Genomic DNA, 72089 nt, shown 5'->3' on the forward strand with positions numbered 1-72089 from the left:
ATGCCATTACACCGAACTCACTTCTGTTCCCAGATGAGACTTATTTTACACCTACGAAGACCAACGCTGGAATCAGGATAAAAGGCCTCTCGATCTCCTATTTGTTCCATGAAGGCGGTAAGAGTGTTCTTGATTTTTGGAGGTTCCTGCAAGATCGCTTTACTTTCCTCGTGCACCATCCGCGATACCGTCAGTACTATGCCAACTTTTTGGGTAGTGCCTTCTTCGATCCCCCCTGCAGCTGGGGTGTCCCTGGTATGAGAAGGTGATTTCAGCCTGATTGTGTACTACCAGGACTCGGTCCAGTGTACCTGCAAAATGCAATACTCTTCGCGAAGACGTGCCTGGAACATGCCTGATTGCCTTGGGATTCAGAGCGCGTCTGCTCATAAGTTGGCGGGATGCGGATGCCATTTTGTTCGTTCAGCCATGAGGGCGTTTTCTTTAATTCCCTTTATGTTTCATTTGTTATCGATGCTACTTACACATCATTCTTTTTCCCCTGGAGGCATTCTATATGATCTAAACAAATTTTAAAAAATGATATGGTACATGATCTGAAAAAAACTGTTGTTGAAAAGTATACTTATTTATGTTTTCAAGAAATATTTTTTTTAGTTTATGAAGGGAAAAAAAAACTTATAGCGCAGTCGGTATCGCTATGGAGAGCGAACCAAAGATGGTTATTCGTGTCGTAGTTCAAATCTCCTGATTCTCATTCTTTTTCCTCGTTCAATTTGAAAAAGAAGAATGGTAAGGCGACCGCTCGCGATAAGCACAAAATCCGGGTTCGAGTCCCACTCAACGCGTTTTTTTTTACTGTCGTCATTCCATTCTACAGCTGATGTTAGCCCACATTCGCAACTGCGAATTCATTTCATTTAGTACTTCTTTGGTGACCTCTATGATCATATTTTTAACGTTGGTCCGTTTTTCAACCTGCACTGGTGTAATTTTTTAAACTACCTTATTCGAGCAGACTCACCTTAAAATTATTTTTGGGTTTCTTCTACTTTTTCTCTTGTGTTTCTTTCGACTTTCTCACACCTGGATCTCTGATTTAATCAAGTAGTCGTCCTGGCTCACGTTTCTCCCACTATATACTCACACGACTTGTTTATATAATACCTAAATGTTTATTTGGTATTAAGTAATGAATAAGAGATCTGTGGCTTCATGCAGACTACGTGTATTTATACACACCTTTTCTTTTTTTAAATGTGTTAGTTACTTTCTGCTCATTAAAGCAATAGACTTTCTTAAATTTATTCCATGGCTGTTAGTGGTATCTTGTCTATTGATTCTGATCAGCTGACTAATGTATTTTCTACCTATTCTTGCATTAAGGTGCGTAGGTTTCTATAACTGATGTCCCCTATCAGAAATCAGTCTCATAGGGAAGATCCTTTAGTTTACAAGGGCATACTGTCATCGGCTATTTTCCCATTTTCTGCCTATCGATACTGCTACTCCACTATATGCTCTTTACTCAAATGTTATTCCTAGGCAGGCTGGTTTCATCACGCTTGAAATGGCCTGCCTCTCCCGTAGAAGGTAAGACCTGAGAAGCATCACAGTGATAAAAACCGTCGGGGGCAAAAGAGCAAGATTGCCCAACGGAAGCTGATAGGAAAGGATGCAGATGAAGTTTGCCAAAAAAAAAAAAAAAAAAAAAAAAAAAAAAAAAAAAAAAAAAAAAAAAAAAAAAGTCGGTAGAGCACTTTGCCGCGAAAAGCAACGATTCCGAGTCCGAGTCTCGATCCGGCACACAGTTTTAATCTCCTGGAAGTTTCAAGAACTAGTGTTATTATTATATAGGCAGACAGAAATTTTTTGTAGTGTAATTACATTTTATTAATGGTAGAATTAAGTCCATGGTGGCGAGAAGTTGTATTGTATCATGTATAATAAGGTATGTTGTGCAATATTTAGTCGACTCTAGAAAAAATAATAATTTGCCGTTGATAATAATAATTTCTATAAGAATGAGTATAGCCTGTGTTTGAACTGTAGGTAACAATCTATAATATAAAAAAATAAATAAATAAAAGAACGTCCGGTCTGCTTCACAGCAGATGGCTCTGTGCCGTCTGTCTCTGTCTCCCTTTGCTTCCCAGCCTCCTTTCTGGCTCTGATCTTCTGGACCAGCCATCAGTCAGATCAAAAGCAAACCATTTTCTTTCCCATGCCGTTTGCTTATCCACTGCAATCATGTAGACTAGGTCCTCACTCTCTGGCTCGGATAAGAGCATGCTTATATCGTAATGATAGAAGATACCAAAACTCGGTTATTTAAGTCTTTTAATTTAAATTTCCTTTCGACACCCACCTACTTGTCTTTAATGACCAAACATCCATTTTACACCTGTTCAAAATCAGATTTCATTACTCAGACTGATGGAGGAAAAAATACAAAACATTTCCCTATTTGCACTCATCTGGACCCGCTGAGTGAAATATGTCATATAAGGCCATTATACGAGTATATTGTTATGAGACCGGTACGCTTATGTGTTTGATTATATTTTTTATTATTATAGGCCTGTTTCGAAGTGACTGCTATTTTCTGGTTCCTGTGAAATTAACAGAGTTTGATACGATGTTTCAAATTTTTAAGCAAATAACTTAACGTAATATAGAATAATGGTTTGCTACGTATATCAGGTGGTCTTGATATCCATATGACATCGACGTCTCAGCTGCTGTCACACTACTGTATAAGTTTGCTCCTTTTATGATGTTGGAACTATAGTAGGTGATAAACATCTGCCGGAGCAGTTACCTGCGTAATCGTCGAATTATGGAGTTTATTTCATAATGACGTTACTTGACAGCTGTATTGGCAGTTGAGTCGGTGACATTATATGATTACAGACTCTATGCTTCTACGATGTTCTGTAGGTCATATCTATGTTCCCACCAGGTAGATTAAATTAGTTGTATGATTCGTGTTTATGTGGTTTTACACATTGCACAAGAAGGACAACTAATGAATATTCGAGAAGAAATCTAAATACATTCACACATACAAGATTATCCCCAAGAAGATTTAAATGAACTGAACTACTTGAAACACAAACATTATGTAGGAAATATTTATGAAATTATCCTTCAAAACACGAAATGAGTAGAAAAACTAAATCGACAAACATGTCAGAGATTAAAATGACATTACCACGAAATTAAAAATAGCCACTCAAAAGCATACATTTAACAATAAAACAACATCGGGAAATTTTCAGAAACTTCGAGCTTAAAAACACATAATCACTACAAAGAAACGATAGGATTAAATTACATATGAGCGTCGAAAGACATAATCTCGCGTGATACAGGCAGTATAATATAAGCAGTAAAAACAATGATGTGACTTACAGAATACCTTTGAAGCAAAAAGCCTCTAACCATGCAACATCGCTGACTCAACTGTCAGTACAGCTGCCAAGTAACGTCATTATGAAATAAACTTTCGTAATTCGACAGCTACGCAAATAAATGCTCCAGGGAAAGTTTAACAGTTACTATGGCTCCAACAACATCAAAGGAGCAAACATATACGCTAGTGTGACAGTAATTGACACATCAATATCATGTGGATCTCAAGACCACCTGATTTACATAGAAAAGCATGATTCTACAATAATTTAAATTATCTACTCAAAAAAATTGAAATATCGTACCAAACTATGTACATTTCACAGATTTCCTGAGGATGGTAGTCACGACGAAATGGGCCTATAGTAATTAACCAGATAATCAAACACAGCAGCGTCTTCGTCTCTTAACCTAACATACAAATTCTCGACTGGTCATTCTGAATTAGCACTTCTACTATCCTTGAAACGTCGTTGTTGTTGTGGTCAGTCAAAAGATTGGTTTGATGCAGCTCTCCATGCCACTCTATCCTGTGTGAGTCTCTTCACATCCTAATAAGTGTTGTAATCTACATTTTTCTGAATCTGCTTACTGTGTTCATCTCTTGGTCTGCCCCTACAGTTCCCAACTCCCCCCCCCCTCCCTCCCTACACCCCCCTCTCACGCTTACTTGCAATACTAAATTTGTGATCCCTTGACGTGTCAGAATGTGTCCTATTTTAGTCAAGTTGTGCCACAAATTTCTTCTTTAGCCAATTCTGTTCAGTACTTCGTCATTATTAATATGGTTGACCCAACTTCTTCTGTAGCACCACATTTCGGAGGCTTCTCTATCTAATATGTTTATCGTCCATGTTTCACCTACACAACTGACAAATTCTTTCAGAAAAGACTTCATAACACTTAAATTTATATAATATGTTAAGAAATTAGTCTTTTTCAAGAAATGTTTCCTTGGCATTGATAGTATACATTTATCCTCACTGCCGGCCGGTGTGGCCGAGCGGTTCTAGGCGCGTCAGCCTGGAACCGCGCGACCGCTACGGTCGCAGGTTCGAATCCTGCCTCGGGCATGGGTGTGTGTGATGTCATTAGGTTAGTTAGGTTTAAGTAGTTCTAAGTTCTAGGGGACTGACGACCTCAGATGTTAAGTCCCATAGTGCTCAGAGCCATTTGATTTATCCTCACTACTTCGGCCATAATCAGTTATTTTGATGCCCAAATAGCAAAACTCATCTATCACTTTACGTGTCTCTTTTCCTAATCCTTGAAATATGTCACGTAAATGTGTTGTACGTTTTCCTCCCCATTCTCGTTCAGATTAGTTTATTTAGCGTCTTAAATGAACTCGACATCAACAGGATATTTACAACTTATTTATTTCTTTTATCACTGCATGCATTTTGAATCAGCTCACAGAAAATCTTGTTATGAAACCCTTTTTCTGCATTCTTCCCTCTAAGTCCAACTCCTTCTGCTTTCAACACACCCGGCTCCCCCCGTCTCTGTTTTCACTTTCCACGCTGACAAGAAAATACGTAACTGCTTCCGGATGTTTATTTCTCTCACACGTAGCCTCCCGCAAAAAGAAACGGGCTAAATTTTTCGCGCTGAAATGTTTGTGCTTCCCGCAGCGGCTCGCTTAGTCTCGATGCTGGGAGCTACATACTTCTCTCCGTTTCTGCAGCTTTTTGCATGCTACCGTCTTTCTTTCTTTCTTTTTTTTTTTTTTTTTTTTTTTTGTCACCGACGCTTTCCCGCCTGTACCTCGCACAGTTTTTCATGCGCGCAGTCTCGTTTCGTGACAGTGGTGGAATCTCCCCGACTGCCACCCGCCCCCTCCCCTCAACAGCCCGGTGACCGGGCACAACCAGTGGCAGACTGCAGCAACAAAGCGTTTGGCGCTCCTGGGGCGCACGCCCGGACGGCCCTAATAAACAAGATTCTTCCCCCTTTGTGCCGGCCTGCGCCGGTGACGTGGCAACAATGGTAATTAGCTGGGAGCGCTCCCCGCGGTCTCGTTGTCGCCGGCCGCACCGTGCCGGCTGTAATTTAACGTCGGACACCGCCAAAGCACTGTCGCGGATACCAACAGCCGGTAGCGATCGAAGGACCCCGTGTCTCAATACAAGAGTCCAAGCTTCATTTAAGATAATGTATAAATATAATTTTTCTTGCGGAATATGATCTGCTGTAATTACATTTTCCTGGAGACATAATGAGTCTCAACTTTACCTTCAATAAGGATAGAAGCTGAAGAGACGAATTAAAATATCTTCCAAGGCCGGGACTCAAACCCAGCTCTCCCACTTACTAAGGAGGCGTGTTATTCACTACACCAACCTGGCACTGTGATTAATGCAGCTGCACGGAATATTCTGGTCCAGTGGTTCCCTGCATGGGGATAATTACCCCCTGAGGAGCAAAATGAAACTTTCTGATGGGCAAAAATTGAACGCTTAGATTCTGTTTTAGTCACGAAACTAAATTATTTTCAAAAGATCATTACTATCATTACAATTTTGTAAAACTCTGAAATGATTATATAAGTTATCAATAGTTACTTTTTTTGGATTAGTGGTATTAATGCAGTGGGGGCTACAGGTTCCTCACATAGTCCAGCCACTACACACATATACTGTGCTTTCTTCCGTACTTTACTGATGATAAAAATGAGAAATATACGTAACAACTGTTAAATATCTGAAGAAAATGTCTTTTCCAAGTGGTGGATAATCCAAGCAGTAGTCAAGAAATTTGCTCAATTACTCCTCTCGAACAGAAGGTAACTACGTAAGGGCTGCTATAGTGTTGTACACAGTTTTTTTTATTATTATTATTGTTAGAATGGTTAGACACACAGCGTTAACAGATTGAACTCTACCAATTTCTGCCAGTTGAGAAGTAGGGAGTGCAGTAATTAAGTGATTTACGAACAGTAATTATAGTGCACACATCTGAACCGTCTCTCCTCTTGTCCATACCAAAGGGGCCATACACATTCACAATCCTGACGGCCTGATATGTGATAGCAAGTCCTCGTGCTGATGGAGGGTTCGTCACACCATCGATCCTTTCGTCACAATAACGGCTGTACCACTGCCATTATCCATGCATGGTACCTTACAAGCGTTGCATCCATAGGAGGTAACTGGTCGACGTGCACTTCCCGGAGGAGTACGACGTCGAGGTCTGCCGCCCGCAACAAGTCACAAAACACCTGCAGCTTGACCTCAAAACTAACGGTATTGAGGCTGATGATGCCAATCCGGCAGGCATGGCATGGGGAGACGGTATTGTTGGCGCCTCTTGGGAGAGGTGGAGGTGAGAGATCTGAAGAAGGCTCCGCTGTCAACAATGGGCCCTCTCCTATGTCCAATCTCACTTCACTGTCGTGATCTGAGACAACTTCAACAGCTTTACCTACTGCAGCAGACGTCACGTCCTCAACATTGTCGGCTCACGCCAGCAGGCTTATCCTTCAGAATTAACAGGGTGGCTGAAAGTTACAGAACATCTGTGATAAGGCAGATACTGAATCCATCGGCTGTCCTTTATCCAGAAGCGTGGCACCGTGTGAGATCTCCTTAGATTCCAGTAATGATCGAATCCCACCAGAGGAACAGACAAACATATCTTCCTGCTGGGGATCGTCGAGATCTTCATCTTTTGTTGACATTGTCCTTGAGCCGTTCATGGCTCATGTTCATGCCACTTACGGTTTGTCATCTTTCTTATGGTAATGCTAACACGTTTTCTTATTCCATTTATTGGCGTCAGTAACTTCTTGCCGTACCTGCCTGTGAGCGGCACCAGCAGTGCTTATTGATAAGTGCACTGTCGTACCATCTCTGGAGCGACCGATTGTATTTCTGGGTCGTCGTGTGTCTGGAGTTGAGTTGAAGATGGACCAGCAGTGCAGTTGGGGCATGGAACAACAGTCAGGGAGGAAGCAGTGTCGGGCACTGAGCGTCAGTGTGTGTGCGGACAGCCGTATTTGCCGATCACTGGCGACACACATGTACTGCCCGACTAAAGAAGGCTGGAGCGGCAACGACCGTTGGTTGCTCGTTCGAAAATGATTCAAATGGCTCTGAGCACTATGGGACTTAACTTCTGAGGTCATCAGTCCCCTAGAACTTAAAACTATTTAAACCTAACTAACCTAAGGACATCACACACATCCATGCCCGAGGCAGGATTCGAACCTGGGACCGTAGCGGTCGCGCAGTTCCGGACTGTAGCGCCTAGAACCGCTCGGCCACTCCGACCGGCGTTTGTTCGTTCGGTCGGTCATCTCATCAGCCGACGTGTATTGATCTTTCGAACGTTTCCGGGTGTTGGGCAGTCGGTCGGTTGGGGCAGAGAAGCGAGGAAGTCTCCGTGGTGTGTCGTCAGGGCGGAGCCACTGGTGGCATGCACATGTGGTTGGAGTTGTGGGGCGCTTCTTGCGAGGGTTACGGAGTTCGTCGCCCACCGATCCTCGACACTAAAGTTGAGTGCTCACTTAGCCTACTATCAAGCCTCAACTGCTATCACATCTCTTCATTTGATCCTGGTTGTCCCTTTCTGGGAGATTCCCGGAAGCACCAACGGGTGTGCATTGAAGTCGGCTAGAATTACAGCCGTCTTCCTGTGTCGTGTTTAAGTTAATTTAATTCATTCCTTCATGAATGAAGTGTACCAGCAGTATCTCCTGCCTTGTGGCTGGACGTTCCAGTTACCTGCCCTGATCGTTGACGTAGTTTTCGGCAGTGTATTTTCCTCGTCGTGGTGATGCTGTCCAGCACGGCGTGTAGTTCGACAGCTGAGGATCTGTTGGTAGTTTTGACGTTTATTCTGACTTGGCTGGATTGGGTACCAGTATCCAGAACGTTGTGCTATTGACATCTTGTTGTCGTTTTGCTGGTCGGGCGGAGCAGAACTGATCTTGTTGGTTGGTTCGTCAGCTGGGTTTCGGTTGGGCTGCCTTCCGATTAAGAAGTTGCTGGCCTGGGTGCCTGTCTCATCTAAACGTGCGTTAGTGTTACCTTCTCTGGTCGACCCTTGGAACCTTCGCCGCTCCTTGTGTTTTACATAGTGATTTCCCTTTTAGTCTTATGTACTCCGTGTGGCCTTCAGCAGAGCTTTAGCTTATTAAAATTGCAAGGCTTTTCTTATTAGACGTTAAGCCGTAAAGATATTTTTTCTTGTTTGGCATGTGGCCTTCAGCCGAGATTCAGCATTTCAAAATTAAATTGAAAATTCCTTGTGCCAAGGCCTTAAGCCATAAATTTGTGTCAATTTCGTATGTGGCCTTCAGCCGAGTTTTCAGCCTTTTCGAATCAAAAGTTGAAAAATTTTTTCTAGGCCATATGCTGTAAGAAATATTTTCTGGTTTGTATGTGGCCTTCATCCAAGTTTTCCATATTAAATTAAAAATTTGAAATTTCTTTGTCTGGACTTTAAGCCGTAAGATTGTTTGGGTTTTGTATGTGGCATTCAGCTGAGTTTTAATCTCTCTCACATTAAAATTCAAAATTCCTGTCTTGCCTTTGAATCATAAAATTGTTATTCTGCAGAATAACGCCTTCAGCCGAGCTTTACACGAATTATTTTAAGATAAGGCCTTCACTCTTTTCAAATTTAAAGCTCTTCTTCCTACGCCTTAAGCCGTTAAATTGTTTTGTTGATATGCGGCTTTCAGCCGAGTTTTCAGCCTATTTCGGTTAAAACTTGAAAATATTTGTTTCAGCCTTAAGCCGTAACACTGTTCTTGATTAATGTGAGGCCTTCAGCCGAGTTCTATGGGGAAAATTTAAGCTAAGGCTTTAAGCCTATTTATATTGAAGGCAAAATTTTTTTTCTAAAGTCGTAAAACCTCCAAAAGAACTCCTGTACCTCAACTCCTTGCTTAGGTCTTGTGCCTTGGGATTTTCGGAATGGCCTTCAGCCGATCTAAATTAAATCAAGCGAGGTCATTCGTTAAAACCTCGAGAGTTTTTGATTCTTGTTTGTCATTGTCTGTTTTAAGAAATAAAGTTTGACAGTAACTTATTTTGGCCCATTCCAGAAATATAACCTCATCCGCTCTGTCCTGCTAGCCCAGGCATTTCAGTTCTGCAGGTTTCAAATGAAGCCCGTCGACGTTTCTTACGTCGCTTTGGAGTTCGTTGTTTTTAGATATGAATTTTGATATCTGACAATGACTGGGGGTCAGGGACAAAAGCGTGGCCAACCTCTTCTCCACGACTGTTCTCTCCTTGCATTGCCCCGGCAGTGCAGAATGTCCATCTGTAGTGCCCTGCCGCCGCATCGGAGGCTGCTCAGTGACGACTGGCCAAGTAAATTATGATGGCACGGCAACTGCCGATGTTCAGTTAGGAAGGGACAGGTTTAGTAAAGTCAATGCGCACCTGGCGCATCCCCTTCAGAACTAACTATGTGGTGAATAGAGCCCGTTTTTCCTATGTATGGCTTATCACGGTGCCATAGGGTCTCAACGCTGCGATCACCATCTCTGCTGGCACCTCAAACGGCAACTTGAACACACAGTTCGTCCTCTGGGCGAGACCTGCATGTTCCACTTTCACAGGGCAACCTGTCCATACAAATGTCTGAAGGTCGCTTGTCCTTCTGAAAATCGTTTCACAAACAGCATCGTCCACCCCAGTTTCACGTAGACCGTGCTGCTCACGATGGAGAGGTGAATCCCTATTAATTCGTGGTAATCGATGTGAACGTAATGGTTGTGAATATGTCATGGTGTGTGGAAAGAAGCAAATTGCACGGAGCCGGCTGTAAACCCAACAATATCGCGCTTGCGCTGACGCGGCATGGACATAAACAAGACGTCCTAGTGGCTACCCTGCCGAAGGCAGCAAGCGTTCCCTTCGGCTATCCGTGCAGGACCCACAGCCAGACCGACACTTCTATATATCGTTGTTCCTGCGTCACAATCTGTACACGCATGCACATTATCTAAGTCCCCTACAGGGGAGGACATTTCAACTGAAAGTCACTGCCTACAATCTGCAGATAAAGATATATTGCAGTGCCTGTGTTGTTAAGAAGAACGGTATGAAGGCAGATCTGAAGGAATATTGCATAGTTTCTCTCTTCTCTCTTGTCTCTGTTGGTAGTGGTGACATACTCGTCCACTACTAGGGGTACTCACCACCTAGAAGAAGACCATAAATAGCAGCGAAGGACCATCTATGCGGAACGGCTTGCACGTTACGAGGCTGAATGCGACAGTACTTTGTCAAACAACCCCACAGATGATGAAATATGGTTTCATCATTTCGAACCGGAAACAAAACAGCAATCCATAGAGGTGCACCTTACCACCTCTCCTCCAAAGAAATTTGAAATCCGCGCCCTCAACCGTTAGAGTTACAGCGACGGTAATCTGGGACTCTGAAGGGTTTATTCTGTTTGATGCTTTGACTCCCAGTGCAACGATCAACTCTAAAGTGTATTATGCTCTCCTTAAGGAAACTGAAGAACCGGCTTCAGCGTGTTCGTCGTCAAAAAATGCAAACGAACTGCTCTCTGTCCACGACAACGCAAGGCCTCAAGTAAGTCTGCGCACACGACAGGAACGCACAAAGCCTCATTGGACTGTACTTCCTCATCCACCCTGCAGCTCCAATCTCGCACCTTCCGACTTCTATCTGTTTTGTCCAGTGAAGAATGTGTTCCTCGGGAAGGTTAATGGTGCGGACGTTACTGATGCAGCAAGACGTTAATTCCGACATCGACTAGTAGAGTGGTACCACGCGGGCAAACAGGATCTTCCAGTAAGATGGAGTGAGCCCGTCACAAGAATGGATTACTTTTGAATGAGTGACAGTGATCAATGTGTTACAAATATTTACTACAAAAGCGGTCTTGATCACGATTTATTTATTAAGGTGACCGGTTTCGACTACTACCGTGGTCGTCTTCAGACCATTGAGTAGGAACCTCTTTCTGCTGGAGAATCACTACTCACAGTAGTGATTCTCCAGCAGAAAGAGGTTCCTACACAATGGTCTGAAGATGACCACGGTAGTGGTTGAAACCGGTCACCTTAATAAATAAATCGTAATCAAGACTGTTTTTATAGTAAACATAGAATGGACATTATTATGATAAAAAGGGTCTTGTAGCTAAAGGAATGCGGAATAATATGGTGTATTAGAATCCTGCTTAAAACTAACATGCATTACTTATTGAACGCACCTGGTACGTGTGAAATAAAGGCGAGAGCGAATTTATATGAAAATGATGTGAAAGCGGAAAGATATATCCACCACAAATTCACTACAGAACAGAAATGTAGCTACAGTAAACTTGTACATAACCATACCAATGAAAAAATAATTAAAAATTCATAAATTTCTTTAAGCCCTTTGCCGGCCGCGGTGGCCGTGCGGTTCTAGGCTCTGCAGTCCGGAACCGCGGGACTGCTACGGTCGCAGGTGCGAATCCCGCCTCGGGCGTGGATGTGTGTGATGTCCTTAGGTTGGTTAGGTTTAAGTAGTTCTAAGTTCTAGGGGACTGATGACCTAAGATGTTAAGTCCCATAGTGCTCAGAGCCATTTTTCTAAGCCCTTTACAGACGTTACGCTATCAAAACGACCAAGACGGGCACAAAAAAGCCAATCTGTAAAAATGCATATTCAATAGCACTGTAAATTGCAAGTGAGAACCCAAAGAAACTAAACAAAGGGTACATCTTTCAACTTTTAGGTCTAAAACAGATTAAGGACCATGAACGTCGTTCTATAGTTTACAGGAAAAAAAATTGACCCTATGACAGATAGTTGTAGAAACATGTCCGGGTGAATAAAAAGAAATAATTGTGTTTTACGTGACGTATGGAATCTAAAAAAACTCCAATTTTAGGTCGCAAACATGGGAGAACGTCATAATGAATTTCTAAGTCGAGTTTTATCTAGATGCTCGAACAATTGCGCAACATCGATTATTGATGTAGAGTATGATAACTGACACACAAAATAAATAACTGTAACGGATTCTATATGGACCGGTCGTTGTGGACTAGCGGTTCTAGGCGCTTCAGTCTGGAACCGCGCGACCGCTATGATCTCAGGTTCGAATCCTGCCTCGGGCATGGATGTGTGTGATGTCCTTAGGTTAGTTAGGTTCCAAGTTCTAGGGTACTGATGACCTCAGATGTTAAGTCCCATAGTGCTCAGAGCCATTTGAACTCTGTGTGAGGAAGGAGAAAGATCTGTTACTGATTGACTATCCTTTTGGCAATCAGTCACTAAAGAAAGTCGCAACTTCCAAATAAAATAGAATGACCCCATCAAATTAGTTGTAAGAATTCCAAAATGAGACTGATTGGAGAAATGCCAAGTAAATGCAATTAATTTAATATGGAGGAAGATTACCTAACACGCTTCTACCGATTGTTGAGTATCGTTCGTCAATCTACAACGCTTAGCAGGTGATATTAACAGAAGAGGTAGAGGAGATTCACAGCAGTTTTGAGGACCTTTAGTATAACATAATTGAGGTACTCTAGAAATCCAGAAGCAGAACCTCTGGACGATGTTGTACAACGAGCTTTCGGTGATGGTTCGAAGGATAGTCAAGCGACACATGCCTCGCGAAATGACGCTCATGGTAAAATAATACAAGTTCGTGTTCACACGTAGTCCGCCAGTGCACCGTTCGTTAATACGAAAGGAGAACTGATATCTTGCTTAGACGCTGGTCAACAGCAAGTACGACTTTAACACAGTGCATTACACTGTGCTGTCTGTGATAATGATGTTTATTCTGCTACTGGTTTCGGTCTTAAACCATACTCAGTGGCAGAAAGCTTAAAGCCGGTTTAACAAATGTCATATATGCTTTGATACACGTTACTTTTGAAAACCACAAGTGTCAATATAAATGGAAAGTCATACCAAGATTACAATATAATCTTGTAATTGTAGTCTTGCTACGATTTCCCATTTATTTGTGTATTGGCAATTATAGATTTCAGAAGTAACGTATGTCAAAGCATGTTAAGACACATGTTAAATCTGCGATGAGTTTTCTGCCATTGAATATGGTTTAAGACCGAAACCGATAGCAGAGTAAACATCGTTATCAGAGACAGCACAGGAAAAGCTACAACTGGTAGTGATAACATAAGTAACTTGGCCGTACACCATGAGGTGGCTTTTCGTATGTAGATCTAGATAAATATGGTGTGTTTTATGGAGTTTTATCTCAGCGTATGCTCTGTTCAAACAATGTAAGTATTGAACTGAGGGGAAAAAGGCATTTGGAGAATATGTAAAAATCAAATGAATTCTCTTGAAGCATTTTAGATATGGTGTTTGTGACGCATGTTAAAAACAAAGAAGACAGATAAAACCATCGACGAGGAAGACCTACAAAGAATTGGCGAATAAAGCACATTTAGGGGCAAAACAGAGTAAAGAAGGCACTCGTGGATTGGCTGCAAAAAACGACACAATTAGCTCTTGTAAATGTCCTTGAAAGAACATTGCAAGGGAAGATAGCACGGTGAATAGAGCGACTGATATTTTGAAAAGAAGATATAATTAAAGCGGAAGTCTCTGATTACGCAGAAATGAAGAATATAGCTTCTAACAGATACAGGTCGTGAGCTGGCAACCAATCAAATGATGGGGAAGGCGAAGTTAGAGTGTACTGGACAACATATTAACACCATGGACTCCACGAGATTCTGTGTGGAATTATACAACTAAAATCTCGTCACACCTATAGTGACGGAAGATCTCATTAGATACAGTTTGTGCTTTCTACACTGAATGTTAGTACTGCCTTTACGCCATTCCGAAACATGTACATCAGCATGAAATCTGAACAGCTGAACTGCGAATGACTGCATGGTGTGTGAAACAACGATGCAAGGTTAAGTAAATAAAAGTGGGGTTCACATCCGAACTGACGTGAATGATGATTTATTTGTAGCTACTGTTATACATAATAAGGTTAATTTAGATAAAATATCAATACAGTACATCTGTACCATTAAACTAAAACGCAAAATATGACTGAAATTTTGGAGCCCCGTCAGGTTAAAGGCAGTGACTTCTCAAGTTGAGGTTACATTTACTTTTGGTTGCTTTGCTTTGATGTTTACATCTTGTTATGCTTTCAGGACATTTCGTAAAGAAAAACATATCCTTGCTGACGACAACTTGTCATTTCATTTCATAAAAAAACAAAAGAAATAATGCGTGACTTGTAAAACATTAGTGAACTTAGTAAAATTTTGTTTTGTTTCAGCCTATGGCTAACTATTACAGAAGAGGTTCTACAGAAGAAGTAATTCGTACTCAACTAGAAAATTTTTCAGATGAAATTGATGTACCATCTGATTTAGTGATGACAGTAACGATGACATGATACGTAGTACTCCTCGGAATAATAACGCAAAAACTCTTCAGGCGTGTTGTAGTACTTCACAAAATATTACACGATCTGAACTAAGAGCTAATGAGGAAGAGGCAGACAACAAAGACAAAGTTCAAACTGTATCTCTTCAGCTATGTGCTAGTACGTCGCCGAATATGGATGAAAAATCGAGTGTTTCATTTTCTTTCCAATTATCATGGAAATGAAGTATGCATTGTATCCAGAGCCCGGAAAGCCTGAACGAAGACTGAAGTGGGGGCACTGATAGCTGTACATGATTACAATGAGTATCTGGGTGGCGTAGATCAAGCTGACTGTATTCTCTTTATGAAATAGAATGTGGGAAAAGTATAGATACACACTGTTTTATGCAATGGTCGGAATGAGCCTTGTGAAACATCTCATACTGTGACGTAAAATGGACACTTCCATTGACTGATTTGAAACATAGACTCACATTTTGTCTATTCACAATTGGAAAGAAAATGTCTTACAAACGGGTAAGGCTCAAAAAGAATCAAAATCCAGCTCTTCAAACTATGTACGTTTCCAGAGTGCGGGATTTTACTGGCGAACTTTTGATCATTCAAGAAGCAGATGTGGACTTCGCTCATCTACAGAGTTGAAATATAGACGTCGTTCAAAGTGATAATGGCATAACACTTTTTTGTTTGTTAATCAAAAAAGAGCTGTGTTTATAAATATTATGAGCAGCACTAATCCTACCCATGTGATTCTTTTGCGACTTCTCAGTCCGTTAATATACTCCGCCTGCATAATACTGTCGAGACATAAAAGTTCTCTTAATTTTTACGTATTTTAATGACTCTGTGTCATTTCTGAAATGAAATAACTTGCTATTAACTCAATAACATTTCGTCAAGTATTAAAGTAAAAATTTTGATCCGTTATTTCACATTTCTTAACGTTACAGTATGTAAAAGTTTAAATACACTTCCGGAAAAAATTTGTACGCTCTTTTAGAGGAACCACGTTCACTCAAGAATTATTTTTGCAACCCATCATGCGGAGTACATGAAATGATTACATTTACAGACAAATAGCGTACGCGGTTCAGAGGTACCAGGTATCGACGCATGCTGAAACATCCAAATTAAAACATGTGTAGCCTACACGGGCGGAAATGCAGGTGCTGACTCTGACATCCACTCAGTCGTACAGATGGTGAATAATGTCCTTGGATACGTTATTCCACGTTCCACGCTTGCTTGATCTGTTCACATAGTTCTGTAAGAGATTGTAGGTTGACGGGTCGCTCGAATCACTACTCGTCCCATCATATTCCCCCATACGTGCTCTATTGGAGACCAGTACGGTGGTTGTTGTGGCCAGGGAAGTTCCTGCGCGTCTTGCAGAGCACGGAGCACGTTGAGTTTCACAATCAGTATGTGGCCGAGCATTATCCTTATGGAAAAATACACCACCTTCCTGTTACAAGAACGGCAGAAGAAAGCAACTAACAACAATCTTCGCGTGCCAAGCCTCGGTTAGCGTCCCCACCAGAAACACCAAAAGTGAACAATAGTTTTACCTTTCCGCACCCCAGACTGTAAGTCTTGAGGTGTGGCCAGTGTGTCTTGGTGTCTCGGACGAATGCATTCTACGAGACAGTGCTCATCACGTCTATGTCATACGCGGAGACGACAATCACTTAAGAGCAGGCAGAATCTGCTTTCATCTTTGAAGAACAATGGCGCATCATTCCGTCTTCCAAGTGATACCCTGACGACATCACTAAAGTCTTACATGTCGATTCCGCGGCGTGAGTGAAAGAAAGGCTAGAGGTGAGCATGTCCGTAGTCCCACTGCTAATACCCAGTTCGCAACAATCCGTGTTGAAACATCTGGGCGCACAAGCTCTCTTATCTGTTCTGTGATAGCCTTACGGTCAGCCACTGCTGCCCTTACAATACGACGATCCTGGCTGTCGGCTGTGCTCCCTGTACTTCCAGAACCTCGAGTAAGGGTTTGAGAATGTTCACGTGACACTGGTAACCAGCATCGTGCGGAGCTGACACAGCAGTTGCAACTTGTGTGGCAATTCTCCGAAAGGACAATCCTGCCACTCGGATGGCCGCAATCTGATCCGTTTCAGCCTGACTCACTTGGCTGAAGGAACCAATAATTCGACTCCGTGTCACAGTTACCTACTTGCTTCACACGTTTGCACCACACTGAAGCTTCTGGATTTGAGTATTCTCTATTGAAGGGTAGACACAGATGGTGCTCTTGTTGCCATGCCACTACGGTATCTGTTGGCAGACGACGCTGAAATCGTTTTCAGTAGATGTAGTATGCCCCAGACGGCATATACCGTTACGCCAGACTGACAATTAACAATGCGACGAAACTCATGCATAAACTTGCAAGACTAAACACTATAAGATACAGACCACCCGTTCAGACAATGAGGACATAAATACACAGCACTCTTTGAGTCAATAACTTGTTTTGCGGCTAGTGCCTGGGCACATCGATTATACCTAAGTACCCATGAAACTATTGTGAGGCGCAGCCTGAGGAGTGTTTCACTAAGAATCTCGGGAGCTTCCGGTAAGACCCCGATTGAAGCACTATAGATATCACAGTTCACCGCAGAGCAGCTGACTACTGGCTGAAGAGAAGAAGACGCGACAAAATAAGAGAAATAACTGGACAAAACGTAATCGACAAACGGAAATTAAAAAAATTGGAAAACTGATTAATAGCTGACAGAATGGGACACAACAATTAAGGGAAGACGAGACGAGCCTACTCTTTCTTCCCCAGTATACGAGAGCGGATGAATTTAAAGTACATAAACCCAACACTCGTCGTGGTGCACCTTCTCAAGGGCCATGGCCCGTATCCTGTGCATCTCCGCAGGTCTGGCCTGAAACAGACGCACACTGGTGCTGTGGTGAGAATGGCACACCTGGACACATATCACTAATCTGTGATGCCCTAGCACATAGAAGACCGACTTTAGAAAACCACGACATAGAACAGTTAATACGCAGACTAGATCACTGGAAGTCTGTAAACAACATCGCAAACGAAGTATCACGAGCACTACACACCGGAAGCAGCTACTAGGGTAGCAGAGTACGTGTGGCGTGCACACGGGGGTTTTTTAGGTTAGAGGGACCCCCCCTTGGGCGAAACGATAAAATACCTGACGGCTTACCAGAGAGGACATTATCATCGTTGATAAAGAACGTCGGTCCTCAGAGACCAAAAACAGGAAAAGTTAACGTAATATTGGTAAACTGCAGGAGTATCCAGGGCAAGGTTCCTGAATTAGTATCTCTTATTGAAGGAAATAGTGCGCATGTAGTATTAGGAACGGAAAGTTGGTTAAAACCGGAAGTGAACAGTAACGAAATCCTAGACACAGAATGGAATATATACCGCAAGGATAGGATAAACGCCAATGGTGGAGGAGTATTTATAGCAGTAAAGAATTCAATAATATCCAGTGAAGTTATTAGCGAATGAGAATGTGAAATAATCTGGGTTAAGTTAAGTATCAAAGGTGGGTCAGATATGATAGTCGGATGCTTCTATAGACCACCTGCATCAGCAACCGTAGTAGTTGAGCGCCTCAGAGAGAACCTGCAGAACGTCGTGAAGAAGTTTCGTGATCATACTATTGTAATAGGGGGAGACTTCAATCTACCAGGTATAGAATGGGATAGTCACACAATCAGAACTGGAGCCAGGGACAGAGACTCTTGTGACATTATCCTGACTGCCTTGTCCGAGAATTACTTCGAGCAGATAGTTAGAGAACCAACTCGTGAAGCTAACGATTTAGACCTCATAGCAACAAATAGACCGGAACTTTTCGACTCCGTGAATGTAGAAGAGGGTATCAGTGATCATAAGTCAGTGGTTGCATCAATGACTACAAGTGTAATAAGAAATGCCAAGAAAGGAAGGAAAATATATTTGCTTAACAAGAGTGATAGGGCACAAATCGCAGAATATCTGACTGACCACCATCAAACGTTCATTTCTGAGGAAGAGGATGTGGAACAAAAATGGAAAAAATTCAGAAACATCGTCCAGTACGCCTTAGATAAGTTCGTACCGACTAAGGTCCAAAGCGAGGGGAAAGATCCACAGTGGTATAACAATCATGTACGAAAGGTACTACGGAAACAAAGAAAGCTTCATCATAGGTTTAAGAGTAGTCGAATCATAGCTGATAAGGAAAAGCTGAACGAAGCGAAAAAGAGCGTAAAGAGAGCAATGAGAGAAGCATTCAACGAATTCGAACATAAAACATTGGCAAACAATCTAAACAAGAACCCTAAAAAGTTTTGGTCATATGTAAAATCGGTAAGCGGATCTAAATCCCCTATTCAGTCACTCGTTGACCACGATGGCACCGAAACAGAGGACGACCGAAGAAAGGCAGAAATACTGAATTCAGTGTTCCGAAACTGTTTCACTGCGGAAAATCGTAACACGGTCCCTGACTTCAGCCGTCGCACGGACGCCAAAATGGAAAATATTGAAATAAACGATATCGGAATTGAAAAACAACTGCTGTCACTTAGTAGCGGAAAAGCATCCGGACCAGACGAGATACCCTTAAGATTCTACAGTGATTATGCTAAAGAACTTGCCCCCTTTCTATCGGCAATTTATCGTAGATCGCTGGAAGAACGTAAAGTACCTAGCGACTGGAAGAAAGCGCAGGTCGTTCCCATTTTCAAGAAGGGTCATAAATCAGATGCGAATAATTATAGGCCTATTTCGCTTACGTCAATCTGTTGTAGAATAATGGAACATGTTTTGTGTTCTCGTATTATGACGTTCTTAGATAATACAAATCTCCTTCATCATAACCAACATGGATTCCGCAAACAGAGATCATGTGAAACTCAACTCGCGCTATTTGCCCAAGAAATTCACAGTGCCGTAGACACTGGCGAGCAGATTGATGCCGTATTCCTGGACTTCAGGAAGGCATTTGATACGGTTCCGCACTTACGTTTAGTGAAAAAAATACGAGCTTACGGAATATCGGACCAGGTTTGTGATTGGATTCAGGATTTCCTAGAAGAAAGAACACAACATGTCATTCTTAACGGTTCAAAATCTGCAGATGTAGAGGTAATTCGGGAGTACCGCAGGGAAGCGTGATAGGACCTTTATTGTTTACAATATACATAAATGACTTAGTTGACAACATCGGTAGCTCCGTGAGGCTATTTGCAGATGACACGGTTGTCTACAAGAAAGTAGCAACATCAGAAGACTCGTACGTACTCCAGGAGGACCTGCAGAGGATTAATGCATGGTGCGACAACTGGCAGCTTTCCCTAAACGTAGATAAATGTAATATAATGCGCATACATAGGGGCAGAAATCCATTCCAGTACGATTATGCCATAGGTGGTAAATCATTGGAAGCGGTAACGACCGTAAAATACTTAGGAGTTACTATCCGGAGCGATCTGAAGTGGAATGATCACATAAAACAAATAGTGGGAAAAGCAGGCGCCAGGTTGAGATTCATAGGAAGAATTCTAAGAAAATGTGACTCATCGACGAAAGAAGTAGCTTACAAAACGCTTGTTCGTCCGATTCTTGAGTATTGCTCATCAGTATGGGACCCTTACCAGGTTGGATTAATAGAAGAGATAGACATGATCCAGCGAAAAGCAGCGCGATTCGTCATGGGGACATTTAGTCAGCGCGAGAGCGTTACGGAGATGCTGAACAAGCTCCAGTGGCGGACACTTCAAGAAAGGCGTTACGCAATACGGAGAGGTTTATTATCGAAATTACGAGAGAGCACATTCCGGGAAGAGATGGGCAACATATTACTACCGCCCACATATATCTCGCGTAATGATCACAACGAAAAGATCCGAGAAATTAGAGCAAATACGGAGACTTACAAGCAGTCGTTCTTCCCACGCACAATTCGTGAATGGAACAGGGAAGGGGGGATCAGATAGTGGTACAATAAGTACCCTCCGCCACACACCGTAAGGTGGCTCGCGGAGTATAGATGTAGATGTAGATGTAGATGTACATGCAGCATACAAACATGAGAGACCATACGCTAGACTAAGAGAGGCTCCACATCGAACAGATCAGCAGTACATAGTAAATGACACAGTGACAAACACAGACACCGAATCGCATGCTGTATCACGCACAGGAATTGAAAACAAGAAACGTACAAACATAGCAAAGGTAACCGAAAGTTCGACATCACTAAGTCGAATCAACAAGAAACTGTAACTCTCTGTGCAGCTGTTTGTTACACCATTTCATAGCATGTAACACAATCTGAAGATGTGACATTTCTTATTCTTTCACTGCGTCAGGTGTGGCTATTTCGAAGTTTTATCGAGCCCTTGCACTTGAAGCAGGTGACTATGATATTTTAAACTCTCAGTCTCCACAGCTACCTCTAGTTCGGAAACACATTATAAACTAACTAATCAACACATTTAATTAAGTATTACCACTGTCAAGAAAACATATGTAAGATATGCAGCCGTACATGCGGAAGGTATAAAGGGAAGAACTGTTATATTATATCAAAGTAACGTTGGCATCTCTTGTTTCTTCCATTAAATACACTTTTAACTTTAATTTTAAATACTTTCACAAAAATTAGGTAACTTATTTATTATTTTTATCTAAGGTAGCAAATAGTTTAAACAAAGATGTACTTGTCGTTTACACACATCAAAAAATGTTTAGCATCACCCAGGTTTCCAGAACTCCTGATGATAGATGTTGACTATGGATATTGTATCACAGTAACAGTCCCTTTGACAGTTCAGAGACGTCACTGAACCCGTGCAAAAATGTAAACAACCATGCATGAGCAGCGCCTATTAGACGGAGGGGTTCGACAGCCGATCAGTTTCAGCCGTTCCACCAGAAAAGAGGTACACGGCTCGTGTTTTCTGTAGTTCAACCATGCCTAGACGGTCAATACCGCGGTTCGATAGCGTCCGCATTGATACTTTGTGCCAAGAAGGGCTTTCAACAAAGGAAGTGTCCAGGCGTCTCGGAGTGAACCAAAGCGATGTTCTTCGGACATGGAGGGATACAGGGAGACAGGAACTGTTGATGACATACCTTGCACAGGCCCCACAAGGACCACTACTGTGCCGGCCGCAGTGGCCATGCGGTTCTAGGCGCTACAGTCTGGAACCGCGCGACCGCTACGGTCGCAGGTTCGAATCCTGCCTCGTGCATGGATGTGTGTGATGTTCTTAGGTTAGTTAGGTTTAAGTAGTTGTAAGTTTTAGGGGACTGATCAAAGAACTTAAGACCCATAGTGCTCAGAGCCATTTGAACCATTCTGAACTACTACTGCAGTGGATGAACGCTACCTACAGATTATGGCTCGGAGGAATCCTGACCGCAACGCCTCCATGTTGAATAATGCTTTTCGTGCAGCCACAGAACGTCGTGTTTCGACTCAAACTGTGCGCAATAGGCTGCATGATGCCCAACTAAACTCCCGCCGTCCACGGCGAGGTCCATCTCTTCAACTACGACACCATGCGGCGCGGTACAGATGGGTCCAACAACATGCCGAATGGACCGCTCAGGATTGTCATCACTTTCACTTCACCGATGAGTGTCGCATATGCCTTCAACCAGACAATCGTCGAAGACGTGTTTGGAGGCAACCCGTTCAGGCTGAACGCCTTAGACACACTGTCCAGCCACTGCAGAAAGGTTGAAGTTCCCCGCTGTTATGGGGTGGCATTGTGTAGGGCTGACGTACGCCGCTTTGGTCTTGGAAGGAGCCATAACGGCTGTACTATACATGAATGCCATCCTCCGACCGATAGTGCAACCATATCAGCAGCATATTGGCGAGGCATTCGTCTTCATGGACGACAATTCACGCCCCCATCGTGCACATCTTGTGAATGACTTTCTTCAGGATCACGACGTCGCTCGACTGGAGTGGCCAGCATGTTCTTGAAAGATCTATGCCGAATCGTCGTTGAGGAGTGGGACGATCTGGATCAACAGTGCCTTGATGAACTTTTGGATAGTATGCCACGACGAATATAGGCATGCATCAATTCAAGAAGGCGTGCTTCTGGGTATTAGAGGTACCAGTGTGTACAGCAGTCTGGACCACCACCTCTGAAGGTCTCGCTGTATGGTGGTACTACATGCAATGTGTGGTTTTCATCAGCAATAAAAAGGATGGAAATGATATTTATGCTGATCTCTATTCCAATTTTCTGTACAGGTTTTGGAACTTTCGGAAGGTAGGTGATGCAAAACATTTTTGGATGTGTGTATATATATGTTTTTTCTTATTTATCCTGAAACATCGCCTTAGAAAAAATAATGAACTACGGTGCTGATAAACCTCTTACGTCATTTGATTTTCAAACAGCTGAGCAAAACTGAACGTGCACAGACATTTCTCGCTTTGCTTATTTAGATCATCATTAAACCGACACACAATATCTTTAGCACAACGCAATCTGACTTTCAATAATCCCTGCAAAAGAATGGCCCTGACTAACAATAACCTATACCTTTCATGAATCACTTACCTCACAAAAATCTTCGTTACTCGAACTACGGCAAAACAGCGAGCGCCAATACTGCCAGCTAAATAAAAGATTCTAACTACTGAAGGCACTAGCTCCTGATAGGTATAGTTATCAAATGAAAGATTTTGATAGAGAACAAACAATGTATTTACCTTAATAGTGTTCAAGTCATTATATATATATATATATATATATATATATATATATATATATATATATATATATCTCAGTTTATGACATCCAGTGTTACAAAATGGCTCTGAGCACTATGGGACTTAACTTCTGTGGTCCTCAGTCCCCTAGAACTTAGAACTACTTAAATCTAAGTAACCTAAGGACATCACACACATCCATTCGCGAGGTAGGATTCTAACCTGCGACCGTGGCAGCAGCGCGGTTCCGGACGGAAGCGCCTAGAACCGCTCGGCCACCCCGGCCGGCTCCAGTGTTACAAATTTACTGTTTCTGATGGACACACGTCCAGATTATCCGCTCTCAAAACTCCGCCACCTCTTGCCCCACATCCACCACTGCTCGCGGCTCACCTCCAACTGCGCAACGCTATGCGCTGTTCACACCTAGCTGCCCAACACTACAATAGGGAATATTACAACAATGCCAACCAGCCACAGACTGCAGACAGCACAGCCAGTGATTTTCATACAGAGCGCTACGTGGCGTTACCAATATAAAAACCTAAACAGCCAACTTACAATCCTTCAGTAAAATTTTCAACGAAAAAATGTACCAATAATAAAAATGAATTTGTACGATACAACATGTAAAATCACACAATGTACGACCTGCTATATAATAAGAATCAGCAGGTGTTTACTTGGGAAATGAATAAATAAATAAATACCTTCATCGGATCAAAATCGATGCCGTCTTTCAAGGAGTAATAATTTTTTTTCCAGTTATGTACTGTGCAAACTTTTGTCGTCAGTGTATAACGGAAAAGTAGTGGTCTTCGAAGGAAAAGTGAAAGGAAGAAGGTGAGAGGATCGTAACGATCGTCGCCGTGCACTAGTGTTGCGTTAATCCATCTGAAATGTTTTTTTATGATTGGATATAATACCGCAAGATATTAAAAGGAAAGTAAATGGACGGGGACGTCATTTAGAAAGATTTAACGAGCTAATATTGCCCAAGTTACGAGGGGTGGCTGTCTGCGAGGCGGTCCCGGGGAGACAGCTGTCGCGTCGCGGCTCATTTGCGCAGACACACGGCGCGCGCGACCCGCGGGAGGCGGCCAGCAAGGCCTATGAAGCCGGCGGCGGCTCGGGGCTGGCGCCACTTTGATCAGCTGGCGCCCACGCGGCAGGGCAGCGGGCGCAGACGTCGCTGCTGCAGCGGACGCCGGGCCGCTAATAACCGGCGCGCTTTCAGCGGCACACAAATTCAATTAGGTCCGGCGGCGCCAAAAAGGGAAGGAAAGGGGGGGAAAAAAGGTGGAAAAGAAAAGTAGAGGCCCGAGGGAGAATAATAGGGAGGTGGAGGGACACGCTTCAAGATGAAAGACTTCTAAAATAAAGGGGCAGTTCTTTTACTTTGAGCTTCCGCCACATTAATAACAACCGATCGGAGAAATTTTGCAGGTGACGAAGGGTCGTTTTTTTTTTTTTTAATCTCGTACTGTTTCATCATACGATGAGTGGTGGTGACTTTTCTAAGTATCAGTTAACGTTGATGTTTGAAAGAACAATAACTTTGCTCAGAGTAGGCCGTAGATATTACACGCGCTTTAAGGTGTAACATGCAATTTAGGAGCTTCCGGAGATGACAGTTTGGAGGAATAACTAAGCGATAGGATTTTCTCTCCCAGCATGTAGCAGATGGGTGCATACCACATTGAATTTCTTGGTCCAGTTTTGTAGGTGCCGACGAGTCGTTTTCTGATCTTACACTACTTAATCACTTCTTTTTTTTTTTTACCTTCGGATGGGCCAACTAGGGTTCACGTACCAATTTCTGTACTTACACATGGTTTTTTTCTTTTCTTTCGGTACTTTTTCATCTGCTCATGCAGTTTTTTTCTTCATGTCTACTGACCACTTCAGACCTGTTGTTTTCAGTGTCGTAGGTTGGAGTCCATCCATATTAAATACTTGTCCCTAAACGTCCCCCTTTCAGTTATTTCAGAGGTTCTGTAATATTTGTTTATTTACTCATATTTTATATTGCATTTGTGTTTCAATAAAAGTGTTTGACTCTGCAACTTACAAACTAATACCTGATTGGAAACGTTATTGCGGTTGGTCGACGTAAGACACGTTACACTTTCTGCGAAGCTATCAACATAGTTTATTGTGTTGTTATTCCAAAGAGTTGCAATAAAGAGATAGAATTTTTTAAATGGGAAAAAAGTGGTTTCTCTCAAGCACTGGAATCATTTAAACCTGTTCTGTACGAATCAGTTTAAATCACGTTCGTTTCACGTTTAGTTTGTGATCTACATCCCTTCGAAGTTTCAGGGGCGGATACCACACGCTGTACACAACCCAATGCGCCTTCTAAAGGTGCAGAGAACGAGGTTTGACATCGCGAGTATCAGGGGCCGACGGGCTTCCCGACGCGCTGTTACACTACCGACTCTCACGGTATACGCGACAGGTCGACACAAACAAACGGGTTGCAGTGTGCTCCGTCTCCTGGCGTCGGCTGAAGAAGGCATACACGTACATGTCCTCGATGCTCGGCGCAACCTGACACGATTCCACTGAAGCAGCAATGACGTATACCGTGAGATATCATAGGAGAAAAGTTACGGCAGCCATTACGTTCATGTGTGCTAAACAGTTACTTCGGGGAACAAGCAGCTTGGGAAGGCGCAGCAGTAACAGACGAAGACCTGCAAGAAGTGAGGAGACGGAGGTATTTGCCTTAGCAGCAATGCATCACGATACTGAACACCCTGCAAGAAGTGAGGAGACGGAGGTGTTTCTCTTCACAGCAATACACCATGGTACTGAATCTCCCTGTATTTTTACATTTAAATATAATTTATTATATTATTTATTTATATTTATAATATATATATATATTATTTATTATATTTATTTACTTTACATTATTATTTTGTTTTATACTGATATTTTTATATTCATATAATGTATGGCAAGACACTTTTTTCTTAAAACTATTTATTTATTTACATATTTTACGCCCACATTGGAGCACTTTATTCAATCCATATACATTTACGTCTTAATACTAGCTGCAGATTTATCTTTCCTAATCTGCTCCCAAAACTTCTTTCTGTTTTCCGACCTGGCTGCCCATTCTTCATCAGTTATCGTGTACTTTTTGCGCGTAAATGTCTTTACTTTATAGTTTATAAATGAGTTTCAGGATATTTTTCTCTCCTCGGCCTTCGATTTGTTGCATTGTCAGGCCTAACTCGTCTAAATCGTGTTGAACTTCTTTGAACCAGTTGTTCTTGGTATTACTTTTCCAAAAGTAGGTGAACAGTTGTTTCAGAAGCCTGGTTTCTGGTAGTCTGGAAATGTGGCAGAAAAAAACAACTCTCTTTTTCCGCATTGTGTCAGTTACTGACTCAGTTTCGTGGTATACAGCTTCGTTAGGTAATAGTCGCCACTGTACCCCTACGTGGTACTTTTTGTTTTTAATTGTTCTAAGGATTCTTCTGTCTGTCTTCTGTAGTTTGTCTGCGGTTGATTTGGTGTTCATCTTGAGCAGTGTTTACCTATCATAGGTTGATTCAGGTTTAATAGCAGAGTGGTAGTGTCTGAGTTTTGTATTTTTCGAGAGACATTTCTTCTTGTATGTTAGCCAGGTGATGCGTTGCGCTTGTTTCAGTTTAGTTGTTCTGCTTCCTACTGGCATTTTCTCGTTTGAATTCGAACTTATAACCTCCCCTAAATATTTGAGTTTATTTACAGTTTTAATTTGTTTGTTATCGTTCAATGTAATGGCTGGTGTTTCAACCTTGAAGGATGGTATCGTTTCTGTCTTTTCAGACGAGATCCGTAGTCCTACAATTGCTGCTATTTTTTCGAGTTCTTGAATTTGGTGTTTAGCCTCTTCCACGCTATTATCTAGCAGCGCTAGATCATCAGCAAACGCCAGCCAATTGAGTTTGATATTTCTGCCAATCTTGGTGTTTAGTTGGCATTTCTTATTCCACTCTCGCAAAACTTTCTCCAGTGCGTAGTTAAATAGTAGTGGTGAGAGACCGTTCCCCTGTCGAAGTCCCGTCCGGATTTCAAATTATTCAGATAGTTCCCCTCTGAATTTAACATTTGATTTAGTATTGTTAACGGTGAGTCCAATGAGATTAAGGAGTTTCAGGGGCAATCCAAATTCCTCAAGGATTTGAAGTAATGAATCACAATGGATACTGTCATATGCTTTCTTGAAGTCAACAAAAGTGGTGACCAAGTTCTTGTTTCTCACTCTTTGATGTTTCATGGTCCACTTAAAGCTGATAATTTGATATGGACAGCTTCTTCCAGCACGGAATCCTCCCAGATATTTTCCAAGTTCTTGGTCGAGTTGTCCCTGAATTCTTGTAAAGATAATTCTTGTATGTGACATCAGGCAGCGAAATCCCCCGATAGTTGTTTGGATCCGATGTATCACCATTTTGTGTATTGGGTGTATTATCGCTGTATTCCACTCTTCTGGAATATTTTCTGAATTCCAGTTGTCTACTATGTGCTTATGGAGTTTCTGAAGTGTTTTTTTATTTGCGTTCTTCCACAGTTCTGCGACCAGTTGAGTCTCCCCAGCTGCTTTGTAGTTCTTGAGCCACCTAGTCGCTTCGGTCACATCACTCAGATCTGGTGGTGTAATCTTCTCTTTATGTGTTTTGGTTTTTGGATGTGGTTCGAAATCTAGGTATTATTTTGGTTCCTGGGCATTTAGTAATTCTTTGAAGTGATCATCTAGAATTTTGGCATTAGCATGATTATTGTGCGCTAGTTTCCCATTTTTATTTGTCATCATGAGTGTCGAGTGGGGTATACTTTGTTTGATATTTTGTGATTGTCCTATAATAGTCTCTTGTTTTATGTTGTTTGAATGATTCTTCTATGAAGTGTAGGGTTTCTTTCTGATGGTCTCTTTTGATTCTTTTGATTTCCTTGGCTGTTTGTCTTCTGGCAATGTTTAGCTCTTCTCGAGATTTTTCAGTTTTCTTTTACTGGTCATTCAGTCATGGTTAGTGCATTTTCTATATTGCTTTATCACATTTTTCATTCCACCAGGCATGTTTCTTTCGTCTTCTGACAGGAGCAATCACTTCGGCAATGTTTTTCAGTTTATCAATAATCGTTCCCATTTCGTAGCTTGGAAGTGTTTTGGATCTCTCTGAATATAAGACATTATTTATTAAATAGTTGGGATCATATTTTCTCCTCCAAGTGAATTTTGATGGTTAGTTTTTCTCTCTTGAGGTTAACTTAATTTTTATTTTTGAAATTTAATGATCTGAATCGGTGTCCACCCCACGATGGACTTTCACGTTATAGATTCCCTTGAGGTATTTTTTATCCATTGCAACGTAGTGTATTTGACGCTCCCCAATTTTAACATTAGGGCATTTCCAGGTCATTAAGTGGAACCGGGACGATGAAAATGACAAAATTAAAGTTTTTGGGTTTTTTCATTATAAAATTATTTGGGGTATTTTCGATAAAACAAATCAAGTTTCACCCATCTAAGTGAATTCTAAGTGTGTTTTTTATCGCTGCAAAGTTGACGCGCCGAGTAAACGGTTGTAGCGACTTGGTGTGTCGCCTCTCACAGCGCCGCTCGCTGGCTGCAGGTAGGGTATCTTCACGGAATTAGACAGTGTTTTGTTTTCCAACGTTGTATGGCTTTATCTCTGTGACAAGTGACTGTTCATATCGGTAAACATAAACGCTATACCGTGTGTGTTGACTTGTGGAGTTTGCTTTGTGTTGTGTAGCTGTCCAATTTTGCGTATTTCACGAATTTTGCTCGTACCTGTTTTACGTATTTGGTTTGTGGATACTAATAAGCCCCGTTCCAGCAATCGAGAGCTTAAGAAAATGCACAATGAGTGGAAGAAGAAATCTTTTGTTGTTTCGGAGGAAGATGCTGCTCAGACTGCTTCATCGACTGCTCCAAATGAATGTGATAGAACTCCTTCCAGCAAGAAACTTTGTGACAGCAAAGAAAAATTTGAGAACTGTGAAAGTCACAGTAATGATGTGAATGAAATAATTAACATTTCCTTGCTCTCTAATACTTTGAAACATAACATATTATGCCAAGTTTGAAAGAAGGAGGACTGGAATTGAAAATAAATTAACATTTCCTTGCCCTCTAATATTTTGAAACATAACATATTATGCCAAGTTTGCAAAGAAGGAGGACTGGAATTGGAAATAACTTCACACATTAGTTCGGCATGTAAAATGTTACTGAAGTGTAACAAATGTGATGCTGAAGTTTCGTTTTCTAATTCTAACAGTATTCCTCGTAGTGGTAATAGTGGGAAGAAGGTGTATAATATAAATGGTAGGCTGGTGTATGGCTTGCGTTCCATCGGCAAGGGCAGTTCTGCAGGGACAATGTTATGTGGAATTATGAAATTGCCAAAACCACCAACCATGTTTGGATTTTATAATGAATTGGTGGAATCTTCTGCTGAAGATATTGCTCAAGGAACAATGAAGAAAGCAGTAGAAGAAGCTGTGACAGAGAAAGGGAATTGTAGAATATTTAACTGTTGCTTTAGATGGATCATGGCAACGTAGAAGTCATAAATCTCTAAGTGGAGTTGTGACAACTACCAGTGGAGACAGGTGCAAAGTAACTGATGTTGCTACTCTCTCAAAACATCTTAGATGTAAAGGCAATACCAAGAACGAACATAGTGAAAGTTGTGAAGCAAATTTTCAATGCACGAGTGGAGCGATGACAGTACAGGAAGTGAAAGCAATTTTTTCCAGACCACAGGAGTGGTATAATGTACGATACACTATCTAGCAGATGGTTATTCTAAGGGATATGAAGCTGTGGAGGAACTCAATGAAATTCACATTAAAAAACAGGAGTGCCTTGGACATGTGCAGTAGCGCATGGGGGCTCGCATACGCAAACTAAAGCAGATCTGAGAAGCTTAGTGATGGTAAGACCCTTGGAGGAAGAGGAAGATAGCCAGATGAAGCAACTGATAGGTTGCAGAGGTATTATGGGTGCGCAATTAGGCAAAATACAAGAAGCATGGAGCATATGAGGAGAGCAGTATGGGCATTATTTTTTCATACTGCATCAACAAATGAGCACCCACTCATGCACTGTGCCCCACAGGTGATGACTCGTGGCGTAAGTACCAATCAGGAAAAGAATATGCCCGAAAAACAGTTTGCCAAATGCCGTAATTGACGTAATTAAGCACATATTCAGAGATTTATCACAGTCAAGTTTATTGGAAAAGTGTTAACATGGGAAAACACAAAATCCAAATCAAAGTGTAAATAATTTAATTTGGATTAGGATTCCCAAAAGAGTGTTTGTACAGATAAAACATTGTATTTTGGAGCGTATGATGCAGTAGCAACATGCAATGAAGGAAACATTATCAAATGTGATGTGCTGAAGCGTTTAGGTTCCAACCTGGACGCAACACCATTTCCACAATGCGCCTAATTGATGAAGAAAGACTAAGAGGTGCAGGAAGAAGAAACAAAAGCCTACAACAAGCAGCAAAAGGGAAGAAAAGACCAGTCAAGAGAAAACTAACACCGGAAAAAGAACAGGATGCTGATAATCTATTGTATGGGGCAGGAATGTATTAAAAAACTATGGAAGCCATTGCCTGTAACTTTAAAATTTTCATCTTTGAGCAACATTTTCTCAAAAACTGCTAACAGTATATCAGTGAGCTTTTTACACAATATTTTTTACTTCTTTTCCTTCATTTTTATGACAAATTGTAAAAAAATATTCTATAATTCAAGAGTTACAGAAGGAAACGTGTAAAACTTTAGAGAAAAAATAATCATCTGTTTGAAAAATTTGTAAAGCAAATCCAACAAATATTTCTTAAAATAGCACTATAACTTTGTAGAGAAATATTCTCTAAACATGTAGTCCAAATCTCAGAGCAATATGTTTAATGGTTTTAGAAAAAAATGTTCTTTCTATTTGCTAAAATTAACATGGAGGAGGTGAATCGTTCCGTCTCCCCTTAACTTGTGCGAATTCTCTTAAACCTTGTAGTTTCGAAAATAAGTCCATGATCTACGCAAAGTTCAACTAGTCTCTGACCATTCTTGTTTGTCAGTTTATGGGCTGGTCATTTACCTACAACAGTGAGATATTTTCTTTCTTTCCTAATTTTTCCATTGAAATCTCCAAGCAAGATTTTAATAAGGGTGTCAGGGATTTTTAGTTATGTAATTAGATCAATAGAACCCTCAATGGGCTGTACAGTGCAGACAAATCCAAGCTATGCTCTATAAGAGTGCACTAAGGAGCAATACTGTCTGAAAATAAGGCAAAAATTTTAGAATAACCGATCGCATATGCATCAAAAACGCTGTCACCCATCCTGATAAATTACTCTCAGATAGAACAAGAGGCCTTAGGCTGCAGTTATAGTGGAGCGGCGCGGTACGACCGGAGCAGCGATGGCAAAACAAATCATTGTTGGTCACTCCCCACGATTATAATGCCACTGCGTGAAGAAAACATGTTTATCGTAAATTGAAGATGGAGAGGGCAAAAAAGGAAAGGAAAGGGAGAGCATCAGTGCTGCTCGGAGTCAATGGTGAGGACTGAAAAATTTGTACCCGCCTGGGATTGAAACCCGGAATATGCTGCTTGCAAAGCAGGTGCTGTAAGCACGGCACTATCCAGGTCACAACGTTCTCACTACTGCGCGGACTATCTCGGTACGCCTTTCGGCGGATTCACACTCTCATCAAGTGCCATCTACCCGCAGTCCCTGTCCATTTCCTCCTTATTCGGTCTCTCAGAGTGCCGCAGGAGGTCGGACGTATATATGAATGCGTGGTCTGTTCTGTCTGTTGCGTCTGTTCTTTCTGACATGCCCGAAAGAACAGACACCATGCATTCACACCATGTGATTGGCCTAGCGGGGCAATGGATCCACCTTCTTCAGTGCGGATGCACAAATGCTTCATACCTCCGGTGGGAATCTCAGAGAGCGAACACGGAGGAAGTCGACAAGGACTGCGGATTGGTGGCTCTCGGTGGTAGAGTGAATCGGCCATGAGGCGTGCCGGGATAATCCACGCAGTTGTCGTAATACTGCGTAAGGGATGGAGCAGTGGTTAACACACTTGACTAGTAAGCAGGAGATCTCGGGCTGGAATCCCAGTCCGGTACACGTTTACACTCGTCACCGCTGATTCCGCGTAGTGTCCCAGTGCAGCTGACAGCAGTGATTCCTCCCCTTTCCTTTCCCTTCTTCCTCTCTCCACCTTCAATTTACATTCTGACTAAGATCCGTTCCAAACTAACCTTAAGGACACATGCAGATGTTATACGGGGGTCTAGTGTTGAGATCGTCAAACCTATCAGTTAACAGCTGGGAAAAGGTTATGAAGCGCTCGAAAAGGTTCCCAAAACAACAAAGGATTCATCTGTCAGATCTGATGCACTGTCTTCAGTAAATCATTGCATCAGCTGCTTCGAAATTGTATTGGCTCTTATCATACGGCACGAGCTCTTACATGCCGTCAGTGAGTCAGTGAAGTTCTTCAGGCTGAAGATATGCAGTTAGATGTCCCCCTGCCAGAAATAAGTGGATTGACTGTCATCCTCAAAAACTACAGGAGACACGGTTCACATCCGTTATGTCAACTGCGAAAGTATTGATGGCAGATATAGGATGGGACGCAAAGTTTTCAGCTCGTCGCTAAAAGAAGCGAAAACGATTTTTCGACGAGACTGAAGATGATCCAAACATTGTCGCTTACGAGATCCGAGATCCTAAAACCGAAGAAAGATTTAGAATCGAATACTTCTTGGTGTTCGTCGATTAAGCTTTGAGTGGCACGAGATTAAAGTTCAAAGAGCTGACTAATTATTCTGAATACAGATTTCTTCTCCATCCGTCCACACTCCGTGACACGCGAAATGATAAAATTCTTAGAAACCAGCGAGTTATTTGGAACACGGGGATCTAGCTGAAGTACATTCATCTGACCTTGTTTCAGAAGTAAATCTGCTGCGTTACCCGATTACTCCTATAGTAAAGACAGGTTTGAACACACTTAAGTACTTAGACCCACTCAAAGAATCGTATGCCAATATCACCACAGCTCACCGCATTATGCTAACGACACCTGTCACCGTAGGGTCTACAAAAAAAGTTCTTCAAAATTGAAATTTATTAAGAACTATCTAAGATATACCATGGCGCAGGACCGTCTTAATAGGCTTGCTATACTTTCAATCTAAAGCGACAAGGTGCTTCAGCTAAAGAGAGAAGGCATTGTTCGAGAGTTTTCTTTGCACAAGGCACGTGAAGTTCCGTATTTGTAAACGTACGCAAGGGCAATTGCTTAGTTTCCGGCTGTTGAGGTTTGATTTGCTGATTACCAATATTTCTCGTATTGTACCTTTTCTTGTGTTCGCTGCGATCTTAGTGCGATTTAAGATTGAGTTATTGACATTAATAATTGTTCTACAAGCGTGCGATTAAAGTGTCTTACGAGGGTAAGGCAGCTAAAAATAACAGCAGTGTCCGTCTATTTTAACTTCTTGTTACCCAAATACTTTACATACCTGTTCCATTGTGGTAATCGATGATTTATTTATTTATTTTTTTTTTTTTTTTTTTACTTTTGTGCTTGATTTTGCGAGTGAAGACAACGAGTTTACAAAGTAGTTCTTCGGTTTTTGCTCTCCCCGAACCCACTCCTTGGGGTTGCTACAGGCCTCACATCCCTTAGTCATGGGCTCGTTTAAACCAGTTTGAGAAAAATTGCAGATCAGCCGGCTTGCGCGTTTGCCATCCATGCAGTGAAGCGAGCGTGCGGGCTTCCGCGGACCTCACTGCCACAGTGCCCAACTATTGTATACCAGGGCGCGAAGCAGCAGTGCGCTGTTGCGCCGTTCCACTATAGTCCGGGACTTCGTTGTCAAGCACGGCATCACAAAATTCAACATGTATCTCTATGGAGCACTTATCCATCTAATGACTCATCGCAAGCCACTACTGGCAAAATTCGGACAGCGAGTGCAGTAGGATACCACAGCGGGAACTAAAGTGTCTACAACGATGGGCCTTGATCCCAATTAGTTCAAACCACGAATTTCACTACATGTTTTCAACTAAAACTCATAATTCCGACACATTTGCATCCTACTCATTGATTGAAACCCAGCGTTTGACTATAGGACAGATCGACTCGTCAGCCATCGACGCTGTGCAAAACTCTTCCATAGCAGCCATCGAGATAGTCTATGCCAAAAGACAGGACTCAACGGTTCAGCAAATGCTGCAGTAGTTTCGTTATGGCTGGCCTCCACAACGTCTCTGCTACAGACCTTCTTTCAATTGAAAGATCCATTTACGATTATTGGTAAGTTATGCTACTGATCACAGATCCCAATACCTATATGTGTTCATTCTCCAATCAGGGAGATTCCAAGTATAACAGCGTCTACAGTGGGGTCACTGGCGAACGGTCCACATGAAGGACACAGAGCGTCGCAGCATGTCTATAGAGAAAACCAGCGTCCGTCCCTTGCATGTATCAGGTGCTCTGTACGTCAAACAGTCGCGCCACCAAACGTAGAACCTAGACTAGCACCATGACAGCCAAGAGTCAGAATACTCTCGGAATTCTCACGGCCTTTCACAAATTCTGTGCGGCTCACAGTAGTGGATGCGTTGTTTAAAGTCTCTTATGTGGTTAATACGAGGTCCACCACCGCAGAAGCCACCTGCTGTGTGCCGACAAAAATATTAGCAATAGAAAGCCTCTACTGAGCCTTAGTACCACACAATGGTGCCCAATTTACATCCTAAACATTCGCAGAATATTCTTACAGGACTTGCATATCGCACACCACAGCAGTACTTTTCCACCTCGGATAAAGATGCAATGTGAACACGCGTGTTCAGACAACAAATGTCACAGACGACAGGAGACAAGTCAAACCCTGTAGGACTAAGCTTATGTCTTTACTTTTAGCAAACGACCCCACTTCTTTGCCGATGGATCTTTGGCTCACGAGGTATCAGCATGTGAAGCCACACACCCCTGTTGCCTACATATAAGGACAAGAAAAATTATTCGAATGGGATGGACATCGCTGGATGTGATGTACATGCACAGACAGAAAGTATATCACTGCTTCAGAAAAATTTATGGTTATTCAAAAGAAAGAGCTTCTCAAAGTAAGCAAGTCAATAACGCAATGCTGCACCTCTGACCTCTACGCAAGTAGTTATTCAGTTTGGAATTAATTGACAGAGTTGATGGATGTCTTCCTGAGAGATATGACGCCAAATTTTGCCCAAAAGACGCGTTGTATCGTCCAAATCACGAGATGGTTTGAGGGACCTGTGTAAGATGGCAAGAACTATGCCCCTTACAGGAAGTCATTAAAGATCACCTAACTCACGTTGAGCGAACAGTAGGGCTCAACAAAAATGACTGACAAGGAACAATTCATCTTGTAGAGGGTATAGTATGACGTATTGGAATAATTAATGTCGGGTGATGGTTTTAAAGTAATTCACACAACATGAAAACTTTGTGGAAAAGCGTCGATTTACTGGATGCTAGTTTACCCCAGGGAAGTATTCGAGTTGAGCACGGTGCGCGGCTGGGGAGCGCCGAAGGGAAGCGACAATAGGCAGCTTAGGGCGGCTCAAACTCCTGAGAAAGCGGTAATGGTGTGCGGCCTCCAGCTGCCTTAAGGTGAGTGACAGAGAGGGGGGGGGGGTGGTTGACCCCATGCTGGTGTACCGGGAAGCAGACGGAGAACTTGTACGCCTGTTGATAAATGGCCGTCGTCCCGTTTTCAGTGAAACATGCGAGAAAGGCGTCTAAATCTACGGTGGAGTGGTCAACAGAGGTCAAAATATGCATGTTCGTGACTATAGCAACTTCACGCTGAATTCACAGTCTGCAGAGTCTGAAGTAAATCAGGTGAAGAGCAACAGAATGAAATACGCCAGCCTCCAATGGGAACATAGGACTGAGGAATTGGAAGTACTCTCCTGGGAGTCAGAATTCCGGAAAACTTGGTGTTTGTGCAGATGCTAACCTTGATGGATGGCCTGGGAGGAGCTAAATAGCAGAAGTTGAGAGGAAGGGAAATTTTGTGGGAATTTGCTCACTTCCAAGAGCAGGCATTCGTCAGCACTGGGAGGGACACCTAATTAACGCGACTTGCGCTGCAATTGGCGTAAGTGATTTTGCTAGAGGGGAATCCGAGGCGAAGAGTGTTCTGTGAGAAGTCTCCGTACTGGTCTTCCATTCCCAGCTTGCCTAGAGTGCAGACGTGGCGTTCTTTACTCAGCTTGCCTGAGAAAGAGTGAGCATCTCTGCAGTTTAGGACTTAGCAAATGGAACGATTGCACTTGGAGATAGGAAGTTTTGGTTCAGCTATGTGCTGAGCAAGATAGCTAGGAGTGAATAGACGAGCGCAGCTTTGCAGCACCACGAGGTCGGCCGACGTCTGCACAACGACGCTGCTCCACCATGCTGTACTCGGTGATATTGCGCCCGCTCCGGCCACTGATTAATTTGTTGGATCACATCGGCAAAGTTTCCACGAGGGTTTCATGGGCCATGTATTGTAGAATTCTTCTCGCACTTCGCATTACGCCTGGCTCAGTCGATAGGAATTACTTTTAATTTATCGTGCTTCACTCCACGCAAACGCAATTTATTACCACTGCCTGTTAGGAGAGTCATGTAATGTGATGATTGAAGATCGTGAGGTAAAATAAATCTGTGCTAATCGACTGCATCTGTTTTCAATCAAGTAGTTGAAATCCCAAGTCACTTTCTTAATTAATTTTATGTTCAACATTTGCCTCTGGTGTTCAATAGCTGAATATAACATCAATGTGCACGCCTTTATAATTAAAGGGATCAATTCTGAATCAATTAATGTCAACACTGCCACCGCAGTTCAATAAGGAGTCACAGGGCCTTATTACTTTCTTTGCATTATCCGACATTGCGGCAGTTTTGCACTCTCTGTTGATCTGTTAGTTAATTACCTGGGGTGAACACACATTAAAACCAGATAAGTGATAGGTGGGGTTTTACACCTGTCCATTATACTACAAATCTGCTTAAATTGGGGAGATCCGGAAACCTTGACGAGTCAGACAGGGTTTGTGTAGCACAGTAGCAAACAGAAGAAACTCTTGCCGTGGGTGGGAGCCAATCATCCTGATAAAATGTGAGCCAAGGGCGGTTTTCTGAGAAGAGCAATAAAACCGGGCGTAGAATATCGTTGACGTATCGCTATGGTGTAAAGGTGCCGTGGATGGCAACCAAAGTGCTCCTGCCATGTAATGAAATGGCATCCCAAGCCATCACTTCTGGCTGTCGGGCCATATGGTGGACGACAGTTAGGTTAGAAATGCACCACTCTCTGGGGTATCTCTAGACACGTCTTCACTGATCATCGTGGCTCACTTTCGAAGCGGGACTCTTCACTGAAGGGTGACAATTATTGTAATTATTGTAGATTACTTACAAACTAGGGCGTGAAAACATGCAAACGTCACTACATATATTCGGATTTAGGTTATGACATGTTCAATATGCCTCCCATCATTGGCGATGACGTGGTGCAGAGGCATGACAAAATTCTACATGACCTGCTGAAATTTCGGAACATCGATGCTGTCGATGATCTCCTAATTGGCTGCTTTCAGCTCAGCAATAGTTTTGAGGGCATCTGTACCGCTTGTCTTTAGTATAGCACCACAGAAAGGAGTCGCATGTGTTCAGATCCGGAGAATATAGTGGCCAATCGACGCCCATGCCAGTGGCCCCTGGATACTCCAGAACCAGAAGGCGGTCGCCAACGTGTTTCCTCCAGGGCATGAAACACTCCCCTGCATCGATGGGGGTTGTGCTCTATCTTGGATGAACCACATCTTGTCGAAATCAGGGTCACTTTGGATAATGGGGATGAAATCATCTTCCAAAACATTCATGTACTGTTTGGTAGTCACCGTGCCGTCAAGGAATATCGCACCGATTATTCCTTGACTGGACATTGCCCACCACACAGTCACGCGTTGAGGATGAATAGACTTCTCGATAGCGAAATGTGGATTCTCAGTCCCCCCAAATGCACCAATTTTGCTTATTGACGTATCAATCCAAATGAAAGTGGGCTACGGCGCTAAACCAAACCATATTCACATCAGATTCCTGTTCGTTAGTTCTGTGGACAGTACTACTGGCGAAACACAACTGCTTTTCCATAGTCCTGGGGCTTGAGGGCTCATGGGTTGAAATTTGTATGGGAAGAGATTCGGGTCTTCAACAACAATTTCTTGCAGTCTCTCCCGGTTAATTAGTAACCGTTATGCAGCTCGTCTGATCGATTTCCTGGGGCTGGTTTGAAACACCGCACGTGTAATCTCGATGTTTTCAAACGCTTTCTACCCTTTTTGGACGACCGACATTGCCAACACTGTCATCACGAACACTACCCGTTCTCTCAATCTTGCGAATGAAATTCTTAATGGTTAGCACACTTGGACCGGTTGTCTTCAGCTTGAACTCGGTCGCAAACTTCCTTTAAGCTGCAGTTGGGCTTCTATTGCTCGCATAGTAGGCCTTCGCAGGCGCTATACGCTCAGGCACGTTGTACCTAACTTTCACGGGCAAATGGCTGACAACAACAAGCCGCGTGCGCATGCGCATACTAATTCCCATCATGCTCCGAGGCCAATTACGCAGTTTCAACGTCCTAAAGCAATCTGTTCGGAAGCTTTGACGGTTTTATAGTTCAACAGTTGTCACCCTGTACTACATCAATGACATTCCAGACCGAAGAGATACCCCAGACAGGGGTGGGAAACCAACCTGACTACCTCTCCCTGTATGCCCTGACGACGGGGGTCATATATAGTCTGGGGTCCATTTTTTTTCTTTTGAGCGGCGCCACGTATGTGCAGTGGACTGAATATCTTTTCATGTAAAAACGATTTAGTGTGTCAGAAATTCTTAATGCTTCGGCGAACGTTTATTAGAGAACTCGTGAATGTGTGACTTCTATCGGATTTTAAAGACGTGTAGGAATAATTTTATGAATTTTCAGCGCCGCTCGATAAGAGAGGAACAGATTCAGCGAACATACACTGAGGCCACAAAAGGCATGGAATACCGCCTAATATCGTATCGAATCGAACCTCTTTTTGCCTCGCGTAGTGCAGCAACTCGACTTGGTATGAACTCAACAAGTCTTTGGAAGTCCCCTGCAGAAATATCTACAGCCAAACATAATTGCGAAAGCGTTGCCGGCGCTGGATGTTATGGAAGAACTAACATCTCTATTGTGCCTCATAAATGTTAGATGGGATTAATATTGCGTGATGTGGGTGGGCATTAATTCACTCGAATTGTGCAAAATGTTCTCCAAATCAGTCGCGAAAACCGTGGCCCGATGACATGGACCATTGTCATCCATAAAAACTCAATCTTTGTTTGGGAAAATGAATTACCTGAATGGCTGCCAAAGGTCTGCAAGTAGCCGAACACAAACATTTCCAGTCAATGATCGGTTCAGTTGGACCAGAGGACCCTGCCCATTCCATATAAGTCCGCAGCTCGTGGTCGTGCGGTAGCGTTCTCGCTTCCCGCGCCCGGGTTCCCGGGTTCGATTCCCGGCGGGGTCAGGGATTTTCTCTGCCTCGTGATGACTGGGTGTTGTGTGGTGTCCTTAGGTTAGTTAGGTTTAAGTAGTTCTAAGTTCTAGGGGACTGATGACCATATGTGTTAAGTCCCATAGTGCTCAGAGCCATTTTTTGAACCATTCCATATAAACACAACCCATAGCATTATGGAGCCACCACCAGCTTCCACAGTGCTTTGATAACAGCTTGGCTAAACAGTTTCGTGGGATCTGCACCACACTCGAACTGTACCATTTGCTCTTACGAACTTAACCCGGGGCACATCTTACCAGGCCACGGTTTTCTAGTCGTCGAGGGTGGAACCTACATGGTCACGAGCCGAGGAGAAGCGTTGTGTAGTAAGCAAAGCCACTCGCGTCGGTCATCTGATGGCATAGCCCATTAATGGAAAATTTCGCTGCACTGTAACGTGACTGCTCACGGTCATTAAGCGAAGCAGTCGTCCACTACGTAGAGGTAATACCCGAAATTTGGTATTCTCGGTACACTCTTGAGACTGCGGGACTGTGGACCTCGGAAAATTGACTTCTCCCCAGAAAAGGAATGTCCCATGTGCCTAGTTCCAAATACCACTCCACGTACAAAGTCTGTTGATTCCCGTCGTGCGGCCATAACCACACTGGAAGTCTTTTCACACGAATCATCTGATTCCAATGACGGCTCCGCCAATGCACTGAACCTCTTATACCTCCACTTCGTGATATTACCGCCATCTGTATAGCCTATGTGGATATCGCTATGCCGTGATTTTTGTTATGTCATTGTACAATATTGAGGCATTACTTCTAAACTTGATCAAGAGACACTTCATTTTCTTTATTTCTTAACTAGCTGCACAGCATAGCTTTGCCGGTGGTAACAGAGTTATTTATAAAAGCTAATATCCTTTTATCAAAGTATCTCCTCCTTCCCCTCACCACGTCCATCTCCTTGTTCTACCCTCCCTCTGTGTCCAATAGCTCCACCACCCCTCTCTGTCGATTTCTTCCTGCTCCTCTTTCTGTCCACCTGCTCCACCTCCTCTCTCTGTCCAACTCGTCCCCATCTCTATGTTCATTCCCTCCTCCCTCTTCTCTGCGTCCATCTTCTCCTCCTCGTCTATTTGTGTCCATCTCCTCCTTACCTCTCAGCGTCTTCTATTTCCACCTTGGCATCTTCTCTCTCCAAGTTGTCATCGCCATCCCAGTGGAAGGCTGGTGGTTCTTACCTCTGCCATGGGGACCAGGTGAGGATGCGGATAGGAAGGCGTGTGGTCAGCACACCGCTCTGCCGGTCATCATGGCGGTTTTCTTTGACCGGAGCCGCTACTATTCGGCCGAGTAGCTCCTCAGATGGCATCACGAGGCTGAGTGCACCCCGAAAAATGGCAACAGCACATGGCGGCTGGATGGTCACCCATCCAAGTGCCGGCCACGCCCGACAGCGGTTAACTTCGGTGATCTCACGGGAACCGGTGTATCCACTGCGGCAAGGCCGTTGCCTTTTCAGATCATAACGAATGTTGAAATTGTTCCATTGACGTAGGTTGAGCTTCTTACCCAAAGCTTTTGCAACACACACGTTGTATGCCTTCCCCATGCACAATGTATGTTAAATGTATTCATATATATGTAACATATTCCACATGTATCTGTACACGTATTTCACCCGTGTACCGGGGAATTCTCCATGCAGTTTCATTTTTACACAGCTAGATATTTATGGTGTCATGTCTCCTGGATTATGATTTGTACCATGATAAAATGTTCCAGGTACATACAATGATATACGTGGCTACTGTTTGCGATATGTGGAGTGAATATGATTAATTATAAGGAATTAATAGATTTAAACATTAAGCACGTTGTAGCAGTTTTCCTCGCTGTCAGTATTCCTACATCATGTTTACTAAACTATTTGTTGTATGATAATATATATTTGTAGATATATTCAGTGACATATGTGGATATTGTCTGCGAAATTTGTTGCCAACAGGATTAGTAGCAAAAAAGTAATAAATGTAAGAGTCATACAAGATGAAGTAGTTTCTCAACATCTCAGTGCTATGATGTCATATCTCCTGAACTATGAGTCATACGATGATATAATTTTGCTGGTAGATTCCGTGGTTTGTGTGAATACTGTCTGCGAAATTTGTTGCGAATATAGTTAGTAGCATAAAAGTAATAAATTTCAAAGTCATGCCCAATGAAGCAGTTTTACCTCATGAACAGTGAAAACGTAGTAGGGGTAAATGACAAACTTTCCTGATCATTTTGTGGGGGTTCGTCAGCTATAACAATTTAGTAAGAAGGATCTGATATTGTGCGGGAAGCTTGTTGCTTGTCGCTGAATGCTCACATTATCAATTCTGGATGAATAAAGTATCTGTATTCGTGTGTCTTGGTGTACACTTCTATTTTACCCGCACTTCCACACCTTTGTTAGATAGGTATACGTAAGGTAATCCATTTGTTAATTCAGGGTACGGGATGTCTCCATTCCAAATTTCATACAGATCTGTCCATCTGTTTCAGCTTGAAAGAGCAACAAACATGCGAACACACACACATACACACACACACACACACACACACACACACACACACACACACACACACACACAGAATCTTTCGAAATTACAATATATATAAGATTAAAAGACAAGGTGATGTCATGTTTTTCGAAAGTGTTTCATTAAAAATAGCGTTGATATTTCCTACTTGCCATTCCATGAGCAACACTCGATTGTATGCGTGTTGGAGCCACTGTTGGCAGGGAAGTAGACCAGTTGGGACATTGTGGCAAATTTACAAGGTACGCAAACTTCTTAATGGTGGATCAGGGAATTTTCCCTGCTCTGGACCTTCTCATTACGAGTTGGTCAGCGCACTCTCTACATGCAGTGGGAACAATTGAGGCTGTTAGCACGTCCGATACGGTGATCTGTCAGGGCAGGAACACTTATTACCTCACCCTAATTAATGAATTAGTCAGACAGTGGTCTGAAATGTAACAGGAGCTGCAGCACAGGGTCTTTACTATTGTTTTAACCATATAATCATCTAATACTGTTGTAAAATACCGTAACGGTTATACAGCATGACTCATTTATAGTAACACAAAACACTACGCTGACGTCTCGCTATCAAAACTGAAGATAACAAACTTTTCTTTAAGATCACTATGAATTTTCTGCACATACTGTAACTGCATAAGTAGAGAAACAAGTACGGCCGTACCAGCGGTAGTGCCATATGATCAGGCCATTACGTGCACAACCATCTTCCTTCGCTCACTATTGTTACTCCACTCACTGAGTATATCCACGCGTAAGGAGTCGCCGCTTTCGAAATTGCGATAATCTATACGTAAAACATTGATATACGTAGTGTTTGTATATGATTTCTACACTGTGTGTCCTACTATTATGAAATACGTGAAGAGACACAGTTAGAGAAGTGTTATAGGAACAGTAACAATATTTATAGTTCTGAATGAAGGCACAGAATCCCTATTTGTGAATAAACGTAGGACATACTGGTAATTGTTTCGAGTGCTAATGTGAGCTCGATGGAATATTTACACAATGTTGTGAAGATCAGGGCTGAGCCAAAATGCTAAAGACCACATAAATACCAGATATCACATGAGTTCTTTTTTGAGCGACATATTCGTTGATACTCATTAAAACGTTCTGTCCACGCCAATAGCGAATAGAAGCGAAAGGAGTCCCATACCCGTATTAAACATCAGTAAATGGCGTTGACCTGTGGGCCACATTTAAAGACACCAACAGTCAGTTAACATGTTTCGAAACTACACTCATATTTATCTAATAGGATTTCTGCATTGCATGTCTGTAGAACGTCCTAATTGACCTGGTACGAGATGAGCTTCTTTTGACGTATTGTAAAGTGCCTTTTCGATGATTATCACGTGCGCCTTTGCTGTGCAATTTTGTGTCTGCGTATTTATGACTTAAATGGCTAGAAACAGTTCCTTACATAAAACGCTGCTGGCCTAAATAAGAGTGTTGCTGTTGTGCAAACACTACCTTCTCAGTTCCAGCGTTTGTTACAGACGAGAGTTATCCTGAAAGTGTCCTCCGTTAGCAGACTAATAAAATTCTGGTGTGGTCACAGATAATTTATTAGAAATACCTTAAAACCATATATTTGAATTATTGGTAAAACCACCAATGATTAGTAAGCGCCGGCACTTGTGGCCGAACGGTTCTATGCGCTTCGGTCCGGAGCCACGCACCTGCTACGGTCGCAGGTTCGAATCCAGTCTCGGACACTGATGTTTGTGATGTCCTTAGGTTAGTTAGGTTGAAGTTGTTCTAAGTCTAGGAGTCTGATGACCTCAGATGCTAAGTTCCAAAGTGCTTACAGCCATTTGAATCATTTTTTATTAGTAAGCATTTATCATATCTCCTAACGAAATGAGAAACATTGAGACGGAAGTAGAGGTTCCGCCTCATTACTGTGTCACATTGTGCACTGTGACAGTGATTTATGTGACGCATTAGTCATTCTTATAAGTGTAGTATGGTACAGGGAGCCAATGGAAAAGGGATGGACGCTACTGAGTTCCTTTATTTAATTTTTTCATTATGTAGATCCTTAGTATGTTACTATAAATTATAGAATGAGAGTTTGTTTCAATTGTGTGTTCGTCTACAGAACAGCTATAGATTTTGGTGCCATCCAAACTCTTGTGGGAAACTGGCAAAGATACACCTGTAGCAGTACAGTCTTCGAAAATTGGTAGGATCCCTCTCACACTCACTCTCAGGGAAGAGCAGAATGACCGTTAGGGGCGCTCCTCCATTCTTTGCAGTTCTGTTCCTGGTCTGACTAGAGAGTGGACGCAAACTGTGGTGAGCTCCATCATACGGTTTGCAAAAGTTGGAAACGATGAGGTATGAGATCTTTAAGATCAGCAATCTGTTCCTTATTAATAAAATTATAGTCAGCTATGTGTCAACAATCTACTGTAGTAATATTACAGATTACTTCAGTGGTCAGAAGTATGATTTTTTTCGAGAGGATGCAGCACAAAAGAATCCAGCCGAAACCTGGCGGTCAAGGAAAGGCAGGATTCAGTTAAGATTGTGGACGAGACCGTAATCAGTAACTATTGGTTGCTATTTACAGTTACACATAATTTACTTTAAACCAGTAATTCAAGACTCAACAATAAATTAAAAAATATCACACGTAATTAATGAAGGGAAAAACAGCTGTGTAAATAATAGTGTTTTCAACGAGTTACAAAGTGGTTCAAATGGCTCTGAGAACTATGGGACTTAACTTCTAAGGTCATCAGTCCCCTAGAACTTAGAACTACGTAAACCTAACTAACCTAAGGACATCACACACATCAATGAGTTACAGTTTAGCAAATTACCATTAAATGCAGATACAGCAGATAACGTTTCAAAATCAAGCCACTGTGATCTGGGCAGAAGGCCTTACACGCCAGGAATGTCAATAAATTAAGAATTGTTTGAAACTCGCTGCAACTTACTAAATACAGGTAGTGAAATATTAAAGGCAAATCGCCACAAACACAGCAGAAGGCATCAGACGCAAGGAATGGCAGTAAATAAAATGTTAAAGGTTTACTGCGTAAATACAAATACCAAATTAGAATTTTAAATCAAGTGACCACAATCACGGCTGATGGCCTTACTAGCCAGAAACAGCAATAATATAAAAAATTTAGAAACCTACCGTGACACAGCAAATTCAGTAGCAAGGGTTAATTAAAAAAAAAAAAAAAAAACAAGCAACTGATCACCAAACGGGTGAAATAAGATGATGGTAAAATTTGTAAAAACCCTTAGCATCTACTGAACACTACACTGCTAGGTTTATTCCAGAAGGCGACCATAACTATTAACTAGAGCAGAACATACGTCCCATAAAGGGTACTAAGGCAGATTATACCCGCAGAAGGCGTGGACTGAAGGAGCGTAACAATGAACTGCCGGCCATCAGACCTCCTTTTAGAACACACATGTCCTACACGAACCAAGAAGCCACAGATGGTGCTCCAGAAATCGTCCTCTGAGGAGGTGCGGTACCAGACACTTACGCGAGGGATGAGATAGGCAACCAAGAGTTGCATTCACTTCACAAGTTATTAACTCCGACTAGTAGCAGTCTAACGAATGACTAACGATAATCTTGCTGCAGCTACCTGACGTCCGATAAACCAATGCAACGACGGAACAATACGCCAAGGCCTGAACCGGCGGTCTGCACTACGTTCCCAGAATACTGTGTTTAGAGCACCTGGAACGAGAAAGGAATCACTAGCACCAGAATAGAAGAATCACCAACCAGCCTACAATCAAGAAAGCTGTCAAAACTACACGCCTTACTGGACAACAGCGGTAAGGCGAGGAAACGTACACTGCCGTTACACACACTAACCCCAGGGCAGGTAACATGGGCTTTAGTGGCCACCAGGCTAGAAAAATTACCGCTGGTTGAACTTAAGAAATTGTAACAAGTTGAACGTAGTAAATAGTAATAAGAAGTCGAGGAAAGATCGACCTTCCCCAAGCACTCCACTCACTGCTCTTCGCCTCGGCGACACTATGAGCAGCTACCGAACCCAAGTCACTGCAGAATAGCGAGATATCGCTATGGTTGTTTCTCTACTTGGATTGAAATGCACTCATCTTAAAGCTTGCTGGATCCGGTTTACGGCGAGGTCGTGCACCCTCGTGACCACAGCCCTTCCATCCGGCAGTCCACGCGTGCTGCCAGCGGTCCCGGCGTGTTCTGGCACTGCCCGGACCTGGCTCCTCCTGAATCCCCAACTGAACTCGCCCCGTCACACGACCAGGAAAAACAACAACGCCGCTTCAAAGATAGGGCAACAATTACTACATATCGATAACCGCCGCTGGTGCCACCAGCGGACAGCACACTCTTGCGAAACCGCAACCACGCCAGCCAAACGATACCGTCTGGCCTCCAACAGAGAGCGGAAACCTACAAACAGCACCAACGCAAGCCGCAGAAATGCTCAACCTCAACTCTCAAGGACATACCCGGGGACAGACCCAACTAGCGGCCTAAGCAAACTTAATTTGATGTAGGTGGACCCGGTATGGCTTACCTTTACGGTTGTCCCTAACCAGAAGATTAACTCGATCTCAGATCCGCATAATCGTGCACGGACCCAGAAAACGGGGAGTAAACTTACCAAGGTTGCCAACACTCACCTCCCTTCTCGGAAAATTACGGACATACACCTGATCTCACAGCTTACCCATGAAAGTTCAACCAGCTTGCCTTTTGTGGACCCTGAGAATATTGCGCCTCGCACGATTCCAGTTTTCTTTGACGACATGAGGGGTGATCTCCGCAGGAATTTGATCATCCGACATATCTTAGGAAGGGGAATTAACAGGATAAGCATACATCAAGGAAACAGGGGTAACTCTCAAACCTCGTGGCTGGCGGTATTGAAGACAAAGGTAAGCCAAGGCAGACTAGAATTCCACTTACTGGGAGACTTCTCATGAAAGATAAACAGTGCATATTTAAGGTTACGATTGACCCTTTCCGCAAAGGTCCCCTGTGGATAATACGGGGTGGTAGTTACGTGCTTAACACTGCTTTGAAAACAGAAGGCCTTGAAGGGAGCCAAAAGAAAGGCCAGCGCACTGTCACCAACGATTTGTTTAGGAGCTCCACAAACACTAAATACGTGAGTTAAATGCGCAATGGTGGTGGCAGCAGTCACATTCCGACTCGGAGCCACGTAAACCTCGAAAACGCGTCAATAATAACTAATACATATCGATGGCCTCCTTTGATGCAAGGTAAGTGCCCTACATAATCGATATAGAGTTTGTCCATGGGGCAAGTTTCAAACTCAGAACCGCGGAACCCTGTTGAAGAGCAGTTTTCGGTTTGGCCACACGGCACAGCTGACACCGAGAAGACATTTCCCTAACATCTCGGTCAATAGACGGCCAAGTCAGGTGCTCCTTAATCTTCTGCAAGTTCTTATTGGTTCCTAAATGCCAATCAACGAGTTTTGAAAATAATAGAAAACGGGGCGTACTAGGGTGCCTGGTAGACAGATCTTAATCTCCTTGGTACGTCCTACCCTTTTACACAAAATGCCTTTCCTGATAAAGTATTTATCCCAACGCTCCACCGCCGAAACCCGTTTCTTAACCCCAAGTGGGGTTCAGATCCTGATGGTCGGCAATGTCACTAACACGACACAGTTAAGATTGCCTTCCCAAGCTTCTTGGGAATGCCGTATGTTTACTGAACAACCATCTAGAGAGGGCTCACTAGATGGTTGTTCAGTAAACATACGGCTGAGGAAGTCCCCGAGCACATTCTCGGTGCCATTAATGTGCTGAACCTCGGACTGAAACGCCGAAATGCGCACCGCCCACCTCGCGATACGGTCAGTTTTACGTGGCCTGGCTAGCACCCAGCTTATGGCTTGACTGTCAGTCTCTAGATGAAATACTCTTCGGGATCTAACCGGTACTTATCCAGCGCGAACAAGACAGCCAATGCTTCACATTCCTAAACAGAATATTTAAGCTCGGCACTGGTTAAACGACGAGGCGCGTATGCTAATGGCTGCCTTGGACCCTCAAAATCCTGGAGGAGGACTATTGAAATTCCGGCATTAGTTGCGCTGGTTTGAACAATAATTTTCTTATTAAAATCAGGCACTCCAAGAACTGGAGGACTGGCTACAGCCGCCTTAATGTGCTCAAACGCGGCCTCTTGAGCAGGTCCCCACTCAAAGCGCACCCCTTTTCGGCGCAGCTCTTTTAAAAGAGCCACCAGCTGAACAAAATTATGGACAAAACGCCAAAAATAATTTGCCATTCCTGTGAACTTGGCAATCCCTCACTTATCAGTGGGGGGCGGAAGGGCTTTCAAGGCATTAGTCCGCTCCTCATCAATGCGAATACCCTCGCCTGTTACTAGGTGACCTAAGAAGGATACCTGCTGCCTGGATAATGTCACGTTATCGAATGTAACAGTCAAACCGGCCCCCTGCAACCTAACATAAACTTGCTGGATATTTTCCAAATGCTCTTGAAACGAATGACCATAAATCACCAGATCGCCCAGGTAATTGTAAACACAGGTTAATTTCAAGTCTCCAAGAATATTATCCAGCAAACGAGTGAGGACGGCTGCGCCAGCAACCAAACCAAGGGGGCCCTATTAAACTCAAACAGATTCCAATCAGTACAAAATGCTGTAATGTGCTGACATTCTCTGGCTAAGGAAATCCGATAATAGGCTTGATTCAGGTCGAGCACAGTAAACCAATTAGCTCTGGAAAACCAAGTAAAATAGTTATGAAGATCAGGTAAAGGAACCAATTCGAGGACAACCTTCTTATTTAGGCGACGGTAGACAACAACAGGTCGAAAGCTTCGCCCCTCATCCTTCGGGACGGGGAATATAGGGGAGGCATAAGCGGATGTAGAAGGCCTAATAACTCCCTGCTGAAACATTCTGGAGACCTTTCCCTTAGTATCTTCATCTTAGGTGGTGAGAGACGATATGGGGACTGTCTGACGGGAATATAGTCAGACAGACGAATATAGTAGTCAGAACATTAGTAACCCCCAGTCTGCAACAGGGAAGCTCTGGAAAGCTCTCCAACAAACCCCGTAGTTCAGACGCCTGCTGGGAAGAAAGATGGGTGAGATCAATCTTACTAACCTTAGCGTCAACAACCAGCGTTCCCACATCTCGATGCACATTACTTTTAGTACTCTCACAGAACCCAAATTTCTGACCAGAAGCGAACTTAAAGAAAAAGGTGTACCCCGAATAATCCAACACAAGACCAGTTTTACCGATAAAATCACATCTCAAAATCAAATCGACCGGCAGCTCCTTAACCAAGGCCAAAGACAAGGGTCACGAGAAATCCCCAACCGAGGTACTCCCTCGGACACAACAATGCAGAGGCAACACCTGCCCGTTGGCAACCCAACGTCTCTGCACCGAAGAAGGGACCGGCCTAAGTCTCGCAGGATGACCAATTTCAAGAAACCATCGAAAGTTCAACAATAAAAACGTGCTACCAGAATCCAAAAGGGCACGAATAGGTTCACCACCTACTCGAGAACAAATATAAGGCAGTGGGGGTGATGATCGAGTAGTGACACGGGCATACCAGGATAAAAAGCTCGACCCCGGGATCACTGCCCAGCCGGGCTTCGTTTATTGACTCTGGGTGTCCGCGGCTGAGCGCAAGTACGAACTAAATGGCTTGTTCGACTGCACCTGAAACAATACCGCGATTCCCCTTTAGCGGACTCAGCTGATATTGGTAATCCGGAGTTCCCCTCGGTGACGCCCATGGGCTGAACTTTAACTTCACGGTGTCTGTCGTCCGAGAGCAGCAACGCGGATATCGCTACAACGGCGACACTAAGTTCTTCACAAGTGGAGGGACGACCACGAAAAACGTGACTTATCCACCACTCCCATTCCCCTCAGGACCATTGCAACTAACTCCTGTTACAGCAAGTCGAATAACAAGGCCAAACTGGCCGCCTTAATTCTCTCCACGTGTTGATGCAATCCCTCCCTATCTTGCTGCATCTGCCAAATGTAGCGATACTCGAGCTGTTTACGAGCTCCCGTGGTCAATCTTTCGCTGATCACAAGCTGCCTCAACTGCTGCAATGAGAACCCTTCTGCCATGGTCCCAGATACCAGAGTCGTCAATTCGCCTCTAGTTAAGGGATACAACAGAGACAAAATTAATTAATGCGAAACACCAAATGCATCAGCATGTTGCTCAAAGCGAACCAACAACCATAACAACCTTTCAATTTGTTCGAGTCGGTCTGCAGATAATTCTGTGAAGTCTCGAAACAGATGCACCAGGGGATTAGGCAATTTAGCGAATGCCCTGGCTAACCCCTCGGAGGACATAAGGGCGTTATTCCCGGGCTCGCTAGCGCACCGCCCGGAATGCCCCCCCCACCCTCTTCCCATCAATCTCAAACATGTGACCTTAAACTGCAATTTATTAACCATGGACTCCAATTCAGTGGTTGATTCCTTATCACGATCCTCTAAATTTAATACCATTAAATCAGATATCCGGTTGGTTAAATGTATCAACCGTGCCCGCACCCTGTCTAACTGACTGCCACTAGGTTGAGTGCCCTCTAAAAATCCATGTTGTCCTCAACACTCTTAACAGCTTTAAACAAAATCTCAATGGCTGCCCTTGTCTCATCCACAATATCCGGCGTGACGTCAACCAGCTGACGAACAGTAGCACTCAAGCAGGCTGCTAAGTATGGAACACCACCCTCAATAGGCTGGCGTCTTATTGCCAGCTTATAAATGAGGTGGTCCTTCCTTAAAAGGCCGATCCTGGGGCACTGCCTGACCGCCATTACAGAGTTGATCACCTCGAACAGAACACAATATCAAAGGCAGAACTCGTACCACACTAACAGACTTTAACAAATCAATCCATCAGTAACTGAATTGGTGATATTATAATCGTAACCACGTCTGATACCAGTTGAAACCTGGTAGACAAGGGAAGGCAGGATTCGGTTACGATTGTGGACGGGACCGTAATCAGTTACTATTGGTTGCTATTTACAGTTACACACAAATTATTTTAAACCAGTAATTCAAGACACAACAATAAAATAAAAAAATACCACACGTTATTAATGAAGGGAAAAACAACTGTGTAAATAATAGTGTTTTCAATGAATTACAGTTTATCAATTTACCATTAAATACAGATACAGCAAATAACGTTTTAAAAGTACGCCACTGTGATCTGGGCAGAAGGCCTTACACTCCAGGAATGGCAATAAATTAAGAATTGTTTGAAACTCGCAGCATCTTACTAAATACAGGTACTGAAAGATTAAAGGCAAATCGCCACAAACACAGCAGAAGGCATCAGACGCCAGGAATGGCAGTAAATAAGGTTTTAAGGCTTACTACGTAAATACAAATACCAAATTAGAATTTTAACGCAAGTGGCCGCAATCACGGCTGAAGAACTTACACGCCAGAAAAGACAATAATATAATAAATTTAGAAACCTACTGTGACACAACAAATACTGTAGTAAAGGTAAATTAAAAAAAAAAGCAACTGATCACCAAACGGGTGAAATAAGATGATGATAAACTTTGTAACACAACCCTTAACACCCACTGAACACTACACTGCTAGGATTATTCCAGAAGGCGACCAGATCTATTAACTACAGATATATAACCTTTAATGTAGGCATTACAAGGTACTGTAATAAATAATATAATAATATGAGTAAAACACAAGGACCAGAACATAAGTCCCATAAAGGGTACTGAGGCAGATTATACCCGCAGAAGGCGTGGACTGAAGGAGCGTTACACTGAGCTACTGGCCATCAGACCTCCTTTTAGAACACACATGTCTTACAAGAGCCAAGAAGCCTCTGAGGAGGTACGGCAACAAACACATTCGCAAACGATGAGATAGGCAACCAGCAGTAGCATTCACTTCACAAGTTGTTAACTCAGACCAGTGGCAGTCCAACGAATGACTAATGATAATCTTGCTGAAGCTACCTGACGTCGGATAAACCAAATGCAACGTTGGAACAATACTCCAAAGCCTGAACTGGCGGCCTGCTCTACGTTCCCAGAATACTGTGTTTAGACCACCTGGAACGAGATAGTAATCACTAGCACCAGAATAGAAGAATCACTAACCGGTCTACAATCAAGAAAGCTGTCAAAACTACACGCCTTACTAGACAGCAGCGGCAAGGCGAGGAAACGTACACTGCCGTTAGATAGACTAACGCCGAGGGCAGCTGAATTTTGTGATAAAACCGTCAACGTAACTAAACGCTAAGAATCAAATCTGAAACGAACGTTAATCGCTTAAATTCCCTTCGCACAAATTACTGACGACGGAGACTGCAGCCCTCCCGTAACAGCATCTTCAATTTCTTTACCAGAGTCAGAACCCTGGGAAGCAAACTACTTTTTCATATTCTTGCAGATATGGAATCACTTGAACCTACGTTAGAGGTGTGGATAGGATGTTCAGACACATCCCGTTCGAACTGCGGCTACAATGCTTGTGTTTACCGGATAGAGTGCGACCAAGCAGTGTCGAGGTTACTGTCAGCCAAGGGTCCACGTCATTGCTGTAGTCAGCACAGGAAACTCATCTCAAGCCAACAGTCACGATTATGTTCAGACGGCCTTTTCCTTTCATATCGTAACGAAGAAAAGTGAAGATTCTGAGGTTCTCAGGAAAAGTTCTGGAAGGCTACGAGCATAGAGGTTGTGGAGCCCCATTTGTTTAATAAGTTTTTTTCTTTTTTCCGTCATCAGTCTTCTGACTCGCTTGATGCGGCCTGCCACAAATTAATCTCCTGTGCTAACCTCTTCATCACAGAGTAGCACTTGCAACCTACGTCCTCAATTATTTGCTGGATGTATTCCAATCTGTGTCTTCCCCTATATTTTTTGCCCTCTACAGTTCCCTCTAGTACCATGGAAGTCATCCCCTTATGTCGTAATCGGTCCTATCATCCTGTCCCTGCAATGGTACTTCTACATTAATCGATATAAAAAGAAGAGTAATAGATGTTGTGATTAGCTACGAATGAAATTATGTGACATCTGAAGGCCGCTTAAGCATATCTTACGTTGTAAAACAAATGAGCCAGAAAGACTTTGTAGCTTTCAATGTCTTTAAAAGAATTTTGAAGTGTGATCCCAACTTGGAAGTTACTACAGTTACGAGGTTGAAGATCAGTGCAGATGTTTAAATTTAGTGTATGAGAAGCTTAGCATTAATGCCATACAACCTTGAGTACCACATTGTCTTAATAAAAACAAAAGAGGAAATCAACGTGAAGGTATCATCCCTACAACAGTTATGAGGTTTCCTTTGTTGTACAAAGAGCTTCTTCCTCTATCGACAGAAATAAATATGAACTTCTTGATATGTGTAAATATCTTTATGTACAATACAGGGACTTTTATGTGAACTTAACTTCTGAGTGAAGAATTCAATTTCTTTTTCATCATTTTAATTCTTTCTTCGTTAATGTTTCTTGTCCTATGTAGAACTAGAGTATTTAGTTTGTATTATTTCAGTATATCAATAACACATTCGGTTAAAACTTTCCATTTTTTGTGACATTGTCCCAAAATTTATATTTTATATAACGTTATTTTACATTTAGTTTTACAGGATATGCATCCTTTATAGACGCGAATCTACATGGCAATTAAGATGACTTTCTAAATATTCTGAAATATGCTACTTTCATATTGCTGTTCTATATCACTTAATCACTTTATCATGCATGATCAAAAGTACCGGATTACGACGCAATGTTCCTACGGACATGCATGCACGTCGAAAGCAACAGACACTGAGGCGCTACACCCTGTTCGAAATACATGAAATACACTGAAGAGCCAAAGAAAATGGCACACCTCTCTAATATCGCGTAGGGTCCCCGTGAACACGCAGAAGTCCCGCAACACAACGTGTCATGAAATCGATTAATGTTGGAAGTACTGTTGGAGGGAATTGACACCATAAACCTGTAAAAGTACGAGGGTGTGGAGATCTCTTCTAGAGATGGACAACCAGCAGCTGTATACTGGAATGACGGCAATGACATTTCTGAGAGCGATAAGCGAGAAATCCGGGTTCGAGGCCCGGTCCCGCAGAAATTTTCACTGTCGTCACTCCATTATATAGCTGATGGTTGTCCATTTTCGCAATTGTCAATATATCCTATGTATTCATTCGAGGGAGATCTTCAAGTATCTGCGTGGTGTCTTAAGTGCCAGTTTCTCCTGAACAATAAAAAGTGTGAGGTCCTCCACATCATTTGTAAAAAAAAAAAAAAAAAACGAATCCCGTTAAGTATCGGTTCCACGACAAATAACACAAATGTGAAGGCTACAGATTCAACTAATTAAATAGCGATTACATTTACAAGGAACTCAAATTGGAACCATCACGTCGATAACGTTGTGCCGAAAGAGAACCGAGGACTGAGTTTTACTGGCAGAATACGTGGAAGATATAATAAATCTTCTAAAGGGACTGCTTTTACTATGTTGTCCACCCTCCTCTAAAGTTAAGCTGAGTGGAATCCTTGCCAAATAGGACTGACGGGTAACATCAAAAGCTCCAAAGCAAAGCATCTCGTTTTGTATTAAGGCGAATTGGAGGGGATAATGTCATGGATATGAAACGCGATTCTGGGTGATAATCATTCAAACAAAGGCGTTTCTTGTTGGTGCGTAACCTTCTCACTGAAGTTTAATCATCAAAATTCTCCTCTGACTGCCCAAATGTTGTTTTGACAGCCACCTAAGTGGGAGAAATGACCACCGTAATAAAATAAGAGAAGTCAGAGCTCGCACGCAGAGATTTAGGTGTTCATTTTTCCGACGTGCTATTCGAGAGTAGAACGGTCGAGGAACAGTCTAGTCTGAAAGTGGTACTATGACCCCACTGCCAAACATTTAAGTGTGAATTTCTGAGTAATCCCGTATATTTAAATGTAGATCTAAGACAAATCTACCTTCTGTTGTGGCCGATGACGAGAAGAGTGTACTAATGCTCTGAAATTTTCTACAGCGTCTGGACTCCCGCGTGAGTTTTAAGACTGGAGATTTTGCCGAATGGCTGGCTCATTCAGTTCACTACAGTGATCAGCTATCTACAGTCATCAAGTCTCCTACTTTCATTCTTTGCAATGCGTTTAATCGCAAGTTTCGGAACTGATAAAATGTGTGAATACGAGATTTTTCTGTCTCTCTTTCTCTCCCTCCCTCTCACTCTCTCTCTCTCTCTCTCTCTCCCCTGTGATTGTGTGTGTGTGTGTGTATGTGTGCTGTGTGTGTGTGTGTGTGTGTATGTGTGTGTTCGTACGTATGCGTGTTTTTAATGCTGTTCTTTTTACATTTCAAATGTTGTTAATATGCAAAATGGTGCCATTTTTATCGTAACTAAAATTTTGACGTTGGTGTAAATACAATGTCGTGTCCCCACACAATAACATCATCATCATTTGTCCTATTCAAGATTCTGTATACTACCACCTGCAACGGGACCCGCTCCCTCACTTCAATTAAACTCGACTGCTACTGGCTCCTTGAAAATTCACGAATGATGAGTTAGCAAAACACACACTCTTACCATGACAATGCCCTACGAATGTCCGTCTCTCAAGGAACTTTGTCCCCAGCAGATATGATACACCTGCAAGCAGTAGGCGAACTGCAAGGAAGCGTGGCATTCTGGTTGGGGAAGCACTAACAACTCTGACCTACTGCGGGTTTCAGCCCAGAAACTGTTATATTTCGAACACTTCCTCCAGGGCGACGTGGAAACCGGGTTTTCTGTTCTGCGAGCTGTCAAATATTTGTTGTAATGAAAACAGAGGCACAGAGCCGAAAATCTCGACGGGTGGTGGGATGTGTTGATAGTCTTCTCAGTTGCACCCCACCCGCCAGTAAAATATCGCCGGACATGTCTGACAACGTTATGCCGGGTACGGTCGTAGCAGAAGGGACATATACAGTGAACACGAAAACCGCGGGATGCAGTGTACGGCGGGCAGCTGACAGCAGGGCAGCCCCGCGGGCGGTAATTGGTCGGCGTGGGCCCCTCCCACCCCCCTTAACCCCCACCCCCTCCACCACTCCCCCCTGGCACCCCCGCAGCTGCGCTAATGCAGCGCCACCCGAGCTTCACAGGCTTGTAATTGAATTCTGCCAAAGCTTCCCTTTCCATTGCACTCAGTCCAATCGTCCGTTCTGCTTCTGGCAGTTCCTCGTCGACAAGACGCGTCCTTTCTCTGCGGATTTTGCAGCGAGCAAACGAAATGAATGTGCGTGGCTGGTGAAATGTTCGCTAGACTTGAGATCTAGGTTAGGGCTGCATAAAATGCTTCAACGTCCGTGGCCCGTGTTAACGCAACGTTTGTACGAATGTTCTTACGTTTCTAATCATAATTACAGCATTTAGACTGAATGTTGGATTTCTACTCACAATGAGTCACAAGCGTAATGGACAAATCGCAATCTGGGATAGAACTTGGATTGTTCGAAAATCAGAGACATTGAAAAAACCACAGTGTAACACACCAGGATCTTTCGTTTACTTATAAAGGTTTTGGCCCATGAAAGTTATGCTTTTGAGAATAATGTTGTTACAAGTATGAAAATATTCAACAATACGAATATCACAATTTTCTAAAAACCATATAAACATGCACGCGCGCAAACACACACACATATACACACACGCACACAGCTACCTGCCCACATACATACGCACACACACACACACACACACACACACACATATATATATATATATATATATATATATATATATATATATAGGGTGTCCCAGCTATCTTGTCCACCCAAAATATCTCTGGAACGATAACAGCTATTGGAAAACGACTTTCACCGGTATTAATGTAGGGCTGGGGCCCATGAATGTACATATTTGGAAACATTCTAAAACGAAAGTATATGTGTTTTTTAACACAAACTTATGTTTTTTTTTAAATGGACGCCCTATACTTTTTCTTCAGCAATCCATAGCATGACAAAGCACATACACAATGGCGTTGATTGCATCGCAATATTCCCATTACATCCCGAGATATTAAGACGCGAAGTTGACGCTTGAAACACCCGACATGCGCTGCTAGCGCACGTCCTGAGGCTCAGGCGTGAACCCCATGCTGCCCGTAATCGCGATATGATTGACATGCGTAATCACACTTCCATACTTACCAAGAGGTCCGAAACGAATAATGCGGTCTGCTGCCATCCTGCATTAACGTTGTACATTCCAGCAGGTATTTTTCCCATAGGCTAGGGATGATGCGGTTCTGTAACATATCTGTGTACCGCAACGTTAGTCACAAAGTTGACTTCCCTTATCGTTAATCCGTTACTAAAAAGGTAATGCCGTTCAACGTTAAAACTTTACTTTGCTGTAAATCTAGTGCAAGTGACAGTTAATCATTCACTCGTAATAGTAAAATTCATGTTGATGGTTTTAGTGAAACGAGCAAGTGGACTAAAAGTTTTACCGTTGTTTAGGTAAAAATGTTTTGATTTGGGAAGCTCAGGTAGGACATAGAAGATGAATGTAAACATGATTAACCAATTAGTTTTATTATCACTTAATTATCAATGTTATGTTTATCTAATACGTTAAATGACAAATTGTTGCAAACAAATGTTTCTTAACATCACTGGGTAAAATGGCCCTGTGTAGAAACTTCCACTGTGATACCAGCACTACATACTAAACATAGCGTTCACATCTCATGCTCAAAGTGATGCCCATTGGCTTGCATACATAGGGTCACTCTGCGGATGGAGAATGCCCTACTTCGTGCTACTGTTTCCTCTTTGATGGCTGTACAAGCATCAATAATGCGTTGCTTCATGTCCTGTGGTATTGTTGGTTCATGTTGGTAAACAGCATCCTTCACTGCTCTCCAAAGAAAATAATCCAGCGGTGTAAGGTCCGGAGATCGGGCAGGCCACCTAACTGGGCCACCTCGGCCAATCCACCTACCAGGGAACTTACGGTTCAGAAGTCGTCGTCCTCGTAGGACGTTATGTGCAGGGCATCCGTCATGCTGATACCACATGACCATTCTCCGGTTCAGAGGTACGGTGTCCAAGAGAACAGGAAGATTGTGTCGTATAAATCTGGAGTATTGTCTGCCATTTTGGATGCCATTTATAAAGAAATGTCCGATATTGGTAACTTTCCACGGACGTTGATGCTCTACCTGACGGAGCCATTTTGGATTTTCTGCGGACCAATAATGCATATTCCTCATATTGACAATTCCTTTGTTGGAGAATGATGCCTCGTCGGTAAAGAGAACATCTGCAAAAAAATTTGGATTAGTCAGAAGTTTTTGCTGAGCCCACCGACAAAATGTTACCCTATTGCGGAAGTCATTTCCATGAAGATCCTGGTGTAAATGAACAGGGGAAAGGATGAAATTTATGACGTTTAAGAATACGCTGTGCACTTGGTTTCGACACACCAAGTTCACGTTCAATTTGACGTGTGCTGATTTGAGGATTCACAGCTATGGTAGCGAGCACAGCAACTTCAGCACGTTCATCTGTGCGTGTTCTGGGACGATGTCGAGGTCTTGGATTTAAGCTTCCCGTTTCACGTAGACGAGATGTGAGACGACCAAACATCCGGCGCGAAGGTGATGGCATGTCAGGGAATCGCCTTCTGTACAGTCGTTCTGCCTGAACAGCATTTCGTCCACCTACAACAGGGTACATTACGGGTATGTAGAGTAGGGTAGAAAAACAGACATATTAACTTAATAATCATAATGTTCACTAACAGTACTATCAACAAGCAAGCAATCTCATAACGTATTTCCAGTCAACGTACATTCTCCATAGATAAGCAGCATTTCTACCATATCTTCATGCGTGTACATTATACTGTACAGTATAAGTTCCACAACACAACGTTTATTCACAATGTGTGCTACCTCCTTGCCGTCACTAGATTACTCTGATGCACGACTACACTGGCAAGCGGTGTACTGCACGCAAAAGCAACAACAAATGGGATGCTCGGAGGGTGGTGGAGTACAGGAGTTCGCATGGGTCGCAAATCATAAACAAGCCGAAGTGGTAACGGTGGCAGTAGTGGGAACTACGTTGGACACTTGACTAGGTAGGCCCTGCGCGACAGGCACAATGGGTCATAGGGCATAACGCATAAGAAAAACCTTATTTTGGGTGTGCAGGATAAATAAGACAACCTGACGGGTGTACACCGATCGGTACTGGTTCATATTGCGTATGTACATACGTAAAACGTGCAAGAGGGAAACTATTATGTGCTTATGAGAGTTGATGGCAGCAGACCGTATTATTCGTTTCGGACCTCTTGATAAGTATGGAGGTGTGATTACACATGTCAATCACATCGCGATTACGGGCAGCATGGGGTTCACGCCTGAGCCTCAGGACGTGCGCTAGCAGCGCATGTCGGGTGTTTCAAGCGTCAACTTCGCGTCTCAGTATCTCTGCATGTAATGGGAATATTGCGATGTAATCAACGCCATTGTGTATGTGCTTTGTCATGCTATGGATTGCTGAAGAAAAAATATAGTACGTCTATTTAAAAAAAAACATAAGTTTGTGTTAAAAAACACATATGCTTTCGTTTTAGAATGTTTCCAAATATGTACATTCATGGGCCCCAGCCCTACATTGATACGGTGAAAGTCGTTTTCCAATAGCTGTTATTGTTCCAGAGATATTTTGGGTGGACAAGATAGCTGGGACACCCTGCGCTATTCATCGTAAAGATACCATGTTGAGTTGCAGATAGGCCCGACGAAAAGACAGTTGTACATAAGCTTTCGGCCAGAGCCATCTTCGAATTTTTTCGTTTCCGTTTTTTGTGTTTCCTTTTCTGAACAGGGTTTTAAAGGCGTATATATAACTGTCTTTTCGTCTTGCCTACCTGTGACGCAACGTATCATCTTAATTTTTTTCTTATACTGTCGATATTACACCCTGGAATTTACAATAAGTATGTATATGAAACCCATTACCTACCAACCCACCCTTCCACATGCACACGCGCGTGTGTGTGTGTGTGTGAGAGAGAGAGAGAGAGAGAGAGAGAGTTCAAACATTCACTAACCGGACTGACAGATATGCTGATGGAGATAACAACAAACATGCGACGGTTCAATTCTGTCATGCCCACGAATCTCTTTGAATGCACACACAATGGCTCCAACACGGTCAATGTGCATTGCCAAAGCAGTGTCTACCTTGGGCATAGATGCCGTGCGAGCGCTCTGTGGCCACATCAGTGGTGCTGCTTTCAGGGGCTGTCTAAATTCCCATCTGGCAGCTAACAAGCTAACATCATAGAGACAGCCTGTACTGCATGACCACACCTTGCTGCATGTGCAAAACTGCCCCAAAGTGGGACCTATTGATGAATTTTCCAGACAGCATACAATTCCAGGATATGACCTAAGCCTTGTTTGGACTGTATTCGGTTTGATAGAAAGCTGTTTCTTGACAATCTGCACCTTTCTTTTTTTTTTTCTAGGATCATGGCATTGTGCTTCCGGTGTCGGCAACTGACAGACTGCCGGGAGAGCGATGTGCTGACCACATTCCCCTCAATATCCGCATCCAGTGACGCCTATGGTCTGAGGAGACACGGCGGCCGGTCGGTGCCGTTGGGCTTTCATGGCCTGTTCGGAAGGAGTTTTTTTTGTGGCATTGTACTACAACACGCACTTTATTACTGATACTCGCAAATAGAGTTATAGGCTTAACCATTTGAAGAAGGACACTAAGTGCCCGAAAATGGTCAAGAAGTGAATTTCTTATATGAAACATGGTTGCATATTATTTCGTTACATACGACTACAGTTGCCGAAGATGGACAAAATACTAAACTTTAGAGTAATTTTGAAAATACGTTTTGGGTTGGACCCAAAGAAATACAATAATATGTGCTGTATTGTACCCAAAATGTTATGGTAATCTTCTCTGTAGTACCGCATCTCAGACGCTTCGATTGTCCTTTTGTCCTGATTCTCCTCGGTCCACGAGGCACTACCATACAATGCTGTGCTCAGAAACTACCTTCTCGGAAATATCTTCCTCAAATTAAGGTCAATCTTGGACAAAATGGTTCAAATGGCTTTAGGCACTATGGGTATTAACATCGGAGGTCATCAGTCCCCCAGGACTTAGAACTACATAAACCTAACTAACGTAAGGACATCACACACATCCATACCAGAAGCAACATTCGAACCTGCGACCGTAGCGGTCGCGCGGTTCCAGACTGAAGCACCTAGAACCGCTCGGTCTCAGCGGGCGGCCAATATTGGACATTAAAAGGCTTCTCTTGGTCAGGAATGCTCACTTGCCAGAGCCCGTCTGCTATTTACGTCCTCCTTGCTTCGTCCGTCAAAGATAATCAGTACTCTCTCTTCTGCTGCTCCTCATTACTTACGTCTTTCTTCAATTTACTCTCAGTCCATAGTGTATAATCATTAGTCTGATCACTCCACTCAACAGAACCTGCAGTTCTTCCTCATGTCATCAAAGAGTCTTATCATTTACATCCTTTCACGATGAATTTTAATTACACTTTTATAGCTTTACTTTTGCGCACTGTTGCTTTCTGCGTGCATGGATTAAACAATAGTTCTTGATCTCCTATTCTTGTTGTGCCCTCTTGGTGGTCGTACACGTTGTATATTATCCGTCGTTCCTTACAGTTTAATTCTATTTTTTTCTAAATTTCGAATATCTTGTACCATACTACATTGTCCAATGTTTTTTCTTGATCAAAAATGACTGTGAAAGTATCTATATTTTTCTCTAGTCTGCTTCCCACTATCAAGTACAGTGAAAGCACTGCCTCCTCGGTTCTTATTGTTAGGAAGCAGAGCTGCTAATTCTACTGGGCAACAGTTCTCACCCTGACCTACTCTTATCATCTTCTAGATTTTTCCGAATATCAGATGGTATACATCCGGTCTCATAGATTCTATGCTGAACAGTCTTTTGGCTCCCTTTCTTCGCTCTCACCGATTTTAGAAAATTTGTAGGACTGAAATCTCTCTTGAAACTCTATACGTGCCTATCTTTAACTTTAAACAACCGTTGCTTGTGTAAGTTTGGGCTTCCGCGGCCATTGTAAGAGTTAATAAAATTCTTCAAGTTACGTGGTCGGATTATCAGTACGGTACATAAAATTCTCCGACGTTTCGGTGGCTGTTGCAAGTGTTTTTGCTAACTTCTAGTTTTTTTTTTTTTTTTTTTTTTTTTTTTTGACAATCGTTGGCTGTGTTCCGCCACTGCACACAGCAAAGACAGTCATAGTGAGAGCGCCAACTTTGGTATACAACAGGCTATATTTCTTATTTCTGGGTCACCTAACGATGAAAAAGTTAGAAGAAAATTGAGCGACCTTCAAATCGAAAATAAGTCTGCGTATAACAGATTTTTATTCCCTCAATAGCTTAGCACCCGCTGTTTCGCTCGCACAGACTGTACGGTTGCAGATATCTTTGTTGTTTGTATTTAATCTAATTTTTATTAAAAACTTTATGGCATATTCAAACTGTGTGCCGGACCGGAACTCGAACTCGGTACTGGCAGAAGTAAAGCAGATATCTTTGTTGTTTGTATTTAATCTAATTTTTATTTAAAACTTTCTAGCATATTCAAACTGTGTGTCGGACCGGAACTCGAACTCGGTACTGGCAGAAGTAAAGCTGTGAGGACGAGGCCTGAGTTCTACGTGGGTAGCTTGTAAGGTGTCAGGCAAATCCAACACCTTCCATGAAAACCCTGACTTGATATCAAATCCGACAGTATGTCTCATAGTTCTGAATAAATCCTGACATTAAATTAACCAAAGTAATACGATCAACCAGTGAGCAAATGGAATACCAAAGACTAACACAAGAACGTTTAAATGCATGTCATACCTTCCCACCGTGAAACAAACGCAGTTCCGAGGTAAGAAACGAGAACAGAAGCCGAGAGCAGAATCGTGTAGGCTAGGAGGCTCTACGATAAGGGACGGATTCCCACGTCGCCAGCCGACCGCCAAAACAACCCCCCCCCCCCCCCCAGCCCATGTTAAAAGATAGAGCCCTACAGAAGAACAGTATAGATCTTACGATAACACTAAAAGGGCCACACCAGCTGCAAGTCTTAGCGTGTGACTTTTTCACGTCTCTGTGACGTAGCAAACATTAAAAACATTACCCCACCACGAAAAGCATAACGCTTCTCATTGGATAGACAGAAGTTTTGTAGGTTAACATTGAGACCCTAATTGGTCAGTTGAAAACACAGCCAGATGGCTTTTCTAAATCCAACTTCGGTAAATTGTAGTAAGGAGAAGATAGGGGAGAGTTGCTTCCGAGACGGCGAGCTGTGTGGATGTGTGCCGCCCGCTGCCCCCTGACCCTGCCTAAACACCGACAAGGTAATGAACGCACACGATGCCGCGTTTTTGAGTGCATAAGGCTTCACTCAGAACTGCAGAAGTCTCATCTGTTAAATCCCCTTTTTGCATAATACTAATGTCGATCGTCAATTAAAGCTCATGGTATTCACATTTGCTACTAGAAGTTAAAATCTAATTATTGAGAAGCCACATTAGCCACTGTAATTTACGACAAGTTAGATAAGTAACGAAACTTCCTGGCAGATTAAAACTGTGTGTCCGACCGAGACTCTAACTCGGGACCTTTGCCTTTCGCGGGAAAGTGCTCTACCAACTGAGCTACCGAAGCACGACTCACGCCCGGTAATCACAGCTGTACTTCTGCCAGTACCTCGTCTCCTACCAAGTTAGATAAGTAATTAAAGATAATTTAGTGTCACTGTAGACCACTTTGATAGTTTTCTCTTTTATGGAACTTAACTTAAATCTAGATTATAGATGTGATATGGCATAGGTCATCCTTCGATCCATCGTAGAACTTGGAAACCCATTCTGGGAATATTCGTTCACGTTTTTGTTGAACGCAGTTGGATTTTATCATCCTGTATTAAAATATTTCCTTTTATCAATAGTGCAATTTATAAACAATGCTTTGTCAGTAGAATAAAATTTCCAATAGTAAACTTAACTACTTTTTCGACGTTATTTTACCAGCTAACTAAAAATAGGAAAGCCTTAAACCCCTTCCACTAAATTTAGTTACTATTAAGATTCTTTTACAGGGAGTGCAGTGGAGCTGACGCTGAGATCATTAAGTATTTGATTATATCTTTGCTAGTCGCACTGAACTCTTCTGAACTCTACATGTCATGTGTGGTCTGGCGTCTCCTTACCAGCAACGGGTCCCAGGTTCAAACTAGTCAATTCCCTAAAGAACACGCTGGGAGCGTCGGTTGCATGGAAGTCGTAGGGAGACACGACTTAGAACAAACAGACACCACGCAGAATGTTAGATAATGGCGACCATGCCAGGATGGTAAAATACCATGATTTAAGGTCGACCACATGCCCAACTAGGTCAGAAAAATATACTGTTAAAAATTTTCGTAATAAATTTTTTTTAAAGCCATAAATAGTTGGAGACAGTAGCTGCAGCGATAGATAGAAAGTATTCAATAGAAAGTGAGACATTCTAGCAGAGACAATAGCATTATTAAGTTATGAATTTTAATATTGTTAGAATTAAGTTTTCTCTCCAATGCAAGTGCACAGGTGGCGGATAAATCGTTGACAATTTGGTTCTGACCCAACAAGTAAGTGAATGGATTGTCAGTCTTGGGTATAATAAGCGTCATGTCGTGTGTGCAAAATGTTTATGAAACGCGTGAGATCGTATGAGCGCATGTTAACGCGAAGTAGGGTGCGTGAATTACTTTTCAAACAGAAAATAAGAGAATCAGAAAGATTAGCAATGGCAGATCAAGACATTGACCGAATTGAGGTAGAGACCCAGCATGAAGACTGACAGAGAATAGAGGACAGTACAACAGTCGATGCAGTATCACGAGAAATAGGACAAATAACGCACCATAACGAGGATAATGTAAGCCAAGGCATAGAAAACCTAGGTCAGCATACGACAGAGGAGCAGGAAAGTAGAGACACAGTCGATGAGGGTTCTAACTTGTGTCTTGAATACGTAGAACGCATAGTACAAGTAATCAGAGCTCCCTCACCACAGAGTACAAGGAATTCGAGCAGAAACGTTTCACCACACAGTTCAATGCAATTGGTTGCAAACCAACACTTGGGCGAAAGTACAGAGCGTAGGATGTCGGAAGAAAACGCAATAGGACCCACCAATCTGGCAGAATTATTACAACAAATGACGAAAACCATGACAAGACAAAGTAAAGAAATTGCGAACCAAATTAAAATTCATAATGCAGAAACGACGAAACAAATTGCAGAAACCACGAGACAAATGCGTGAGATTATAGAACAAAACAAAAAAATTCAGTTACACCTAAGTCGTATTGAAGACGAGGCAAAAGAACCTCGAGAAGTTATAGGAAACTTAATAACAGGTCACAATCAATTGAAAACAGACACTGACAAGATACAATCAAACGTACAAACATTGCGTAATGACATTCAGGACGAGATCAAAACATTACGTAACAACACCAAGGGAGAAGTCAAGAAACTAGAGAAACAGATAAACGTAATTACTAGACAAGCAGCAGGTACACAAACGTATCACAAAAGCAGCGCTGAAAAGATATGATAATCGCATAGTCAAAATAGAAGCACAAACGAAGCAACAATTTCAGAAATTGCGAACAGAGTTGTTGCAAACTATTGAAGAGCGTAGTGAACAGGATCGAACAAGCACTGAGTCTGCAACCACATCTGTATCTGTAACAGCACCGGAAAAACAAGCAATTAACGAAGATATTACGCATTTGCGATTCCAATCACAGGCGGAAAGTAACATACGTGAAAGCAGACAGCCTACACAGTAACAAACATGTTTCGAAACTCTTGATGAACAAACGGCACCACAAACACATGCGGAACCACAAATGTATGTTTCAAGACAGTTTGGATCGTGCAATGAAGCGGCAACGTTAGCCAGACAAGATACCGAACCAATACGGACAATGGAAAGCCAGGTAGCGAAGAGTTCAGTGCAATGCATTCAGCTACACGTTCACAACCGATGGAAGAAAATTATTGCGTACCACTCCGACGATACTACGCAAGGGTAGGCGAAAGTTACAGTGGACATTATCCAATGGATCTACCACAACCGGAAAGAACGACGGGAGAAATGATCAGAAACAAAAGTGGCGAAGAATCGCGAATTTCATATGGAACTATGACGAAGTACGACAACGATCATTTCCTCACTGTCAGAAAATTTCAACACTTTCGAGAAGGAAACTCATTACATCCACGAACTTTTATTGATCAGTTCCGAGTAGGAGTACCAGAACACTGGACGCTAGCACACAAATTAGACTTTATATGTGCACACATGTCAGGAACAGTCGCAGAAACCATGCAGAATGTTGCAGCGACATGACGATCGTACGAAGATTTCAGAGAGAAGTTTCTCTCACGATATTGGTCTAGCGAAGCACAGAACAAAGTGAAGTACGAATAATTACAGAACCCATATTTTGAAAATTCAGGAGAGAAGAGTCCCGTGAAATTTTTCGAAGTAATGGCAAAGAAAAATCAATGCTTAGATGTACCATACAGTGACGGAGAGTTGATTAAATTATGCGCGATCAAGTTCCCATTGAAATACCAGCAATCGTTAGTAGGTCGCGGAGGCAATGACGTCGAAGCATTTAAAGGAATTCTGAGGGAACTAGAGTTCATATTTTCGGAAGATGACGCAAGAAAAAGACGAAGCGCACGTGAAAACGAAAGTAAAAAGCAGTGGAATCCACAAGACATAGTACGAAGAAACAATAATTACGAACCACGTGATAACTTCGCACCAAGAAACGACAACAGATTTCAACAAAAAAATGTTATGTATTTAGAAGAGAATACGGCAATAACTATAATTCACCCAGGAACGCAACAACTATTACAGAGGGAACAATGACAACAGGAACGGGTATTGGAGAACCAATAGACCGACAAATTATCAGCAAAGAAACCAATGTCAACAAGCGGAGCAAGAAAAGAGAATACAGATAGAAGAGGTGGAGGTAAGACCACCAAAACCCGAAAAACGTTCGAATTGAAGCTAAACGCCCATGCCAAAGAGAATGACGCACCGACCCAGGATAATTGCAGCACCTTGAACAGAGCAGTAAATACCTTATCACGAGAAGAGAAGCAGGAAGAAACAAAAGCGCAGGGACCAGATGAAAACGAAGACAGGAAAATAACAATATCATGTTGGGGCGAAATTAATTGGGAGAATACTGACGAGGATAGATACGGGGAAAGGTAGCGTAACCTTCGAGAGTGTCACACTTCTCTTTGAGCAAAAGCTACAATTAGAAGAAATACCCGTTGCAAACAAACAATTAAGAATGATGCGAGATAAAGAGGCTGAAGAATTACAATGATATGCACAAAAGGGGGAATGGCCTCAACTCATGTTAGACGTCCATGAAGAAATTAATGAAAAATTTCAAAACTTCAAGTAAATAATCAGCACAATATTTCAAGTTTATGTTGCAGATAAGATCGTCAGGAGAAAGAAGAATGAAGAGAGAGGAAGGTGGGAAAAAGAAAGTAGTTTCAATAAAAACAAAAACAATAATAACAACAATAGTGGCATAGATTAAGGGTAAGGGATTAAGCGTAGATAGTCTAACAGCATGAAATACTAAAATGCTATACACCACGACACTACACAAAAATAAAAAAAACGAATTTGAGGATTCCTGTAGAAGTTAAGACTCACTATATCTTAGAATTGTAACATGGAAAGGGCGCCGAAATTTGTAAAGTTTTTTAAAAAGGCGTAAAACAATGTAGGTATTAGACATATGTTAGATGAATATAAGTAAAACTTTTTGTAAGAATCATTGTAAAAACTCCAGCAAGGACCAGATGCAACGACCCACAAGTTGCAACGAGAGAAGTATCAAAAAAAGAAAGGACGTAATTAGCAAGACACGATTCCTACAAAGGAGAAGTGTCAAGAGAAGGGAAAGGACAGTGAGACCAACAAAGGGCACTTGTATCCGAAGTCGGCAGTAAATCTACTGCTAAAGGGACCGGTGCAGGGACAGACAAGCAAACACCGGACTTTTGCCACTCATAAACCCCGGCACGCCCCCACTCAGCAGAGCGAGCAAAAAACGGCCTGACGAGAAGACCGCTTGGGCAAGCCACCACTGGCAAAAAATATGTGTAAAAGTCACACTACTGCTATTAAACAGAACGCTGCAGAACGAAACAGAAGAAAACTTCCACAAAGTAAATATGACACGTCCAAACAATTTACCAAACTGTTACTAATGGGAAACTTCAAAGAGACTAGTTATCAATAAATATTCCCATATCCTGCCCAGAGAAGAACCAAGAATCAAGTAAGAAGCAGAGAAAAAGCAGGAAGAAGTTGAAGATTCGCAAGATTGAGACCAAGAAAGAAGATGGGTGAAGAATAGACGACATACCTTCCCATATCCCTATCCTATTGCAATCTAGTCGTCTGCGAAGTATCACGACGAAAAACGACCGCTTTCAGCGACACATAAAGATGACTTTCACACATACAAAACCAGTAAACCACGAGATTCTGCACTCACAGCGCCATTCCATTATGGGACCTCCACAACAGCAACACACCATTGCAAAGCCAACAAGGAACGACGAACAAAGCTGTACATCAAATACTTGCCCACATCCATCTTGCTCAAAACGACCACCTTTGTGCAAAAACATTCGCCAACCTCATGCTTAAACATTCATAGGATTGTGTGAATGTGTGAAATCAAATTATGTGGTTTAGATAAAGGAATAATGTTTGACTGACTTAGACAACCATTCAATCTTTGCCTAACTCCAGTAAAAAATTAAGTTCGAAGGGTGGTGATATGTAAGGTGTCAGGCTAATCCAACACCTTCCATGAAAACCCTGATATGAGAGCAATTCTGACAGTATGTCACATAGTTCCGAATAAATCCTGACATTAAATTAACCAAAGTAATACGATCAACGAGAGAGCAAATGGAATACCACAGACTAACACAAAAACGCCTAAATGCATGTCATACCTTCCCACCGTGAAACAAACGCAGTTCCGAGGGAAGAAACGAGAACAGAAGCCGAGAGCAGAATCGTGTAGGCTAGGAGGCCCTACGATAAGGAAGGGACCCCCACGTCGCCAGCCGACCGCCAAAACCATCCCCACCCCCAGCCCATGTTAAAAGATAGAGCCCTACAGAAGAACAGTATAGATCTTACGATAACACTAAAAGGGCCACACCAGCTGCAAGTCTTAGCGTGAGACTTGTTCACGTCTCTGTGACGTAGCAAATATTAAAAACATTGCCCCACCAAGAAAAGCATAAAGTTTCTCATTGGATAGACAGAAGTTTTGTAGGTGGAGCTTAAGGTTAACATTGAGACCCTGACTGGTCAGTTGAAAACACAGCCAGATACCTTTTCTAAAACCAACTTCGGTAAATTGTAGTAAGGAGAAGATAGGGGAGAGTTGCTTCCGAGACGGCGAGCTGTGTGGATTTATGCCGCCCGCCACCCCCTGACCCTGCCTAAACACCGACAAGGTAATGAACGCACACGATGCCGCGTTTTTGAGTGCATAAGGCTTCACTCAGAACTGCAGAAGTCTCATCTGTTAAATCCCCTTTTTGCATAATACTAACGTCGATCGTCAATTAAAGCTCATGGTATTCACATTTGCTACTAGAAGTTAAAATCTGAAACACGATGATTTTTCTGTTATATAATTATTGCGAAGCCACATCAGCCACTGTAATTTACGACAAGTTAGATATGTAATTAAAGATAATTTAGGGTCACTGTAGACCATTTTGATAGTTTTCTCTTTTATGGAACTTAACTTAAATCTAGATTATAGATGTGATATGGCATAGGTCATTCTTCGATCCAATGTAGAACTTGGAAACCCATTCTGGGAATATTCGTTCACATTTTTGTTGAACGCAGTTGGATTTTATCATCCTGTATTAAAATATTTCCTTTTATCAATAGTGCAATTTATAAACAATGTTTTTTGAGTAGAATAAAATTTCCAATGATAAACTTAACTGCGTTTTCGACGTTATTTTACCAGCTAACTAAAAATAGGTAAGCATTGAACCCCTTCCAATAAATTTAGTTAGTATTAAGATTCGTTTACAGGGAGTGCCTTGGAGCTGACGCTGAAATCATTAAGTATTTGATTATATCTTCGCTAGTCGCACTGAACTCTTCTGAACTCTACATATCATGTGTGGTCTGGCGTCTCCTTACCAGCAACAGGTCCCAGGTTCAAACTAGTCGATTTCCTAAAAAACACGCTCAGAGCGTCGTTGCACGAAAGTGGTAGGGAGACACGACTTAGAACAAACAGACACGACGCAGAATGTTAGAAGTTCAGATGGCAGAGCACTTTTCCGCGAAAGTCAAAGGTCTCGAGATCGAGTCTCAGTCCGGCACACAGTTTTAATCTGCTAGTAAGTTTCACATCAGCGCACATTCCGCTGCATAGCGAAAATCTTATTCTGTAATTTTTATGTTGTTCACATATATAATACCTTCTTAGCTTTTCACGCTAACGAAGGCCATATAACCATGGTCTTTTCCGAATGTACTTCTGGTCGAAAAGCAAGTCTGGTAGCTGGAGTCCAAAGATTTTGCTAAACATGGCTTTGGCGTTCTTTTGGATATATCTCCGTAGCAACTTTCATCCGCTAAAAAGTATTCTTTTATATCTAACAGAGAGGTGAAACTCAAATTTCATAAATTCAGCCTTAAAATATTTTTAATGCAAAGAAATATTTTCTTAAAAATTTTAGTTCCCAATTGCATTTACTTAGGAGCTGGATTTCCAGACACACTTAAACACAAACTTCTATATTTCGGACCGAGATGTCACTTACCAGTTGTCATAAGTGTAGTCTTCAAAATCCGTTAGTAGTTCTTTAGTAATTACGTACTTTAAAAAATCCTTTCACCAACTATTTTATCCCCTTAGTGGCTAAAATTCGAAAAATGCTAAAACACATATTTTTTTATTTTATAGCTTAGAAACTAAATACTAGTTTTCGTAGTTCTAGGTTCAAAGTTCCCTTAATAGCCACTTACTTTCAAAATGCCTTTCATCCCCTACG

At 42.5% G+C, this 72089-nt stretch overlaps 1 pseudogene; it reads right to left on the reverse strand.

The window, feature by feature from the left end:
- Positions 1-41570: 41570 nt before the first annotated feature.
- LOC126483032 (5S ribosomal RNA) lies at positions 41571-41687 on the reverse strand (annotated as a pseudogene).
- Positions 41688-72089: the final 30402 nt, after the last annotated feature.

This window comes from Schistocerca serialis, chromosome 5 (assembly GCF_023864345.2).
Source record: "Schistocerca serialis cubense isolate TAMUIC-IGC-003099 chromosome 5, iqSchSeri2.2, whole genome shotgun sequence".
In the NCBI taxonomy this organism is placed as follows: domain Eukaryota; kingdom Metazoa; phylum Arthropoda; class Insecta; order Orthoptera; family Acrididae; genus Schistocerca; species Schistocerca serialis.